At 50.8% G+C, this 69,157-nt stretch overlaps 4 protein-coding genes and 2 non-coding genes across 11 annotated transcripts in view; 2 read left to right on the top strand and 4 right to left on the bottom strand.

Annotated features, from left to right (window-relative positions):
- Positions 1-14,063: 14,063 nt before the first annotated feature.
- Positions 14,064-37,863, top strand: DIPK1B (divergent protein kinase domain 1B). The gene is made up of 5 exons (XM_090022590.1): positions 14,064-14,208; positions 21,373-21,507; positions 31,542-31,649; positions 32,175-32,351; positions 34,475-37,863. Exons 1-5 carry the CDS (start codon positions 14,146-14,148, stop codon positions 35,285-35,287), a joined length of 1,296 nt encoding a protein of 431 aa, XP_089878716.1. The 5' UTR covers positions 14,064-14,145; the 3' UTR covers positions 35,288-37,863.
- Positions 37,864-48,641: 10,778 nt separating this feature from the next.
- LOC149855299 (small nucleolar RNA SNORA17) lies at positions 48,642-48,774 on the bottom strand. The gene has a single exon (XR_016438617.1). It is a non-coding gene; the product is annotated as a small nucleolar RNA SNORA17 (small nucleolar RNA).
- An 823-nt stretch (positions 48,775-49,597) lies between these two features.
- Positions 49,598-49,731, bottom strand: LOC149855300 (small nucleolar RNA SNORA17). Its single transcript, XR_016438615.1, has one exon. It is a non-coding gene; the product is annotated as a small nucleolar RNA SNORA17 (small nucleolar RNA).
- A 4,075-nt stretch (positions 49,732-53,806) lies between these two features.
- Positions 53,807-57,152, bottom strand: MRPS2 (mitochondrial ribosomal protein S2). Of its 4 annotated transcripts, none has more exons than XM_090022538.1 (4): positions 57,057-57,152; positions 56,351-56,473; positions 55,663-55,792; positions 53,807-54,875 (listed from the first exon to the last, which is right to left on the bottom strand). In XM_090022538.1, the coding sequence occupies exons 1-4, from the start codon at positions 57,082-57,084 to the stop codon at positions 54,332-54,334; spliced, it is 825 nt and encodes a 274-aa protein (XP_089878664.1). In that variant the 5' UTR covers positions 57,085-57,152; the 3' UTR covers positions 53,807-54,331. The 4 variants fall into 4 exon arrangements, with proteins under 4 accessions (XP_089878664.1, XP_089878665.1, XP_089878666.1 ...); XM_090022539.1 differs by lacking the exon at positions 57,057-57,152 and adding an exon at positions 56,560-57,007; XM_090022540.1 differs by lacking the exons at positions 56,351-56,473; positions 57,057-57,152 and adding an exon at positions 56,273-56,291.
- A 341-nt stretch (positions 57,153-57,493) lies between these two features.
- Positions 57,494-61,632, top strand: PIERCE1 (piercer of microtubule wall 1). Its single transcript, XM_090022542.1, has 3 exons — positions 57,494-58,078; positions 58,622-58,700; positions 59,914-61,632. Exons 1-3 carry the CDS (start codon positions 57,933-57,935, stop codon positions 60,100-60,102), a joined length of 414 nt encoding a protein of 137 aa, XP_089878668.1. The 5' UTR covers positions 57,494-57,932; the 3' UTR covers positions 60,103-61,632.
- A 1,028-nt stretch (positions 61,633-62,660) lies between these two features.
- Positions 62,661-69,157, bottom strand: part of PPP1R26 (protein phosphatase 1 regulatory subunit 26) — a 16,474-nt gene continuing 9,977 nt past the window's right edge. The window contains exons 3-4 of one of the 3 annotated variants that reach the window (XR_016438521.1): positions 65,163-65,280; positions 62,661-62,676 (exon numbers count right to left, since the gene is read on the bottom strand). Coding sequence is in view for 1 of the 3 variants with exons in the window: in XM_090022365.1 (XP_089878491.1) it covers positions 65,273-65,280 (8 nt within the window). In the remaining 2 variants the exon portion in view is untranslated. Of the gene's footprint in view, positions 62,677-65,161; positions 65,281-67,601 lie in introns of those variants that run through there. The other 2 variants (XM_090022365.1, XM_090022364.1) reach the window with 2 other exon arrangements.

The raw sequence follows: 69,157 nt of genomic DNA on the forward strand, positions 1-69,157 counted from the left end.
AATATTCAACATATGCCTGCAAACTGCTTTGCCACCCAAACGTGAGCATCCTCCTATGGTCTTGGACACAGCATGAACGGCCTTGAGCTGGCGTGCAACACTCAGGGCCCGGCCACGTGTTCAAATGAAGCCAGCTATAGAGTTGTCATACATTTTCAAGCACAAACTTGGTAGCGTTGGCTCTTCTTATAGCTGCCTAGACATGTGTATGGTGTGAGCATTACTTTGCAAGTGTGGCCAGTCTGAATTTATTGTGCGCTTCGCCTGTTCATTGCGTGATGTATGTAGCGTGCAGCAGGGGCCTCAGGAAGGGGAAGGCACTGCAAACAGGAGATGCTGAGGCTGCTCTATATCACACCAGGGCCTTGACATAGCTCCAGAATATGGAAAGCCCAGAGCTGGGTTCAAACCCCTCTTATTTCTTCCTGCCCTGTTGTGGGAGTAAAATAATGGAGAATCTGGCCTGCCAACACCCTGGGTGATTAACTCTGGCCTCTATCTGAGAGCTGGGAGCTCTCGCCCCCCCGCCCCGTATCCCTTGTGCAGATGGGCTGCTTGCAAGACAGTCAGCACGACTCACTGTCACCCGTCTCTTTAATGCCTAAGGTAGCAGGGTGTCCTGCTGGGACGAGCAATTGTCACCGAATCAAAAGGGAGCTGGAGAGAGCCGGAGGGAACACAAAAGAGCTGCAGATGGCAGGATCTTGCTTGTGTGATGGAGGCGGCTGCATGCGTGTGAGCCCCCGCTGCTCACAGGATGGCAAAGCCCAATCCAGTCCATTCAATTCTATGCAATTAAATAAAAATCAACCCATTAGGGTCCTCTCCTCTGCTTTGGCTTCTCCACTGGCACCTTTGAAGAGCTTTGATATCCACCCCTATGTGCTCCTGGCCAGATGCAGTGGCTCCAGGGGCAGGGGAAAGACAGGGCTCAGAGGACAAGAGGTTTCTTAGCTGGGAGGGAAGCATACTGGTTCGGCGTGGTCAGCTGCCCGTCGCCGGTGCACCCCTGCAGCCTTGTGCCACGGGAGAGCTGCTGGGACCAATGGAGGAGATGGCTTACCCTGCTGTGCCTGGCATGGGAGATGCAGGGAGAATGCAAGCCAGAGCCTGGCTGGGGTGTGTGGGCTCATGCCCTTTGTGCATGGGTGGCTGTGCATTTGTAAGCACCAGCATGGCTTGTGGGGGAGCGGGGGGCGGGGATTGCATGCCCCAGATGGTTATGAGTGCACGTGTGCATGCACACATGTTCACGTGTGCATACGGCCATGAGACCACACATCAGTGTTTCAGGGCCAGTCCCAAGCCTGCACCACCTGGCAAACCAGCCCTCCTGAGCCAGGACGTCCCTTCCAGGCGGCCCCGACGGCTCAGAGCAGCCGCTCTCGGCAGAGGGGACGAGAAACACGAGGCACAGAAGCAGCTTCCCCTTCTCTTAGGTCCTACTCATCATCATCTCTCCCTGCTTCCCTGCCAAGAGCCATCAGGAGCTGTTAGCGTGATGAAAGCCACATGACTTGGGGGATTGGGACTGAAAATCATAGGCCCACAGCAGACAAGAGACACATTCAGCGTTTCCTCCTCTGAGCTGACAGCTTTTCCCAGGCCTCCCATGGAAGGGGATGTTATCTGCCAACCTTTCCTTGCATTGCCAGTTAACTGTAGGCATCAAATGAGAATCGTTATCATGATCACGAGGCTCTGAGGAGTGAGACCCATCGATCTAGGCCCTTGGCAAGCTGGAAACAAAAGAACCAGGTGCAATGAGCAGCCCCTTCTGCATGCTCAGGCCTCCAAATGCAGCTCTCTGCCTGCCACGTCGAGTCAATAGAGGAGAAGCACTGGGGGGATGGAGATGGGTGTTCACAACCCCGGGAGCCGAGCGTGTGTTTTCCCAGTAGACCAGCCCTTCCCGGAGCGGTGATCTTTCATGGGTTGTGCAGACGTGCGGAGAACTGGAGCTCCCTCTCAGATTTCATTTCCTGCCTCCATGCCTCTGCAGCTTCATTGTAATGATATTGTAAGCTATTCATTGCGCTGCCTTGTGCCGTCCAGGAGAAATCAGTTCATTGTCAGAGCAAGTCATTGCTCAGGGCTCGTCTCTGACTGCCAGGGAGACAGCAGTGCTTCACGGGCATAAGGCATCTCAGTGCTTCCCATCTCACTCCCGGGACCAGCGACGGAGCTGCAAGCAGCCTCGGCTCCTCCCTCACCGGGGAAAGGCACGTGGGTCAGTGTGCACAGTTGTGCACAAATGCATCACATACGTGGGACAAATGCTAATAAATCTATGCCCGTGTGCTTGGGAAGGGACAACCCAGGAACGATGGGCTGACTGGCTGATGCACGTATAGCTCTGTAGGCGCACGTGGGCAGTAGCCACGTGTGTGTAAGTGTGTGTATAGCTGCGGACATCAACTGTAGTTGTGTATCCAACTCTGCATACAGGCCCATCGTGGCTGACTGTGCGCATTTATATACTGCCTGTGAGCATCCAGTTCTGCGTGTGCCTACATAAGAATTGCGTGTACTGGGTCAGACCCTAGGTCCTTCTAGCCCAGCATCCTGTGTCACACAGGGGCAGAGAGCTGATGATGAAAGGCAGCATGGACTGCATCTGCCCAGGGCTTTCTTCCCCCCACTCTTCCTCTCTCACTCGCAGCCTCCAGCATTTAAGGTCTGATTCAGAGGCCAAGTCCCCAGCTCCTCTGTTCAATAGCTACTGATGCCCCTTTCCTCCAAAATTGTGTCCATTCTCTTTTGGGGCCTCTGTAAAGCACCTCTCTGGACACTAGCTGCGTGCAAGTGCCTGCATTTGTCTGTACATGCACAGGAGCTCCTCATAGTTGCTTGTGTGCACACGCAATGGCTGTATGCATGTACGGCACTGCGTCTCTGCTCATTGGCTTTGTGCATGTCATCGCTGCGTGTGCATGGTATGGAGTATGTCGGTGCGCATGCATACTGCAGAGCAGGTCTTGGGTCTCACTCTGCTTGTGTGTGTGTGTGTGTGTGTGTGTGTGTGCATGTGCACATGCAGCTGCTCTGTAGGCTTAGATCTGTGTGTGCAACATTTTTCTGAACAAAGCGTGGCCTTCCGGTCCCACTGCCCTTGTTTCCAAGGCAGAGATGGCATTGCCCAAGCCTGACTTCTGAGCCAGGAGCCCTGCGAGAAACGGATGTCAATACCCCACGCAGGGAGCAAACAAGGCGTTGCCGGTGCGCTCTCTCTGAGCAGCCCCAGGCCTCTTTGTGTTGGGAGTGAGCGCTAGGCACGGGCTGGGAGAGGGGGTTATGGGGTGGGGAGAAGCAAAGGCAGCCAGCATCTCCCAGGGCAAACAGGAAAGATTAATAACTAATTAACTGGCTGAACCAGCTCAGGGAGCTGCTTTCTCATTCCCTGGTTGTGCCAGGAGCCTCTGTGCAACCTCCCTCTTTTCTTCCCCCGGCCTCTGCCAGGAAGAGCCTGTGGCTGGTGCATGACAGAAATCCTAATGAAAGCAGCTCTCCTTTTCTAGCCGGGCTGGCTGTCCCCAGCTGCTGTCCCCCCCAGCCTCTGCCCCGCTGTCCGCAGCTGAGCCCCTGGCTCGGCAGGCCATTTGGGCAGTGCCCGACCCTTTGAGCTTGGTGTCATGGCAAGCCTCAGACTTACTGATGGGCTCAGGGAGCTGCTGGAGCTCAGGTGGACGCTGGGCATTGCACTGCACCACCTCGGGCGTGGGATCTGCCCTGGCGGGGATCACCAGAGCAGAAGCCAAGCAGCAGGGCGGTCCCTGATGGCTGATCCCTGCTCAAAGAGAAGTGATGGAAGCAGAGGTGGCAGGGAGAGCGCGCCGCTACCCGCGAGGCTGCGTGCACCGCTGCACCCCGTCTCCCCTGCAAACCAGCTGCCAAAGCTTTTGGGTGCAGGGGGGTGCAGAAGGTACTTTCCCTTCTGCTCCATCATTCTTTGTGCATCTCACGCACCTGCTAAAGCTCCCCCGCATCCCTAGCAGGTCTGTGGCCTGGCTGCAAAACAGCACATAGTTGGGGTGGGGTGGGGGGGTGCAAGCACCTTCCCTGGAGATGTTCAAAAGGAGACTAGACATACACTTTGCTGGGGCTATTTGACCCCAGCAGTCTTTCCAGCCCAGACCGGGGGCGGGGCCGGACCTGATGATCTCTTTCAGCCCCTAAACATCTTGGATAAAGATCATTTTGGGTCATTTTGGGTGACTAAAGATCATTTTGGGTCAACCCAAACACCTTGTTGAGGCCATTCCCAGCTGCGGCAGCTTCTGCTCCGGGCTTTTCGGTCTCTCTTTAAACAGGAAAGCAAAGGAGTGCCGCAGAAGAGCAAGCCCTGCCGGGCGAGGATGCAGAAGGGAAAAGTTTGCTGACGTTGCTGTCCTCTGCTTTTAGCAGACGCTCTGCCCCATTTCACGCGAGATCCCCAGGAGCTTTGCTCACCTGGACTGCAGGTGTCGTAGGGAACGGGAGAGCTGTGCAGCCCGTTTCCATCAGCATGGGGTGGTGCACGCGCAGGCACCCGGGGCCTGGACAGAGGAACAACCGGACTGGTTTAAAGGAGAAGGAGGAACGGATCTGCCGGGTGTCACCGTCCAGCCAGTGGAGCTAAATGGCAGGAGTTTAACCCTGTTTGATCCGTAGCAAAGCAGCCCTGGTTTATCTGGTGTTCACTGTGGAAGAGGAACAGGCAGATGAGACAGGGACACTGGGTTCAGCTGAATAGCAGTGAATCCTTGCCAGTCAATGAAGTCATTGCTGGTCCCTCCACAAGCTTGCGGGGCATCAGCAAGAGGGCAGCAAGCAGCACCAGGCTCTCAGCGGAGGGAGGTGAGGGGCAAAAGACCTCAGGAGCGAGGGAGAAGTGAAAGATCCTCCACCCCCAGCCCATCCCTTTGATCCTGGCTCTGAAATGACCAGATCCCAGCTTGTGTGTCCTGTTTGGGCTGAGCCTGGGGGCGGGGGGCGGGAGATGCCCTGGCTGCCCCAGCACCGCTGCCCTGACTCCACACAGCTGAGGCATTTGGATGCTGCTGCTGCTGTTTTGCACCGAGCAGAGCCTGAATTGCAAACCTCTTGGCACTCACTAATTCAGCCCAGCCTCAAAAATAACTAGTGGGATTGCATGGGGTGGGGAGGGTGGGCCAGGTGTGTGTGTGTGTGTGTGTGTGTGTGCGCGCGCGTGCGTGTGTGTGTGTGGGGGGGTGTTGCACCGGGGTGGAGGGACTGTCACGCTATGAAAACGAGAGCCGATTAGCATTTCTAATTATAACTGCTGCACCCAGCAACATCAGCCCTGTTGAGCACTCAGACAGCTGATGGCATCGGGCACAGCCAGCTGTGAATTAGATGCAGGAAGTGCAGATGATCTGCCTCAAACACTGAAAGGACGAGCAGAAAACACCACCAAGCTCAGGCCTGTCGTCTCCAAAGCGAAGCCCAGAGCTGGGGATAGGGATTGTGGGGGCCTGTCCCACCTCGCCAGGCCCAGTGGGCATCCTTTATGTGGCTAGGAGCTGCTGGGTGGGAGTAAATCAAGCCTTCTGCAGGCCACAGGGCAAAGCCCTTATATCCTGGCCCTACTTATTGCAGGCTGCCCCTTTCCTGGACTAAGCCCTGACCAGAAACAAGAGGCAATGTGCTTTCCAGGGCTAGGGAGGCAGCAGAGGTTGGGACTCTGCCTCGTGCCCTGCTAATGCCCTAGGGATCATCATTTTGATCCTGCAGCGCTTACTGCAGCCCGGGACCTCCATTGCACTGGACCTGCCCTGTTCTGCCCGTGCAGGCCGGGGGCTGGACATCTGGAGCGGTCCTGCCCCTTCTTTGCAAAGGCAGTCGGTTCAGAGACGGGACAAGGAAGCCCAGGGAGAGGAAGCGATTTGCCTGGTGTCGCTCAGCAGAGCAAGGATTAGACCCTGGTCCCTCTTCCCCCTCCAGTAGTCCACATGGCCTCTAAGAAACAGCAGGCATGGCACAGCCTAGATGCCCCCCGCCCTGGGAAGGTACCCATCACCATCCAGCACTGGCACCGAGTGCAGCAGCTGGCTCCTGTACAAACCCTGCATCCAGTCCTGGGAAGGAAAGTGGCTGGTTTGAGGAGCTGTGAAGACTCAGGGGGATCTCCCAGCCGGCAGAAAGGATGGCTTGCCGCACCGAGCTGGGAAGCGCTCCAAAGCCTCCGCAGTCGGGCACGATAGGCTGAACCATCTTGGAGGCACAGCCTTGCCAGTCAGTTAACCGCACCGGGGCACCCATCTGCCTAGCACAGAGCCCCTGGGGCTCAGCTCCACCTTTTGTGGAGCAGCATTCAAGAGAAGACAGCCGAGGGCCCCGGGCTCCTAGTAGGGTTCAGGCACTCCTGTCCGGCCGTTCAGTCAAGCCCAGACCGTACGGCGAGCTCGCTCCTTCTGCGCACGTGGGAGCATCTGCGTATCTCTAGCACCGCTAGCATTCGGTGCATGCAGGCCAGGCCAGGAGCAGTCGGTGCCTTGCAGGATCGGGTCCCTAGCGCTCCCTGGAGCGGACCGCAGGCCTGGTCGGGATGGGGGCTGAGTACCGCGTGGCTCCACAGTGGTGAGATTGCCACGGGCAAGGGGCCAAAGGGCGCTGTGTTGCTCTCCGGTTTGGCTGAGCAGTTTCCATGGGGACTGCAGCAGAGGCTGGACCTGCATCCTGCTCTCATTTACACCCGTCAGCCCAGACATTAGGGCCCTGGCTCCAACTTGAGGCCAGGGCAGCGCAGAGGAGAGTCGGCCCCCCGTATCGCTGGCGGACTCTGCAGCCGGCTGCCTTCCCTCCGGGGCGCCCGATTTCTGTGGGGGGCGGCTCGTGGCTTTTCCCATCGAGTCTCTGGGCAGATAAACTCCCTGCAGTCACAATAGGGAATGACGCCGGGTGAGGGGCAGAGGCAGCGGGGAGCTGTGTGGGTTCCTGCCATGCCAAGCTGCTGCTAGGAAAAGCCGCGGCAGCCTGGGGTCGGGCTGTAGTGACCCTAGCACAGTCGTCGGAGGCCATAGCGCGTGCAGAGGGATGGAGAGCACAGCCTCTGGGCTCAGCCCAGGCTCTCGGCATGCAAACACATGGTCCTGGGCAGTGCTGGGGAGGGGATACCAAGCTCCCTGAGCCATGGGTAGCATGTGCTATCACCCCTCCTACTCACCCAGGTCCGTGTCAGGGGGAAATGGCCTGGCATAAAAGGGGTAAGACACGTTTTGCCAGATGCTGGAGGAGGCAGAAGCATTGCTCATAAACAAGAGCTATTTATTATACTCTTATAAAAGCTATTTATTAAACTATCGGCATGTACATGTCAGCAGGAGACAGATATCCTCACACTGCTACTCAATAACTTCTGTATGTGGAACGGGAGTGCACTTGATCTTGACAGCTCTTCAAACCCATATAACTCATCCAAAGCTTTCCTTTCTCTCCTCCTCCTGCTTGGGTCAGATCAAAACACAGGTCCATTGGCCCACTTTTATTTCGAGTGCCGTCTGGATAATTTGTAAGAAGTGTTTGAGCACACGTGCGCCGAGTCGCACGTGTCCTGAGTACATGACAGGACCCTGGGCCAGGAGGCGTGAAATGGTTTCCCAGGACGTGCCGTGAAAGTCACTGAACGACTCAAAAGCAATCACAGGGCAGCGATGCTCCGGGAAGCCGGTTTATCAGAGATCGTCAGGGCTTATGTGGTCTAAGTTACACGAGGGAAACTGGAAGAAGTTAATCAAAGGGGCTGAGCAGAAGATTCCCGCCGTGAAGATCAATGGCAGCTGCTTTGGGTCTCTCAAAGATGCTGATGTTTTGTTGCTAAATTGCTTGTTTCCTTCTCTCCAAAGCACCTAATTCAGTGTCCCGCCCTAGTCAGCTGCAAGCATCTGTTCCACCAGCCTTGTGAGTTCAGGCTGGCAGATGTGCAAATGGGTTTCCAACACAGGACTGCAGAGAAAACTTTTACTAGTGGTGAAACCGTCCCTCGTACAGAGGAGCTGGGGCAAGGCCTGAGCACTAAGTCACTCCCAGGTCAGGTTATGGATGGAGAGCACAGACCTTCTGCCCCTGCTTCAGCTGGCAAATGGCTGAGTGACCCTGTGGAGCGTGTGGGTCTGCCTGAGCAATGTCACGATGTGCTGGAGTGAAAGACAACCTCATGCTGCTGATCTGACCCCCTCTCTAGTTCTCGGGGCTAGGATGAGACCTCCAGAGCTGACACTGCGTCTCCTCGGCTGCCCGATGGGTTTCAATCGCCTTCCTCTGGGGAGGTGGTGCTGGCTCCTGTTGGAGATAGGCTGGTGCTTATGTCTGGACATAGAGACATACAGGTCCTGTTGCCCATGAAGGACCCGGGACACTCTGTTGCTAGACATACCTGCAATTGGGGCGACTATGAGGCTTTGTCAGGCATGGATCAGGGGGGTGAGGAGTCAGCTGCCAGCGCAGGTACTGCCCCTCTCACAGTTTATACCTGACAAAGTGTCACAGTCACCCCAATTGCATTATTCTGCTCTCTGGATACTAATAATTCTCTATGGCGCATGGCTTCTTATAACTGCCAGACCTGTCAGATGTGATACTGGGGTCCCACACCTTTATTAAATATACTTACACTGCATGGGCATCCATACAGCCTGCATTAAACGCCTGAGCTCATTTGCCCCAGCGCAAAAGTCTCATCCTGCTTCTACAGATTTCAGGGGAGCAGTGAGAGCAAAATAGCCCCTCCCGATTCAGTGACCAGGCTCATCCCCACTCTGCCATGCCACACGTGCTCAGCATGGCAGCTGGAGGGAGAGAGAGCCGGAGATATTTCTCTCCCTTTGCTCACTGGGTCTAAGAGATAATCACACCTGCAGAATTTTTATTCCTCTCCTGATTGGATTAATTAATCATTCCATGATAACTGCTCTTTAGGCATCTTAACAATCAATACTAATCACTTAATTACTTGGCATATTGCTGCTGGAGAAGGTCTGCTCATCCCTAATGAGATACTCTGGCTTGGCCGATATTCCATGCATATTCCATGGCCATGGTGGGGATGGTAGACTCCTCCCAAATGAGGTGATCCACATCCTGCTCTTTGAGTCACCAGGCCCCTTCAGAGGATTTAATTTCTTCCAGCAAGCAGCCTTTTGAAATGCAACCCCCCTCCAGCCAGGGGAGTTGGAGAGCTTCTGGGCTCATGTACACGCCACGATTTTTGCCCTTGTGCGCTGCAACTGCATGTCTGTTTGCACGGGTGGGATTTCCCTATGCTTTAAAAGTCTTTTTTGTGCATTAAACTTCTAAGACTTAATAGACAGCATGAGCTGCAAGAGCAAAAGATCAAGAGTCATGTATCTGCCAAGCTCCCTCCTCCAAAACACAGGTTGCTAGAATGGAAAGGCTGTGTCCTTTGCTTGCTTTGTGAGGGGGTTTTCTTAGTTTACATGGGCCCAGCACTTACAAAGCACAGCCAAGACGGCTTTCGCAAAGCGGTTGAGTGAGTTCTCTATCACTACAAAGCAGAGATTACCACCAGGGTATTACAAGGGCTCTGGCTGTGGGGTGTCAAGGCAGGGGTGATGGGGAAACAGGAGCAGGAACATTATGCTTGCAGTTCATGACACAGAAGCCTTGAGAGAACGTATGTAATGGCACACAAGCTGCTTGCTGGATCCCAGAGACCATGAGTGCGCCGGCGAGCGTGACGATAACGATCCTCAGATTGCAAGTGAAATGATGAATGACTGCCAGGTAACGTGACTGACGCCTGCCTTCACAGCCCCAGCCTGTGACGGGGTGGGAGTGGGAGACTGATGTGTGTGTTGAAGAATGAAATAGCGGGCAGGTAGAAGGACAGCACATGTGGGCAGGCAGGGGGAGAGACGAGGACAGCGCAGAGGGTGCATACCCCAGACAGAGGTTTCTCACGAGCCGCAGGAACGAGCTGCACCCTTTGGTTTCGCTTGCCTGTAATGCTAGAGTGGTGCTGGTGCTACCTGCCTTTGTGCCAGGGCAGCTGCCCCGTGTCCACACACACCTCGTCTCCCGCTGGACTTTTACTGACAGCACACTCTCAGGTCCATCTTCCCTGCCAGGGCCTGATTCCTGATTGATAACTGTGAAGGGAGGTCACCAGGATGCCAGCACCCCTGAAAGAGGGTGCTGTGTGGAGTTTGAACCCGGGACCAAGGTGCAAACTCGTGTGGACTCAGCTCAGAACCCAGGGCTGAACCCCATGGATGTTCGAGGTTTCCAGCATCCGGGTGCAGGCCAGGACTTCAGGACTCGGGCCCAATAACAGGGACGAGTCCTGCAAGGTGCTCAGGGCCTCCCAAGCGGTGCTGAGTACCCTTCGCTCTCACTTCAGCTAGTGGGGGGGGGGCGGGCTGTAAGACTCAGTTAGAGATCCCTTGTGAATCTAAAGAGCTGGGCAAAGTCTGGTCCTAAAGGAGGGGAGGGGAAATCTCAGCGTGAGGATATTCCCAGCACCGTGGGATGGATGGGAGGCAGTGGTGGAGGACTGGTTTCCTGGGAGACATCGGGGTTGGGCCCACACTGGAGGAAGGACACTGGCTGCAGTGAAGGAGCAAGCTGATCCACTGCCTCGCATCACTGCCCCGCTAGGGACTCCGCTCTCGGCCCCGCGCCGACTTGGGGTAAATCCTGCCAGCCGTCCGCACTCCGGAGGCTGCACGGCCTCTCTATTGAGCCCGGGTTTTGTTCAGAGGAATTCCTCTTCCCAGGGATGCTTTGTGCGGTCCCTGCTGATCCTGGCTGTTGCTCAATGTGCCTCTGACCATCCCATCCTCCCCTCAGTGTTTTCCATTAAACAAAAAAAAAATTCTCCCTTTAACAAAGCATTGGAGGGGAGGGGCTCCTTCTACAGGGCTAATTACAACTAAAAATAAGATGAGCAAGCTCCAGAGATGCAATCCACTGTAGAGAGCAGTACAAATTAGAGCCCCCGCCCCAGTAGCTGGGTGTTAATCCAGGCCTTTTATCAAAGCGATGTTGCTAGTTGGCCATTTAAAACCCCACATGCAAATGTAATGGAAGTCCTGCCAGGGTTCACCCCAGTGCAGCAGGCACGGGGGTGTCTGTAATATCAAAGAAGCCCAGTGAAAGGGGGAGCTTCGTTTGCTGAGAGAGATATATATGTGCGCGTGTGTTTGTATTTTATGTACAAACGTGTGCATATATGCAGAGGTATGCATAGAGGTAAACCCTGGTAGGACTTCCATATATACATATACATATACATATATGTGTGTGTGTGTATATATATATATATGTATGTATAGATACATATACATATATGTGTGTATATATATATATGTAAGTATGTGTGTGTGTGTGTGTGTATGTGTATATATATATATATATAGAGAGAGAGAGAGAGTCTATCTATATTCCATCACATATGCATAGCTATATGATCTATGTACTTTTTGGTAAATGTATGTTGCTTTTTGGAATATATTCATAGTAATGATAGCAACAATAGAATTTGATTATTATACATCTGTGCCGGAAAACAGATAGATAGATAGATATTGGTCTGGCTGGCTGTCTGTCTATGTGCATTTAAGCTGGTGTCACAGTGTTAGAAGCCAGAACAGCAGCCGCTTTGTGCTCGTGCCTGGGAACTGGAGACTGACACCGGCTAGAAGCCCCTTGGAAACAAAAGGGAAGGAGCTCCCAGCCCACTTGGAGTGAAGTGCAAAGGCAAACAAAGACGCCCTGCAAAGGAGAGGGCATACGAACAAGGGAGGAAAGGGCTCGCAGGGAAGTAACGACCTGCGGTGCTGTTGGTAACGAAGGATTCCTGTGCAGTGAATACGGGCCTCACACGTGCCCTTGCAAACTTCCCTTCCTCCGTGCTCTGCCTTGTCCACGGCCGCCGCGAAGGCTTCGGTGCCGGGTTTGCCGTTTTCTGCCAGTCGGCTCAGCACCTAACGCCGTGGGCTCCCCTGAGGCCTCTGCACCCTGCTGTCGTAGAGCCGACCCCTGACCCTGCTGGCACAGTCCTTCCAAATTCTTAGATTTCATAGATTTTGATTTCATAGATTAGATTTTATAGACATCAGAGCTGGAAGGGACCTCGGGAGATCATCGAGTCCAGCCCCCCGCCCCAAGCGCAGGAAGTCAGCTGGGGTCATAGGATCCCAGCAAGATAAGCATCCAATTTACTCTTGAAGGTGTTCAGTGTAGGTGCTTGAACCACCTCCGCTGGCAGGCTGTTCCAGACCTTGGGGGCTCGCACAGTAAGGAAATTCTTCCTTATGTCCAGCCTGAAGCGGTCTTGCAGGAGTTTGTGACCGTTCGACCTCGTCATCCCTTGGGGCGCTCTGGTGAACAGACGTTCCCCCAGATCCTGGTGGTCACCCCTGAGAAACTTATAGGTGGCCATCAGATCACCCCTGAGCCTGCGCTTTCCCAGGCTAGAGTCCCATGGCTCTCAGCCTGTCATCGTAAGGTCTGTTTTCCTGACCTCTGATCATGCGTGTGGCTCTCCTCTGGACTCTCTCAAGCTTCTCCACATCCTTTTTGAATTGTGGAGCCCAAAACTGGACGCAGTACTCCAGCTGCGGCCTCACCAAGGCCGAGTACAAGGGGAGAATGACGTCCCAGGATTTGCTCGAGAAGCATCTATGGATGCAAGCCGGCGTTTTGGTCGCTTTACTAGCCGCAGCATCGCATTGCAGGCTCATGTTCATCTTGTGGTCAGTGATGACCCCCAAGGCTTTTTCTTCTGTAGTGCTAACCAACGTAGCACTGCTGAGCCTATAAGGGTGCTGCAGGTTTTTCCTCCCAAGGTGGAGAATCTGGCATTTTCCGGTGTTAAACACCATGAGGTTCTCGTCTGCCCATTTGCTGAGCTTGTCCAGGTCAGCCTGGATCACCCGCCTGTCTTCTGGCGTGGATGCTTTGCCCCAAAGTTTGGTGTCATCGGCGAACTTGGCCAGTCCACTCCTGACTCCAGTGTCCACATCGTTAATGAAGATGTTGAACAGGATGGGTCCCAGGACAGAGCCTCGAGATAAGAAGATGTTTTCCCTTCACCTGGAGCCCGAAAGGGTGATGTGATGAGAAGCTCCCTAAAACCAAGGGGACCTGGCAGAACTGAGCACCTCCTCCGGGTCCCTGGCATGAAAACCCTGTCCCTGGAAGTTGCGGGAGGTGCCGATTTATTGCTTGTTATGAGTCAGTGTTGAAACCCTGCTGAATGCACTGGGATCATCTTGTGGGAAAGGCCCATTGGGGTAGAGGCTGCAGTCGGGGCAGATCGGGGGGGGCTGCACTCACACCCCTCTTCAATTTAAAACTGACCGCCTGGCCGCGACCACAGCATTTCTATCCGGGCCGTGCTGACCGAGTCACTTGCCCCTAACATTTATGAAACTATGCCTCCACGGCTCCTTCCCATCCACCTGATCCCGTCTCAGCTCTCCGAGCCACAGGCCTTAAGGCCCCTCTCTCCTATTTTCCTGCTCTGGGGGTTGCACCCACCCGGGTCGCCTTCCTCCTGCCCGGCTCCCCGCGGCCCCCAGCCCCGCTTCCCCCTGCGGTAGGCGGCCTTAGGGGAGGGCAAACCGGGCGACCGCACTTTATACCGATAAAAACGAATGGCGCTGAATCGGTGGGACTGAGGTTGCACCAAGAGACTTCCCTTCCAGTTTCAAAGCGAGATCGAAACCATCCGACTCGCTTATCGGTCACCAAAACTGGGGCCCCAAACGCCTCTCTCGCCCGACAACCCCGCGGCCACCACTGCCCGGGGCTTCGTGCGTAGACACGAGCTTCCAGTCGGAGGAAACCCCCCTCGCCCAGGAGTTTTCTCCCCGGGTACCAAAGCCTTTCCTGCGAGGCGAAGACCGAGAGGGGCCGCGTCCTACGGGGGCATCCCACATCTCCCTCCGGGGAAGGGATGCTCCGCCCTGGGGGCGCCTTTGCAGCGCAGCCTGCCCCCCCATCCTCCCTGCTTTCCCATCGGCTGTCACAAAGCGCCCTCCCCCTGCCAGCCTCCCCTTTAACTGCAGCTCTGGCAGGCGGCGGCAGGAGCCGCAGAGCCCGGCTGCGGCGGGAGATGCTCGGCCGGGCTTAGCCGCGCTCCCATGCAGCCCCGCCGGCCGCCCGCCCGGCCCCGCCCGCAGCATGAGGCGGCTCCGCCGGCTGGTGCGCCTGGTGCTCTTCTGCCCGCTCTCCAAGGGCTTGCAGGTGAGGCACCCCCCCGGGCCATGCGCCCGCGCCCGGGGCCGTCGGGACACCCACCGCGTCCTCCGCCCCCGGGGATGCCCGAGCCAGGCCAGGCACCCGTCTGCCTTCAGGGCCATCGGGAGACCCGTGGTGGGCCCCCCTTTTCCCGGGTTTCCACCCCCTAGGATGCCCAGAGCTTGGTCCAGGCACCCGTCTGCCTTCAGGACCGTTGGGAGACCCACTGCATCCCCCTTCTTCAAGGGCTGAACGCCCCCCGGGATGCCCGGAGCCTGGGCCAGGCACCCGTCTGCCTTCAGGGCCATCGGGAGACCCATGGTGGGCCCCCTTTTCCCGGGTTTCCACCCCCTAGGATGCCCAGAGCTTGGTGCAGGCACCCGTCTGCCTTCAGGACCGTTGGGAGACCCACTGCATCCCCCTTCTTCAAGGGCTGAACCCCCCCCGGGATGCCCGGAGCCTGGGCCAGGCACCCGTCTGCCTTCAGGACCATTGGGAGACCCATGGTGGGCCCCCCTTTTCCCGGGTTTCCACCCCCTAGGATGCCCAGAGCTTGGTGCAGGCACCCGTCTGCCTTCAGGACCGTTGGGAGACCCACTGCATCCCCCTTCTTCAAGGGCTGAACGCCCCCCGGGATGCCCGGAGCCTGGGCCAGGCACCCGTCTGTATTCAGATGCACTGCACCCCGGAGCATGGGGCAGCTGGGATCCAGGGTGGAGGGGGTGAAACACGCAGGGGAATGGACCGAAGGAGAAACTTGGCGTTTCGGGGCATCCGGACCCGGGGCCAGGGGGTGGGTGCGGAGCCGGAGCAGGGATGGCACAGGCGTGGAGGGGGCAGGAGGCACGCCGGGGCTTGAGGCTGCATGCAGAAAGCTGGGCTCAGGCAGGCAGCACCAGGAAGCCCCCGGTGGGGCTGGTTTGCCTCCTTCACCCCCGCTCCATCTGGGTATCTTTTGTGGAGGAGGCCCCTGAGGAAGGCCAGGATGGATGGGACCGTTGCCCACCTGCTCCCCATCCTGTCAGGAGCACACTCACGCCAGGGAAAACAGCAAAGATGCTGGCTTTTGGCACCGAGGGCTGAATGCAAAGCTGGCAAGGAGCTCTGGCCGGGGCCCTGGAGCCGGACCCTGCACCTCGCTCGTGGAGAGCAACGTCGGGTTATTTTCCTGCGACGAAACGCGCGCCGACACTGCAGGCAGGAGGGGAAGTTTGCCCACAAGCCTCATGCTGGAAAGGAGCCACGTTTGCCTGTACAGCTCCTGGCCTGTTAATCAGGCAGCTCTGACAAACAAACCAACCAGCCAGGGCAGCTCTGGACCAGGCTTCACGCACGTCTCGGCGCGCGGAGGTAGTGCATTGAGGGACAGGGAGGAGGGCGAGGGCCGGGCCGTCGTCTCCCCGTAGGGACCGGAGGGGTTGGGAGTGGGACCCAGCACCCCGCGAGTTGTGGCTCGGGTTAGACTCCCAGGGCGTTTCTGTGGGTGGAGGGACCTGTCAATCGGGTCCTGAAAAGCAGAATTTCTCAGCCCCCGTTAGGAAGCATGCAGCCAAGACCGGCTACGAGAGAGGGCAGGCTAGACGGGCACCTCGTAGACCTCCCCGAGTCCACGTAGATGCGGCCCGAGCTTTCGGGAGGCGAAGCTGCTGCACAAGGGCGTGCAGAAAGCCAGCCGTAGCGCCTGGGCTTTCAAGTGGTCGGGGGAGCTGATGGAAAGGTCCCAGTCTCTTTTCGTGCTCGATTAGATGGAGAACGGGCAAAGGGAGAGGGGCTGGCTAGGGCCGGGGGAGAAGGGTGGAAGGACGCGCAGAGGAAGTCGGGGAGAAGAGCAGGAATACGGAAACCTGACAAAACCAGAGAGGAGGGCGGAGGCGTGCCCTCTCATGGCCCAGATGAGCCCCGGGGGCAGGGGAGCTGTGCCCATCGGGGCTGAGCTGGGAGCGGGGTGGGATCCCGGGCCCGGGGGCGAAGGGCCGTTGGCAAGGGCAAGGGCGAGGAGCTGGGGGCTTTTCAGAATCAGCCCAGGGTTTGGAGCAAAACAGCCGTTCCCTTGCCCCCGTCCTGCTGTCTGCACTCGCGGGCCAGCCGCATGCGCGGGCTGCGCCGCGGCCCATGTCCCCTGCATGCAAAGTGAAGGCGAAGGCGCAGCTCAGCACCTGGGAGGACAGGTCCTGCTCGCCGGCTCTGGTGCTCAGAGCAGGGGCCCGAGTCGGCTCAGCCCGAGCGCCACGCCGAGCGGGTAGGGTCCCCCGCACGTGAATCAGGAGCAACGCCCCTACCCGGGTGAGCGCAGCCTCCCAGACCCCCTCTGTAAGGGGGAACCGGGGCCTGCGAGCTCGAGTCGCTGCCTCCCATTACACAGTGTGGAGGCAGAGGTCTTGCAAAGCTGCAGCTGCCCGGAGCCGGTGGAGCAGGGTCCGGGCCCTGAGCCTGCGCCCTGCGCCAGAGGCTCTGCTGTAAAACCCTCCCGTTGTCCTGCCTGCTCTTCGGCTGCGAGAGTTGTGCCAAATCGTATTGACAAGCTCTTAGGCTGCGTCCCCCCGTGCAAGGCCGGCGCTGGCAAAGCGTTGCAGAGCACCTTTTCCCCTCCAGCAGTAAACTCCATTAGAGGAAGGGAAACCACATTATCCCGACAGCTCCTCTGCCTGTCAAGCGCCCTGGCAGAGAGCTTGTGCCCGAGACTTTCCCCAGACCCATCCTGCCTGGATTTCTGCGCCGGATTTAAAGCTGCAGCACAGGCATCCAGGCCGCAGAGGAAGCTGCTTGAGAAGAGCCAGAATTACATAAGGGATTACGCCTCTCTCGAAAGATGCTCGGTTTGAGCTGAACGGATGCTCGCTCTCTACAGCAAAGCAACCACGAATCCGCGGGCGAAGCCTGGCAGGGAACAGCATGGGCCTGGGCTGTTCTTTGTCCTGGTCTCCGAGAAGGCCCTCGGAGGGCAGGGGAAGCCCGCGCGGCACAGGTGGGCTGTGGGGAGCTGCAGCAGAGGTAGAGAGCGAGCATCTTTTGCAGCACGCAGCCGGTTTTGCCTCTAAACCTAACCCCATGCAAGAATTCAGATCCCTTCGCACGCACCGGGGCAGCCGGCAGCTCAGCGTAGGGGCCGGCTGAGCAAGGGGAGGGCAGACCTATGGACGGCCACGGTGCCGGCAGTAACCAGAGGGCTTCGTTTAGCCATAAAACCCTCCATACAGCCAAGTGCATGGTTTCATCTGACATCGGCACAGCCCCAAGCACTCCCTTTCTAGCAACGATGGACGCTGTCTCCGGGGCGGGGGCCGGTGATCAGACACTGGGGGTCTCTGAAAGGTACTTGTCGGTAGGGCATCGCCAGCCATGGCTCCCCTGTTTTACTTGTGGCAGGTTCGGGTGCTCGGTCTGCGCGGTGTGGAGGTTGATGGTAGTTTTAGGAAGAGTTTTGGTGATGGTTGTATGGGGTGGTTTAGATAGGGATGACGGGGGGTGGACTCGGTTTGACCTCGGCAGGTCCCTTCCAGCCCCTGCCACTTCTCTATGATTTTGTGATCTCCCGCTGCATACTGTCCAGATTTCAGTCCAAATGCTCTAGGAAGGGACAGGCTGTATCAGCTCTCTGTACAACACCTGATATAAAGGCACGCTGGCTCCTGCCTTCCTACAGCTACTGCAGTGCACAAAAAATGGGTTTCACTACAGACGGGGTCCTCATTCTGCCTAAAACCAAGCCAGCCAAAATGCCAGTTCTTGTTCTTATTTGTACCTTACAATCCCGGACTAGGTTTTGTAGTTGGATGGAAGATGCTCAAGAAAAAAACAAATGCCCAGCACTGGATCTATAGCAGGGGTAAATTTTGTCTTCGGTATGGACGGAAGTGCCAGGTCTCGCCCAGATGTCCCAAACCCACTGCCACCGGACAGAGAGGAGTCCGAAATATTGCCAACACTCACCTCCCCGTGGGGGTCTGGAGGCTGGATCCCAGCCATGGCCGGCAGACCTCAACAGGTTCAGACAAGGAGCTGGGTTTTTTCCTACCCTCTCTCTCCTGCCAAAGCATAAAGTGCCCAGATAGACCAAAGGGAATCAAGGTTTTGGTCGGTGTCACCGCAGGGAAAGGCCACTGGTGTCATCTTCTGGAATGACTCCACGCAGAGAGACTAATGGAGACCGTCAGAAACGGGCAAGAGACGCTGTCCTCAAAAGCTTTCTCCCCCTCCGTCTGCAAATGCACTCGGATGTCGCGAGGTCCTCAGCGCTCCAGTTGTAGTCGAGCCCTGCCTGGGTCGGCAACCCTGAGCTGAGCAAGGGGCCCACTGCAGCCTGGCGCTTATGCTAAAACCCATCCTCTGCGTCCTCCCTTCCTACTCCAGTTTTAGTTTTGATGAATCTGAGATTTCCCCCCAGATTCCTGCTGATCCTGCGCCCTGCAGGCCTCCTTCCTTGTTCGGTCTTCCTCTCCTTGGCGGCGAGAGTGAACCGATATCAAAGAGGTGCCTTTGCTAATACGCGAGCCATTTTCAAATCAGGCTGATTTTCCATCTCCAGCACACCGCAGCCACGTAGGAGCGTCCACAAATCTCTTCTATTTGACGACTCCTCGTTGTAATGAGATGCCTCTCTTAGCAGACATTAATTAGAGGTGTATTTTCTTGGTGGGGAAACATGGCACACTAACACGGCTTCGTGGGCTGATTCGCACCTTGGTATTTGCAATTAACACACAAGGTGCCGTTATCTGTCCTCCAGCCGAAACGCGTTCACACTTGTCTGCAGACGGGCGTGGAAAGCCATTGACTTTGATGGAACAAAAATGCATGTAGCTAACTGCTACCCATCGGGTGGGAAGACAAGGCAGACAGTACTCAGATGAGCTCTTCTCGGGATTGATGCAGGATGGACACCGATGCAGCTAGATGGTGGGAGCGCTGTCGGACCGACACAATGCGCCCCGGGGTTTGGAAAGCAGACTGGGCCAGGTGCTCAGTGGGTGTAGATCAGTGCAATCGCGCTGAGTCCGTGCTGACAGGCCAAAAGCTGTTTCCTATTTTTTGTCGGACTATTTTACTGCAAACAGAGGGTTGAATTCACCCCCGGTGCCAAAGCTGATCTCAAATGCTGTGTGGTTTGGACTGTGGTCAGAAGCAGTGCCAGGCACTGCATCTAGAAACAGCGTAGGCCAGGGCGCATAAAGAGTGTCTGCTCCTGCAAAGATCTCTGCTAAGGAGGTTTTACCCCAAACCCCTGGAAATATTGGGAAGCCCCTTCGACTTCAGCGCGTGCTGTTTGCAGCCACGATTCTGCTCTGTGGTTTTCAGCTGCGTCCCAGGACGGGTGCAGGCCAGGGCTGGATCTCCAGGAAGGTCCCACAGAGAAGGCAGACGGATATGAAACGAAGCAATTTGGCTAGTGCTGCTGCTTCTCATTTTAAGAGCTGTGGGGGGTTGGGGGGGGATCCCTTGGGACCCCGGCCCGTATTACAGAAGCCAGGCAAGCAACCTGCACTGTAAGGAAGCCAAATGATAGCAACATGGCTGCTGTGGGGTCAGAGTGGAAGAAATTACCATCTTAATGCCAGGAACAAATCACTCGCTGAACCTTGGAGTCATCGGCATGAAATATTATTTATGCATTTGACAGTACGTTCATTATTCACGGTGGCTGTGAACAATCCAGAATGAGATCCTGGTAGTAAGAGCTCAACACCGCCTGGGAGGCTCTCCCTGGGCATGGAGTGTCCTTGAGAAGCAGCAGGTGTTGCCTCCTGCCATCTATATCAGTATATTACTGTTTTATCCTCGCTCCCTTATAAAGTGGATAGTGGCACCGTTACGGGGTTTATGGGTGATGCTGGAATCCCAGCTCTTAGAGGATGCTTTATGCTCATGATAAACAGGAAAGGCAGTTATCTCCCAGGCCGCTGGAGCAATTTAAAAAGGTCGCCTCCTTGGCAGTGGTATATTGGAGCGAGGCTGGCCACATGGACTGCGAATCTGGCCCAGAGGTTTAACAGCATGCATCCAGAGATGGGCAGCTGTGCTGGGTGCTCTCATAGCTGAGCAGCTCTGAAGCATCCTGGGGAGGAAGGAAAGTCGCTGAACACCAGCGTCATCTCACAGATGCTAACAGAGCCCATTGCAACGCCCTCCCTGCATTGGCCAAATGGCCGCAAACATGCGTGCCTCAATGGACCGATGCGTCACGTATGTTGGTGATCCCGCTGCATCCTGCGCGGTTATGCCACCGGGAGCCTGTTTGCATGCGGGTTTCAGGACGTGCGGTCGGGTCGAGTGGCTCGGTCGGCACCTCTGAACCTAGCCGTGGAATCGCCGGCCTTTTCTGGAGTTTGCAAATGACCTACTTGCAGCAGCGGTTGCATAAGAAAGCCTGCGTAGAGATAAATACAAATACCAGGCAGAAGGAGCAACAGCAGGGAGGGGAAAGCCTGCAGTTTCCATGGAGGGGGGAATCGGTATGTCCCCACCCCATGCGCCTGAAGACCCCGCACTGAGCTCTGCAGGCACGGTCCCAACTCTGCGTGCACGGACCGCTGCCTCCCCACGCAGGTAAGCAGGCACATGGCATATGCCATTAGGGTCGATCCCCTGTTATTTGGTGCATGGTCCCCAGTGTTGTATTGTAGTGCCTGTTCTGAGACGTGCTACTCTTGCCGCCACACGGCACGAGGTTTTGGACCGCAGTTTCCCTCCACTGCAGCGCGGCGAAGACAATGCTTCATCAGGACCGCCGTCGGGGTAAAAGTAACTGGATTTTGGCCGAGAGCAGCCAGGTGCTTCTGAGCTTAGCTTGATGCCTTTGGCTTGCTTCTAGCAGCCTGGCACATGGGCACCAGGGTGGGGGAAATCCGGCGAGGGCAGGATGGCAGGGCCCTGCTGCAGCTGATCTTGCTGCAGACATCTCTGATGTGGTTTGGTGGTAGTGCCCCGAGACCCTAGTGCGGGATCAAGGCTCCCACCGCGCTAGGTGCTGTACCAGCACGTGGTTGCTGTCTGTCCCTGCTCCAGTCTGAGCTCAGAGGGACGAGCGTTGGGCAGGATTAGGAGGCAGACCATGGCGTGCTGAGATGCCCACAGAGTAAATTAGCAGCAGCTGTTGCATATTCGCAACCCAGCCATTTGCAAGGCTTGCTAGCACGCCATGCTGACACTTTTTCTGATGTTTTTCCACCCCAGAATCGTCTCCCTGGCATCAAAGTAAAATACCTTTTCCTGGCCTGGCTGGGCATCTTCGTGGGCAGCTGGGTCATGTACATGCATTACTCATCCTACTCCGAGCTCTGCCGAGGACACGTCTGCCGGATGATAATTGTGAGTGCTGGCAAACTTCCCTTGCTCCTGTCATGGCTTTCTTGCTGCTCCGCGGGTGTGTTTGGAGTGCGTGGGCTGGGGTCGGGCTCCTGGAGGCCTCAAGAGCTTGTGTTATGAGAGGGGGGCACTGCATTTTGCCAAGGTAAGCAAGCACCGTGTCCATTTAGCTCTCACTTCTAAGGTGTTTTCAGAGTTTTTGAGCATGAAAGGCACTATATATGTATAATATATATATGTGTGTGTGTGTGTGTGTGTACACACATATACATATATGTATATGTGTGTGTATTTATGTATATGTAGATATGTTTGTATATATATATTGTGTGTGTGTGTGTGTGTGTGTGTGTACACACACATACACCCCTGAGAGCACGCTGTTGTCATTGCAACACCACGTCTCCTGGCTTATAGTTTCCTCTTGTTGCATTTCCTGGCCAGAAAAAGAAAAATTTCTGTTTAAATTGGTTTTATTTTAATTTCTGCTTTAGCCAAGGAAATTCCAGTGGAAACTTTTGCCCTTTCAGTGGGTCTCAGATAGGATGCAAGGGACCCGTAGAGGAGCAGGGACACCCTGGCTGAGCTGGTTGTGCCCAGTAGCGGCCAACAGGTACCGGAAGGGCGCGAAGAGCGAGGCCAGGAGTTGTCAGGACAAGTCTGGTCACTCCAAAGGCATCACGCTCTCCCCAGCCCGGTGTTAAAGGAGCCCTGTGCTTTCCCTGGGCTACCACGTGGCCACTGTGGACCTGGCAGGCCGGGTCCTGAGCCTGCGAGCGGCAGGTATGTGCAGGGCTCTTGCGAGCCGGCGGGGCGGCAGTCCGCGGGCCGGGGAAGAGCAAAGTGCGGCCGGACCGAGCCCCAGCTTCCTCACCACAGGGCAGGAGCATGTCCTGGGCTTGACTGCCGTGCTTGGCATGGGGCCGCCAACCCTTCTGCTGCTGCTCTTGAGGTGCCCTGGGTTTGGTGGGGAGACAGCTCCAGATCAGGAGAGTTAGCCCCCGATCTCCCCGGCTCTCCCTCCTGGGCTCGGACACCCTGGCTTGGGAACCCGCTCGCCTGGCTTCCTGCTGACCGCTGTAATGAGCAGGGAATCAGAGCCCACCTCTGGCACGGTTGGCATCTAGGGTCATCTGCCTCTCCGGCTTCCTTCTTACTGACTCCTTAAACACCCTGAGTATGTGTCAGGCTCCACTTCTTTCTGCCTGTCTTTTCCAAGGGAAATAGCACTGTCCCTAGGCCTGGCTTTGGACGGGGCCTTGGAAGTGGGGGGCCCTGCCTGGTTCTGGGGCCCTTCAGGTCCCCGGCACTGTCTTGTTGCCAGCGCAGTCATTCCCAGAGCACACAAATTGTTCACAGGGCAGCTGGGTGCACAGGACAAAGCACGAGCAACGTGATGGGGACAGACCCAACCCCGGTCTGGGGGGAGAAGAGGAGCTCCCACATGCATCGTGCATGGCAAGGACGCTGCCAGTGTTACTGTGCCAACAGAAGCTCATGAGGCCCCTTCTCCAAGCGAGCAACCCTGCCTCCCCAGCCCTGATGATGAGGAGAGGATGGGGAGGGGACCGGAGCTGGGACATATTTCACTAGCCCACGGCGGCTTGGAAACCTGCTGCCCTGGATGTCCCAGCTTCTCCCTCACTTGGCCTGGCTCAGTCCCTGCCCCTCTGGCAGTCGTCATGCGGCTGTGCTGGCAGCTTGCCCTCCACCTGCTGCCTGTGGCTGGGAGAGGGGCTTTTGGGTGTGGGGCACTGCCTCCTCAAAATACAGGGCTGCTCCGCTTCTCCATGCACCCCACTTCCCAGCATGTGCAGGAGGCCTGTCTGCTGCGAGGTGCATGTCATTTTGCACACAGAAGACAGCTAGCGTGTGCATGCGTTGCTTAAAAGCATGCGCATGCGTGCTTGTGGACTGCTGTCTAGGGGCATGCTTGCTTCTCAGCTGGAGCGTCTACCTCTGGGGGTGTGCTTGTGTCTGTGCACATCCGTGTGCACTTGCGAGCTGGTGTTTGCACACGTGCGTGCGAGGAGACAGGCACGCTCCTTCTCCCCACCCTCCCCCTGGTGAGAGTCTCCCAGCCCCACGGGGTATTCCCCAGACGGGTCGCCTAGGCAGGTCCGTTCTGGTCAGATGTTAGCAGGATGAGAAGGGGCCTCGAGGCAGGGCTGCCCTTCGGTTTTACCACCTACTGTCCATCCTGCCCCTTCGGGGGTCTCCACCCTGTTGTTCCTCCCTGCCCCGGAGCTCAGCGGCCCGCTCTGCTAATAAAGGCAAGCGCCAGGCGCGGGGGCATGGGTCTGAGCCAGCCCTGGGCACTGGGGCAAGAGCGCTGCATGGCTGACCGCCCTTGGAGCTCAGTGCGGAGGAGTCCTCCAACGCATGCCTCAGCTCACCCGTTGGCACCTGTCTCTGCCTCTGGATCTGGTGCCTGGCTCTGCAGCAGCGAGGCAAGCAATGGGTTCCCAGAGCCCCGCTGGGTCAGGCCCGTGCCTGGCTTCACTATCCCCGCTGCAGGGACCGCTGCGTCTCGGCCCCCTTGTTCTGTGCCCTGAAGCAGCGTGTGCAAACCTGGCTGGTTTGAGCAGAGCGGGAGGGGAGCAGCTCCAGCCTGGAGAAGAAACGTCCAGCTCAGCCCAGGAGCATCCAGCATCTGTGGCATCGTTGCGGAGCTGCAGCAGCAACCACCAGCCCCTGCCCATCATGTTCAGGGCCAGGTCCTTCGCTAGCGCAGACTGGAGCAACCCTGGTGCGTGCGCAGAGGCCTCCTGGCTGCGCCGCGCCGGGGTCCGGCCCCGCCGGGGGAGGCGTGCGGAGCGACAGCCATCCATGGCACACGTCTCCGATGCAGAACGATGGGGAACCTGCAAAGAGGCTTGTCTAGGAGCCACCCCCGGGGATGCCAGCGCTGCCGTGTGACTCACTGGGACGCCGAACACGTAGCGGGGAGGTTGCCGTACCACCTCTGCTCTCCATTGCAGAGGTGCCTGGTGAGGCGCGTGCTGGCATCCGGGCGTCGCGGCAGACCCGTGTGCCCGGCCTGGCTGTGGAGGACCTGCAGATGCTGCTTGCGGCGTCTCACCCTCTCTGACAAGTGGCAGGCGCCGAGGGGTTCATGGTCCCCAGTGTTGTATTTAGCCCCCCCAGCCGTATTGGTCTGGCGCGCTCATGCGCGTAGGGTGGAACCGGAGCGTGCTCCATCCACTCCATGCATTGACCTGGTATTGCAGTGCTTCCAGGACCGGTGCAAAAAAAAAAAAAAAAAAAAAAAAAAAGGGTGGGAGATCGGGGACCAGCTTGGGGCTGGTTTCTGCAGGACGCGAGTGTGACGGCAACGGGCAGCGCGTGAGAAAGCGCCGGAGGAGCCGGGACTGAAAGCAGGAGCTGGACGGGCCTTGAGGCGAGGACAGAAGCCGATGGGGCTGTGCTGCAGAAAGAGCCGGCTTTGGCATGAGCTGCGACTCAAGGCCCGGCACCCGTTCCTTGCAGATATTCGCCCTCCTGGCTGGGGATGGGGGGAGAAGTGCCGTGCGCAGGGCAGCGGTCCGTTTGGGTGAGGATGCCCCGGGCCGGCCGCGACCGGGGTCCTGTGCATCGCCGTCTGGTGCTGCTGGTCTGGGGAGCCGCCTGCATCGCAACAGACCCCCTAACGCCAGAGCTTGTCTGCCCGCTAGCCGGAGCTCGATGGGCCGGGGCTCACCCACGGGCGAGCCACGGCTTGACCCCAAGGGTCACCCCGCCGGCCCATCCGATCTACCACTCGCACGAGACTCATCCCCACCGCTGGCAGGAAGCGGGGAGGGGGAATCCCCCGCAGGGCCTGCTAGCACCAGGGTGCGCTGCGGCCCCTGGTTAACGACCTCATGGCAGTGGATCTAATTAGCAGCAACATCCCTTCGGGCCCGAGCTTGAATCCAGAGAAGCCGTGGCCTTCTGTGATGCTCTTGGCCCGCCAGCGAAGCACGGTCATCATTTGCGTCGTGTAGGTGGGGAAACAGGCACCGAGGAGGGAAGGGATGTCACCCAGGAGGTCGGCGGCAGAGCCGAGAAGCGGACCCAGGCGTCCTCAGGCCCAGGCTGGTGCTCTGGGCACCAGGTGATGCTGCCGCCCCGATGAAGCACTTCTGGAGGGGGTGACGGATGCGGGTGCCGCGGGGCTGGCACGGCCAGGAAGCCGCTCGGCGCGCGTGATGGATAAGGCCCTGCGCCGCGGAGGGGGGTCACAAGGGAGCCGTCGCTCACACCCGTCACCGAGAGGGGCTCTTTAATCAGCCGTGTTTATTAAAAGGCCGTATTACACCTCGCTAATGGCCTGGGGAGCGTGCCAGAGGGAACGGCAAAGCTCTTAGTGCACAGGCCCAGGAGGGAGAGGGCAGCGGGAAGAGAGCCACGATTTCTCGGCGAGCGCTGGGGCTGGACACGACCGCTAATGAAGCGTGCTCGAGGCCTCGATTTCACGCCTGCTCGGAGGAAGTGGCCGCTCCGCGCGCGGCCAGGGGGGGCTCCCGGCAGCCAGGCCTACGGTGCTGGAAGAGGCGAGGGAGCAGGAGAGGGCTGCGGGGTGCAGCCAGCAGCGGGGACCCGGGGCTGGTGAGTCGTCCGTGTCCTGCGGGTCGTCAGACGGCAGCTCTGGCATCAGACGCAACTCGGCAGATGCCTGGAAAACAGCAGTGCCTTCCTCCTCCCCCCGCCTCTCTTCATCTCTGCACAACCCCTCGGCCAGCCCTTGAGCCTGGAGGGAGCAGCCGGCCCTCCCGGCCGCGTTCACGCTCGGCTCCGAGCTGCGAGCGCCCGAGTCTCCTCCGAAGAGCCCCAGCAGCAGGCGGGGAGCACGCCGACCGCCGACCGCCGCGGCTTTCGCCCACCACGGCCGCGAGGGAGCTGATAGCGGCGTGCCGAGCGATGGGGTGGTGGGAGGCCCGAGGGCACGCGTGCGAGGGGAGGAGGGGGCAGAGGACTGTGGGGGGCTCTGCCCACGCGGATCCCAAGGGGAAGGTCACAGGCCTCGAGGAATGGGGCTCATCGGGCCCCGGTCCATGGAGGATGTGACCCGCAGCGGCCTTCCCACTGCACGTGTGCCAGAGCTGGCGGTCACCTGGAGCCTCAGAGCCAAACTTTTTTAGCAGACTAGCCCTGCAGCCCCCCAGATGCTGCTCTGCCTGATCTGCTGCTCTGCTTTCTGCTCCTCGGCCATCTCCAGTGCCTTATACAGAGCTGTGTTCACCTCTCAGCTCCTCTGTGCCGGGACCCGGTGGTGCTGGAGTTTCACTGTCAAAGCTAGCAGGTGCAAGCCCTCCGGCCCAATAAACCCCTGACTCTACCTGGTGAGGTGTGCTAGGTCCATCATTGCAGCCTGGGAGGGACCCTTTCCTTCTTGCCCTGACCCTTACCATCTGCTAAGTGGACGGTGGCCGCTCGGGTAAGCCCCGGTCACAGACCAGCAGCTCGATGCTGGTCAGGAGGGACAGTCGCTGCTGAAGACACCTGCCCGTCTCAGCACCAAAGACCGCGGGCGACCACGGATGGGGAGCCAAGAGATGCACGCGACGGGAAGTGGAGATATCAGGTTTGAGAGCCAGGCCCCAACTTCTGGTCGTAACAGTGATTTCCCTTCCCTGGGAACAGGCTATCATTCAGCATCGCGGCATCTCCCTGCGGCGAGCGAAGGTGACCTTGCACCGCCGGGACGACGGCAGAACAATTTAACGAGACGTCAGCGGGAAGGGCGCGGGGCCAGGCAGACACCGGTGACCGTCACCACCGGCTCGGGGAAATGCAGTTACAATGTCAAGGCACTGCAAGCACAAGGCACTGCCAGGCCGGCTTTGGCCCTGGCTGCGGAGGGCAACAACGGCCTCTCGTCGTCGGCTGCATGACGGCGGCAGGCTCTGCAGCCAAGCCGGCTCCAGCTAACGCCACGGGCTTGTGAAGGAGGCCGGGAGCGAGCCTGAGCTTTTCAATCGCTAGCCTGTCCTGGCCTTGGGCCCCAGTGGCCCGTGAGAGGGTCTAGAGAAACAGGCTGCTCAGTGTGTGCAAGGGGCTGTATGGGCAGAGGGGCAAACCCCTGCCCAAGGATGTGATACACAAGCAGAGGTTTCTTCGGGCTATTCATGGGCTTGTCCTCGCCTTATGTCCCCATCTAGCCCCCCCGGTGCCCGGCAACATCTGATCGTTGTCACTTTCTGCCTTGGAGCCCTCTGCCATTTCTCCAGTCACTTGGGTTTCTTCGCTTTGGAGCAGGGAGACCAGAACAAAACCTCAGCTGGACTGAGCCATCGCTAGACTCGGAGGCCAGAGGAGGTGTACTGTCCTGCCAAGCACGGGCCGTGAGGGATTCCTCTTCCTCGAGCCCCAAACTCGTGGTTGAGACAGCGGCTCTTTTAGGCCACCCTGCGGCATAGACCCCTGAGGCCGGCTGCTCCGAAGGTGAATCCCCCTTATGGCTAAAAACTTTTGGACCTGGATTCAGGCTCTTGCCTGCTGCGTTCCTCTATTATCAGAAACCCTCCGCACATTTAGGTCCCTGCACACTTCAGTCGAGTCCCTTCTTAACTCCTTTGAGCAAGCCAAAAAAAAAGGCTCCTCCTAGGAGGTTTTCCAGCTCTGCCATAGGTCTCGTAGCACTTCTCCAAATCCCTTCCCCTTTCAGCCTCCCCGTGGAAATGCGCACAGTTGAGCTGGACCTCGGCATCCCATGGCCATGTCCCCAACACCATAGGCAGATATAGGACCACCTAGGTTTGGGCTTGCTCCCAGCCTCCTCTGGGCTTGCTCTTCTGCTCACACCCAATGCACTGCGCGGGAGCTCACATGTACTCATGTCCCACTAGGACCCCCAGGCCCTTTCTGGCATCCCTGTTTTCCAAAACGCAGCCCCCATGTGCTGTATATTTTGTATCTGGACCCATGCAGAGGTAGCTACAAGCCTGCATCAGGTTCCCGAACGCTGACAACACGTGCAATTTGGACCATCGGGGTTAGAGGAAAATCCCCAGCTCAGAGCTCATATGCACAGATGGAGGTGCTGGGGCATGGCCTGTGTTTTGCTTGCATGTAGTAGATTTTGAGCACAGCAAGGGGGCTTATAGACACCTGCCATAGCAGTAGCCCTCCGAGTCCAGGTTGTGAAGGGCTCTGTCCCCACCCTGCCTCACCTAATACTTGGTTTGCACTCATTCTCCTTCTTTCCCTTGCAGCCCAGATTTGAAGCCCGGCCCCGCGGAGGCCTCCAGCGGCTCTCTGGGATGCTGCCAGGGCAGATCCAGTAGCTCTGGAGCCCAGGCAAGCAGATGCAGCACTCGCAGGGTCATTGGAGGACACCATCTCTCCAGGGCTGCACTGCAATTGCAGCTTGCCTGTGCAGGGCTGGGCTTGTGGCATGTTTTAGTTAGCTGTGTAGCGACGCGCTCCCACCCCACGGCCTAGCTAGACCCCTTCTCCGTTGCTCTTCTCCCATCCTCACTGCTGATTTGCCTCCAGAGAGGCTATACCTGCCCCAGCAGCTTCCTCCAGCACAACTTAGAGGCTTTGCTTTCCTTGCATTCACCTAAGAAGGGGTCAGACCCCAGCTGATTTCAGCACCCCCTTCCATTGCTAGCAGTTGCTCAAGCAAGCCGAGTGCAAAATCACCTTGATCGTGTCTTTGCCTCAGAAAATCCCCTACCAGATGCCTCCTCCCCAGAGCCCCCAACAGCCTCCCAGCCCGGCAAAAGGTGCTCAGCCCTCCAACAAGCCCTTTTCAACCTGTGCCTGGGCGTCAGTTCGCTCTCCCAATCAGCCGGGCACCCAAGGGCAGGTGTGGCTCGTCTCCCACTCGGGCACTGCCTGCACCTGGGGCTGCTCCTGATCAGCCCTTTGTGGGACCCTCTCATCAAGTGTCCCCACCTGCATCCGATCAGGCACACAGCAGCTCCCAAAGACATTTGGGACTGGCTGAGGCCAGCCCCCTGCAACTGCAGATAAGGAGAGTCAAGAGGATGGATTTGCCTGGGGGGTTTGGACAGGGCTCCTGCTGCCTCAAGCAGGGGGTTGGACTAGATGTGACCTTTGCTCTGTGATTAACCAGGTAACGAAGCCTTCCTCCCCAAAATCAGGACCCAGCACTTTGTCCCTCCCTAAAGAAATATAATACCTGTGCACAATAAGACACCAGCTGTAGTGGGACTAACTCCAGGACACAGACCTCCTGGGACTGGAAAATCTACCTTCCCTTCCTCCCCAGTGCATGCAGCTGCCGTGACACGGCCTTGTGTGCGCTTATTAGGTCTGCTGGGAGATGCTGCTAATTGGCCTGAGAGGATGCTCTTATCCAGCTTCTGGTTCAGGAGGTAGCCCATAGCTGCCACCTAACCTAGAAAGAGCATAGCCACGTCCACACTGTGCCAGGAGCTGTTGTTTTGTGGCCCCTCACCAAATCCCTGGGCTAAAAGTCCCATTTCCAGGGTTCCCTGGGTGTGCTGCCCCCAGATCTGGGGCTGGCCCAGAGATTTCGGGGGGGTGCATGGCTTTTGTCCACAACTACATGCATGCCAGACAGAAATTAAGCAATAAATCTGGGACTTCAGCAGCAGCGTCCTGGCTTTCACAACGCAGCATGAGCCCTTCCCCGTCTGTCCCGGGAAGAAGCTCTGACTTCGTCTCGTCACAGGTCCTCGAGCATCAGAGGGCTCCATCCCATCCACCTGAAAGCGAGCCTTGTCATTTCAGACGCTCCTTTCTGCTGCATCCCCTGCACACCTCCTGGTCACACTTTCCAGTGGGGTTTTTCCTGTTGCCGCTGTATGAAGGACCCACACAACGCAGGAACTGGACAAACTGACTAGCAACCACACGCTGTTATCAATGCACAACTTACAAAACAAGGGAGTAGCTGTATATTTTTTCTACTCTATCACTTAGGGTCGCCCTGGGTATTGTATTACTCTCTAACACGAGGCTAGCAGTCACTGCAGGCGGATCTGCTTTTAAAGCAGGAGATTTCCCCTCTGAGCAGGCTGAAAGCAAAGCAACCAGCCGAACCCTGGCGATATACAGCAAGTTGGCATGGGCTTAATTATTAGCCAGTCCGAATGCTGAGTCACACCCAGTAAGTCTATAGTAAATGGTTTTTGATAATGATTTTGTGTGGGAGCTCCCATCTCTGAGAGCCACTTGAGGATAGCTATTTTTTTAAATTAATGAATAGCTGGCTCTCTCCAATCCTGGGTAAACAGGAAAGAAACCACAGGGGCTTCTCCTCGTTCTGGGCTCTGCCCATAAAAGAAACCCAGCCCTGTTTCTGGCAGGCCGCGGATTTCTTGGGGTGATCGCAAGGGTGCGGCTGGGCTCTCGGGGCCCGTTTACCCCCCACCCGGAGAGGAGCAGACTCCTTAGTCTTGAGTGCCTGGCCTTCACATCAGCCACGGGAGAAGAAAATCGGCAGCAACAGTGCACAGGCTACAGCGAAGCCTCCCCGCTGTGGCTGGCTTCATTGTATTTATGTGCACGTGGGTCGCAAAGCCAGAGCCCAGCTGCCTCTCACCCTTCGCTCTGTAATGCACCGGGCCTTCCCCACCATAACTCGCCCTAAAGTCACTGCAGAGGCCAGGCTTCCCCATTAACTGGCTATGAACGCACTGGTAGGAGCTCAGGGAGCTGCAACTGTCTGGTCCCAGTGCAGAGAAGTAATCAGCAAGTAGCGGCACGCTCAGCTGGTTTGACCTGTGGGGAAACTGAGGCACGGAGCAGTAGCGCTGTACAGAGGGCTCTGGGCACCCTTGCTTGAGGAAACAGAACTGGAAAGGAAGGGCGCAGGGGGGCCTCGGTTGCTCTGGAGGCTCGTTGACAACCCGGGGTTGAAGTTAAACCGGGGGAATTTGCTTCTCGTCTGCTCTGGGCAGCAGCACGGGCCAGGCTGCCTGCGGCTGGGCTGGGGCCACGGGGTAGGGTCGAGGATGGCAGGTGGCTGTTCTGGGAGCTGAGCTCCAGGCACGGCTCCTCCTAGTGCAGGAACGAGCGACCCTGCTAACGAACCGGTTCACGACTCTGCCTCTCCCCAGTGCGACCAGTACAAGAAGGGGATCATTTCCGGCTCGACGTGCAGGGACCTGTGTGACGAACACACGCTCGTGTTCCAGCACTGCCTCTCCTCGTCCCCCACGCAGCAGGTGGGTAGGGCTGCGCGGGGGCACTGGCGCGGCGGGCACGTGGGATATAAAGTCTGGCTGGAGGGAGAGGCCTCGGGTTAGTGCTGGGCCTGCTTGGGAGGTGACTCGAGTGTAGTGGGCAGCTCCTCTAACTCATGTCTTTGGCTTGGGAGGCTGATGTGCATGTTCCCCAAACCTCCACCACCTGCTAGGTCAAGGGTTGAGCTAGGGCAGGTCCTCCCCTCTTGCCCCTTTGCTTGGTGCAGGATGACAGAGCAATGCAAGGGACGCCTGCCCTGCCACTGCCTGTGTCAAACTGGTTGGGCAGCTCCAAGTGTCCTGTCCCCACAGCGGCCAGCCTGCTCTTCGCTGCTGGCCAGCGCTCAGGCTGTTGAAACGGGTCCTGGAGCCTCATTAATCTCTCCCCACGGGCTCACGGCCTCTGGGCTGTCCTTGCATCCCTCCCTCTCAAGAACCCATCAGCTAATCCCTTCCCTTGACTTTCCATCCATCCCTGCTTGACCGCTTCCCTTTCCTTTGGTCCAGGTTTACAGCGGGCTCTGGAAGGAGAAAGAGGTGATCATTAAATGTGGCATCGAGGAGGCCTTGAAGGTAGACAGCAACCCCGATTCCGCTCCCCGGAGGGACCTAGTTCTCTTTGACAAGCCAACCAGAGGGACGTCGATGGATGAGTTCAGAGAGATGCTCCTGAATTTCCTAAAAGTCAGTGTGGCGCAGAGTGAGCTCTCTGCCTGTGTGTTTCATGACGGTGTATTATATCCCCTCCCTCCTGAAACCCTGGGGCCAGGGAATGGCACTTGGCCCTGTGGAGGGAGCAAAACTAATTATGGACTTCCCTCCCTGTGACAGCACAGGGGTGAAGGTCTCTGTCCAGAGCCACTGGTTCCAGGGTAGGGCTTTTCATGCAGTATTTTGTGATACTCAGGATAATACCGGTAGTGGCAGATAACAGAGGAAGAGACTGGAGGAACCCCTAGGTTAGGAAACATGCCAGAAAAGTCAGGGGACAGTCAGTGTGAATGTAAATTCAACCCTCACGTTGATTTGAAATTCACTGAGTCAAGACTTCTTGAACATTTTGCTGGTGAGCGTGTTCATTTCTGCTGACTTTTAACTCTGAAACATAAATGAATTTTAAACCCAGGCTCCAGTTCACATGCCTTTCTAGTCCCAGTCAACTTTATAAAGCAGTTATAAAGACGCTCTCCATTTCCCTCACTGAGATCTTGCACACCTCCAGTCCTGCACGTGGCGTGTAGCCTTGCTGTGTGCGGCTGTGTAGCTGTAGTTCGCTCCCAAGCTGGCCATATTTCTGCTGTGGATGAAGCAAGCCCTGTATTTTGTGTTACAGAAGCGTGTTTACAGAGGAGGAAGAAAGCCTCCAGGGTGAAAGATGTCCCTTGGCTATCATTAGCCATGTGGATGTCACTCTGAGTTAAGGCCTGTGACAGCTTATCTCCAGCCAGGCTGGCAGATGACATTGGAAGTCACCATGTTAGGAAAACTAGCAAGGCTGAAATTAGTGACAGTCTCCTCCATCTAGAAGAACGAGGTGGGGATCAACGCTGTGCTCCAGGCAGAGAATTGTCAAACTCATTCGATGCAGATGAAAACCAAGGTTTTCAGGCTCCTGCCACGCATAGCTACAGGCCTCCTCGTGACTTTCTGAGAACGGGCATCAACCTTAACTCTAAAACAATTCTCCTGGAACGGATCAATTATTGGACTCCAGTCCGCTGCCAGACTTACCATAGAGTAGCTGTTTCAGAAATTTGAGGAACACTTGTGCTGCTTTCATACCAACAGGCTAGCTTCCTTCCCCTCCTACGAGCTCATTTGTCTAGCTGCACTTGCTGGTAGGAAGTAGGTTAAAACACAAAAGATGTAGCTCACAAGAGCAGCCTCTCAAAGCTACATTAAGGTAAGTGCTATTCTTTCATTAGCACAAATCTCCGCTGCCCCTGGGCAACGTAGCAGTTCACCACACAGCATGGCTGCACCTAACACAGGTAGCTGCTCCTTCCTTTGACTTTCAAATCGTGTTTTGCCAGTTTGCTTTGCAGAAATTGAACTTTTGTATCTTCTGGAATGAGGGTGTCATTCCTATTGCAAGGGGGGTGGTCCTCTGAACACATGGCTGGAGGCATTGAGTCAATAGTTGCTGCATCTCCCTTCGGACAGGTCCCAACTGTGTCAAGGGCTTGATCAGCATTTGCTGTACTTAAGCTGCACCCTTGAAGATTTCTTAGGGTTTGGAGCACTCTCAGGCTGCTCCAAGCTGCTGGTACGTATACCGGTCCAGCTGTAATCATTGGGGCACAGCAGGGAATTTGCACTGCAGTTGGTCAAGAGGAACATGTTAGGAGCAGAGCACCCACATACTCTGTTCCATGGGTTAATATATACCGGGGTGGGAAAAATACAGCCCAGGGGCTGGATCTGGCCTTCCAGGACATTCTATCTGGCCCACGGGGCTCCTAAAAAATTTCAAAAAATAGTATTTATTTGTTCCTGGATGCCTGTCAAAGATGACAGGAGTCAGGGACAATAGGACCCAGGGGAAACTGGCAGCAGGACCCAGCAGCAAGGCCCCTACAGCCCCGCCTCCCCAACCAGAAGCCCCTGCCTAGCAGAGGCTTCTGGCCTGGGACTGTGGGGTGTTCCTACTTCCCTGTGCCGGAGAGGTAAATGCAGCCCTTGACAGCATGCCAAAACTTGGTAAGTGGCCCTCCGCCCAAGATACTTGTCCGCCTCTGATATACACAGTGCTCAAGCAGGACATGGCATGTTTAAAGGAGCTGATGCAATTCCTCATTTACTTGCAGTCTAACCTCGGAGATCAGACATCCCTGGCAGCCTTGGTGAACCAAATCATCACGATGGCCGACGTGAACCGAGACGGGAAAGTGTCTCTGGCAGAGGCTAAGTCCATCTGGGCGCTTCTTCAGTTGAATGAATTCCTCCTCATGCTCTCCCTGCATGAGAAGGAGCACACCTCCAAGCTGCTGGGGCACTGTGGGGACCTGTACATCACAGAGAAGATCCCTCACAACTCTCTCTATGGCATGGATGTTCCTCGCTTCCTCCAGCCACTGCTGCCCTCTGCCATCCACCGACTCGTTCATCAGTGGTTCGCCCCAGCTTGGCCCAGGAGAGCCAAAATCGCCATTGGCCTCCTGGAGTTTGTGGAGGAGATATTCCATGGCACGTACGGGAACTTCTACATCTGCGAGACCAGCTTTAAGAACGTGGGGTACAATGACAAGTATGACTTCAAAATGGTCAATCTGAGGAAGGTGGCCACTGAGATGACAATCAGAGGTTTCCTCAAAGGACGTCACTGTGAGCAGAACGTGGACTGCACCTACGGCAAGGACTGCATGGCCACTTGTGACAAACTCATGAAACAGTGCAAAAACGAGGTGGTCCAGCCCAACCTGGCTAAAGTCTGCGGGCTCCTGCAGGACTACCTGCTGTACGGAGCGCCGTCTGACCTGAGAGAAGAGCTGCAGAAGCAGCTACGAACGTGCATGACTCTGAGCGGCCTGGCTAGCCAGATGGAAGTGCACCACTCACTTGTGTTGAACAATCTCAAGACTTTGCTGTGGAAGAAGATTTCCAATACCAAATATTCCTAATGGGGAAAACACAGCTGGGGGTTACCAAACTGGAATTTCATGGTGGGGAGGGGGTCCAGCAGGTCTTTCCTCATTTGCTCCCCCAGCAGAAACACGCCATAAGCAGGGAGCTTGGCATAGCTGCAGCCCCTTTTCCTTCTTGAAAAAAAAAGCATCCTGACCTGAACCACTCGGTAGCATCATTGATAGCATTTTTTAGGCCTGTGAGGGTATGATGCAGAGTAGGAATACAGACAACCTGGCTGAATGGGACTGCAGGAAGAAGCTGATGGGGTGGGGGTGGGGGAGAGAAGCAGGGTCTAATTGTAGCCATCTTTCTTTTTAATCCAGGAACAATCAGAAATGGAAAAAGAGGGAAATAATTATCGCGTTGTTGTTGTCACATTTCATTTTGATGAACACCTCTGATGTAAATAGCTTTTATGTGACTCGCATGGGTACATCGATAGGAAACAGCAGCCTTTTAAAGACCAGCTTCCTTGTGATATTTTTGAATGGCGGGTTACCATACCCAGAGGAACCTGCACAATTATTAATTTTTTTTAACATCTGAATCAGGCACTCTCGAATGCAGCTGTTGTGTAGGGAGCAGACAGAGAGGCTTTTCCATGTGTGCTTACACTTTTGGTTAATGTTATGCATCTATTTAAAGTGCCTGACTTCTGTAAAGTGGGGGGCTGGGAAATTCCAGGCTGCTTAAATTGCTGCTAATACTGGCAGAGGATGGCATGGCTGCCTGCTAGAAAAATGAACCACCCCAACATGTTGTTTTGGACATTTATAAGAGGAGTGCAGTTGAAGGTACACAGTGATTCCCATGAACCAGACCTATAGAAAGTCTCAGACCTAAGACACACGGCGAATACAGTAATGTATATAACTGCTATGTGCTAGCAGTTAAGGTATCTCATTCCAGACTTGCTCAGGGCTTTCACTTGTCAACCCCCCTGGAAAGGGGAACGTGTCATTACTAAGGCTGAGATTCTGAGCCAGAAATAACAGGGGCTGCGCCGCTCCCTTGTTTGGGGTTGTCCACAGAAGCTGGCATACCGCACTAGCTCAACAGGTTACCTGGGCTCGTGTGGGCCTTGGGCCTTTTTTAATAGTACAAACTTTCCATATAAAGGGAAATCAGCAGTGTTCAAATGCCAATTCAGGTCCAAGCGCTTTGCTTCACTTAATCATTTTAAAATGAAGCCAAGCTTTGCTTGCAAAAGCAAAAAGCTAATACCGCATTAGCGCGTTTCTTTGCCCACGATTAAACGGAGGCAATACTTCAGTTGGCAACAAGGAAAGCCTCTCAGTTGGCTGCCTGACCACTCCCTGCTTTCAGACTCCAGACCCCATTTATGTTCAATTATAACAACCCTTTCAGGCCACGGATGGAGGGGAAGAGTTTAATTTCTGTAAACTACAGTTAGCTTGTTCTCCATTTTCTAAGCATTTTACTCATATTGACAGACCATATGCCAGTTATCCAACAACAGTTGGTTAGCGAAGCGAAGCGCACATTTGGGAAACAATCAGTGGAAGAAAAAAAAAAAGTCCCTCTCGAAATATATGGCCTCTGAAGGCAATCTTTAGTGTCACAGCTCTAAACTTATGAGCCCTTTGGAGAGAAGATACCAGCGTTTCCTTCTATTAGTTCTATAGGATCATCATTACCTCTCACCGTTATTTATGGAGAAAATGTTTTAGTGTCAGCGATGCTTTAAATCTAGCATGCAGTCATTGTAACTTGCTTCCCAGAGAGGCCAGCTTTGCAACACAGTAATTCATCTACCAGAAGGTTAAGCATCTTTGGCTTTTCGATCATTTATTTATTTATTTTGGTGTGGAGGTACTCTTTTTGTACAAGCAAGCAACATTTAACTTCCTATCGACGGTGCAAAGATGCAAGTAAACTGAAGCTTTAGACTGGCATACGCAGGGCATCTGCTGTTATAAAAGGTGAGAGTTTGGGAGGAAAAGATTTGGAGGTTTTCCAGTCAGCCTGGAATTCAGTTTTAATGATGATAAATTCAGATGTAGTTGCCATGGCTATTGTTCTACTATCCTATATTTCTATGGCAACCAACCACATTGACAAATTATTTTTGCTTTTCTACTAGGAAAAAGGTGCTTTTCAAAATATATATACACAAATAATCCTCTTCAAATTTCTGGAGATTATTATTCATAGTCCAGTTGCTTTATAAATGAAGGCTTGAAAGCTGATTGTAACCTACATTTTCCCAGAGGACTGGCACTGTCTCTTTACCTTTTAAAGAAGTCTTCATGCCACTGGTTTTCCAAATGAACAAGGAGTCAGGAGGTTAAAAGTCAGGAGGTTCGTGGATGATATAATGTGACTGTAAATGATATCAAAGTCCCTTCTCTATAAGAGTCTACAATGGGAAAGTGAAGCTTGATGCTGAAGGTACCCTGTGTGTCTAACAGAGATAGAATTAGTTAAGCCAACGGCTATTCAAATAAAACCAGTATTGACAAAAAATGAACACTCCCTCTCCAAGTCATTCATTTACAGTTTATAGTAATTTCCACGGTGTGCAGGTACGCTGGACCGTTTCCACCATTCCCCAAAATCTTGCATCCTATTTAGAATGGGACTACATCCTTCCTTTCCTGGCTCGAGAGATGTGTTGCATTAAAGGAAATTCTTACTCCCATGGTTTAGCATGTGTGGCTCTACACTAGGGTAGTGGCAGGGCGGCAGGAGGGAACAAGGCTAAAGATGCATTGCTTTGAGTGCAAGAATTTCTCAGACTTGTTAAATACTGCGCAGTTATATCAGGTAAGGAGGAGACAGAGCCTAGAAATGCACAGGGAAGGCCACACAATCCAGTCTTGCCTTGCACTAGCATTGTAGACCGATGCCAGGTTCAAGTATTTTTAAACAGTGCAGTCTAGGCACGAGCAACATTTCCCAGCTTCGGCTAGTGGAGGCAGAAACCAGTTTGAATAATGTTCTGTATGTACTTGAAGAAAAAAGTCACAAATGCCAGAATGGGTAAAACATATATTACTTGCAAGGTTGCGACTACATAAATGCAATTCATTTTAGAATAGTTTGCGAAGTTTTTCTCTCTAAACTGGCACTTAAATGACATGTCATGACAGATTGGGAGGAGGTGGCTGAAAACTTCTAATTTCTTTACACATTATTTCATCCAGCTGCTCTTCTGAGAATATCTGAACACAGAGGCAAAAATGGAAAATGCACAAAGATCAAAATAGCAGTAAGAGTTTATTCTTAGAGCACTAACAAAGCTGACTGGAGAAGATGTCAGAGAATGTATTTATACCACTGCCCGTTGTGTTCACGAGCTGTAGTGCTTACAGTGCATTTCAACTAGTGCATCGTAGGCAATGAGGTTACAAACTAGGAGACTTCAAACACCGACTCTGAGGAGTTTCCTTTGCTGCTGCCATGATTGCTAGGTTACACAAACCCTGAGGCATCATCAGTGAATGAAAGAAGAGCCCCAGGATATAAGAAAATAAGAATTTCAAATAAATGAAGTTCTTAAAAGTAAGCATCAAGTGTAAGCAGCAAATGAATGTGTGCACTTAAAGACCTTACTCGTTAGTCAGTACAGCTTCTGAGTGCCTTGCACACTATAAATAAATACGATTTTCTCTTCTGATTGCAGCAGGGAGAAAAAGCCTTCCGCCCATTGTTCAGCGAGAAAGTCTTCCGCCCATTGTTCAGCATCTCTGAATCGCCAAAGTCAGTCGTGACTCAGGGACTATTTAGACTAGGATTCAGTTCACCAAAGAAAGAAAGGTTTGCAGAATTAAACTGGTTTTCCAGGAAAGTTGTTACGATGGCTAATTGAAGCGCAAGTACCCGATGTATTTAGTTACTTTTTAACGCCCATTCCTTCATTTCACTGACATTAACTGGAGTGCAGCAGCTTTGTACCTTCCTGCATCTGCATCTCGGCATCCCAACACAGTGGCGTATGGGCATTACTCAGATATCAGGCAGCTAATATGCTATGAGAGGGTGACAAGTCATGCTAGCATAGAGCCAGACGTAAGCACCTGTGCTGCTGTTAAGTCTGTAAGAACCTAGGGTCATAACCACAGACAACAATTTGTGACCTACCCATATCAAGTTGCATTTCTATATTGGACTGTGGAACTAGTGAACTGCCAGCTTCAGGAGATGGGTCATTCAGAAAAGAAATTAAGGGCCTGGGACAGCTTAGCAAATGGTGGGCTATTTTCTGCATTCCTTTTTTCATCACAAGGATTTGTTATGTCACTAATACCACCCAGTCGTTACTGTGTAATGTCAGTGTGCTCCTACCTGCCGACCAAGGAGGAATGGAGCATTAATGCTGAATTTTAACATTGAGTAGGTCGGACTAGGAAGGCAGAGTCCTTGTTCCATCTCCCAAATCAAAACCAGAGGCTGGGCAAGCTGGCTTGCAATTGATGGGAAGCCACTGCCTACCTAGAGGGGCAGGCACCAGACTAAGAGTGCATGAAGCCATGATAAGCCACATGGTTAAAGAACCACGTCAGTGTAATGTCTGTGCTGAGGGCCTGCAAGAGGAGGGGTGTAAGGACGGTGAGAGATGTACCAAGGACTTACCTGTAGTATGGCGCTGCCACCGCCAGCAGAGCCCCATCGTGGGCACCTAGCTGATGTTTTCTGCCACATTCGTGATGTCCCTACCTGCCTTCACTATCCTCCCATCCATACTGGGAGGGTGGAGAAAGCAGGAAGTTGGGTGGGGTAGGTTTGAGGTATACACCTCCTTAGCAGACACAGCGATGCCAGGGAAGTTTTTTTAGCTTAGAGCAATGGGGGCCAACCTTCTTGGCAGGTGTGCTGTAAATTAGCCCCTTTCTCTGCCTGATCTGTTGCTCGGCTTTCTGCTCGATCTGCCACTAAGCCACCTGCCCCCGCTCCTATCTGACCTAGACCTAGGCTGAGCAGCTCTCTTCCATTCTTTAACCTGATACTGTCCCTTTGCCACTCAGCAAGCAGGGGATTACCCTAGGAAAACAATCTTGAATTTTGGCTCTTGGTATTGAAACTGGGCGCCTTCACAGCCAGAAAGAGCATTACCCAGCATGCCACAGACCTAAGCCCTGGGCCTTCTGAAGTCTATTTTGAATGCAGGGATTTAGGTTTTTTTGTTTTTTTAAGCTCAAAATGGAAACCAGGCCTTGCCAAGGGTAAACTTTCAGTTTTTCAAGCGCACTCCAACAGATTGGATCTGGCTCCCAGTTACGTGCTGAGGTTTTATTCCTTTACTATTATGCAAATTGCTTCCTCTCCTTTGGGCTCCTACTTTCACTAATATTATAGAGTGGCAGTGGTTTCCAGGCATATTGAATAAGGTTCGATACAAAGCCCCCATCTTACTACCAGAGCCAAGAGCTGCAGCTAGAGCCAAGAGCAGTTAATGAACCAATAGGATGCAGAGACCTACTTACAGGAATATCCATGTTTGAAGAAATTATTGCCATATAGAAAGCATCGCTTCTGAGGCAACCCTAAGCTAAACTGGTTCTTCACACAGGCTTTTATGGTAATATTAAATTGCATAATGTGCCACAACTGGAATTTTTAAACATTTTCTTAGTGGTTTCCAGTTTACTTAACTTAGTATATCACTACACCCTTCAGTAAGATTTTCTCAATTACACCTCTGTGCTTTTTAATCCCCCAAATTTGTGCCATATAACTACATTTAACAATACTGTCGTAGTTCAGGGCACATCCAACTATGCATCAGTTCTGTTTCTAACCAACTCAGATGTTCTTAGGACATGTAGTTTAATTTTCATTATGTAATAATATAAACTTGAAAAACGTCCCATGATAAATAAAAATAACTCAACCTTATATTGTGTTTTCCCGTAAAAAATAAACTATATTGTGTTTTCCCGTAAAAAATAAACTATCAAAGGCCTGATACTGTATTAAACCTGTCAAAGTCCTAATCTGACCCCTCCGACGGAAGCAGCTTGGTGATGCACTCCCCTGCAAGGAACTGCACACAAAAATACCTTGAAAAATGGTTGAATTGAAGGTGAAGTTTCTGTGCTAGTCCATTTTCCAGACTGCCATCTAAGTGAATGCTTACAACATAAGGCTTGCATCTTCAATTCATTTCCTTGTATCCAGGTCCCGGAACAGCGATCTTTCATTACGCAAGAGGATTACTCTCATCTCTGAATCTCCGAGTAATCATCGGTTTAAGTCAGACCATTACCTTAATTATGCAGTTTGTCCAAAAAAGCCATTAACTTAAATTCTTCTCTGCATCTCATAAGAGCTGTAATTATTCTGATCACTTTTTTGCACATTTATTTGCTTTTCCACTGAGACAGACGGAGGTCACAAAAGCTCAGTTCCTAAAAATTCAATATTTACATTTTTGTTATTTGCGACTTGAATACGCCGTAAGCGCTGGTAAAGACTTAATTCCAGAGGTCTCTACTGCACAGCGGAAACTGCTCTAAACGGTAGTAAGCCAATAATTTGCAAAGATTTTGGAGCCCCCTCTGCCCCCTTTCAAAAACATGGAGTGCTGACCATCTGCCCGAGAGCTGCTGTGTTTTAATGCCTCAATTCCACCCGATCTTTGGCTATTTCTTTCCAGTTTTGTCCGTGCTGATTTGTGAGCAGTACAATGGAACTCAGCACGTTTCCTGAGGATTTCAGTAAAAAAAGAAAGCTCTACCTGATAAGGTGAAGTTTTCCAAAAGCCTCATTAGGTGCTCACTACCCCTTGTGGAAACCTTGATCTGATTAAAGGCTCGTGAGAAATCGAACATGTATTTCAGGGTTAAAAGCCAGTAATTTTAAATTAAACAGTCACATCTTAATGCATGAGTCTTCGCACAGCAACAACCACAACAACCTTATTAGCATTCTTTTAGGAATCCACTGCTATTAGGCAGTCCCTTTTCCCAATTAAATGGCTCATTTTGCAGCCAGCAGCTACCCGCTTGGTTAATGGCACCTTTGGCCCCAGTAATGCCCATTTAATGAGGACATTTTCCAGCATTTAGCACAGTCAGATTTTGTCAGGCTATTCGTCATTACAGAGCCTTCAGGAGTTTCAGAATGCTAAGTGTAGTCATAACCCATGCATCTCTCGTCACCTGGAGAGCAGCACAGTGCAGGGCCACTCCCTCACCACAAGCAGAGGTGTTTCACAGCTATCCCAACACCTTACTTCCCGATCAGGGTCCTGCAGGATGAGGCTGTCCTAACATGTAAGCAGAGAGGGGAGAGTCAAGCAATGATGCAATTGGTTTTAACAAGTACTTAGGACAGACTTGCTATTTAAGTCCACACAGCCGCTGGGGTGCATCTGGCAGACCCATCACAAAGCAGTCACTCCCACTGCTCTGGTGCCAAATCCTGCAGCTGAAGCTAGGCAGGAACCTGGGAGTGGTCCAGAGTGTATGCCGAAAAGCATTCATGACAGTGAGTGCCCATGGGGAGTCCTGAGAGGAGCTCAGCACTGCTCTAGAAAGGTACAAGGACATACTTCCAGGATGTGTTCACTTGCTCCAATGCACTGAGTGCCAAGATGGGCTTCACAGCATGGAGCTTGGCATGGAGGCGGGGAAGACAGGGTCTTTGGGTCTGAGTCTCATGTTATCATTAACCAGGTCAAAACATCTCACTTCTACATAACCCACTTCTTTTCATCTGAAAGGGCATCACACCAAACTTAAGCCAACATCTTGGCTGGGAGAAGAGAAACTGTATTTTCTTGTACTCAGTCTACCATGCTGATTCAGTAATTCCATTGTGGTAGTACCAACCTGTGGCACGCACTGTCAACTTTTGCAGGGTTTGAAATGATGTTGTACCAGACAGCTGCGCTACGAGTCAAAAATGCCTTTTCCTTTATTTTGGTGTAAGTCTTCACGATACACATTTGGAAACATACAATCAGTGTAAACGATCAAGCGTGTCTACAAGATTCCACATAATTTCACTGCTGAGACAGTTGTGGGGAATGGAGTGCTTTAACAGCTGAGTATTACAGTTGCTATATTAATACATTAAGATTAAACTGTAATTGGAAAGTCCTTAAATGCACCCACTACTTTAAAAGGTAAGTGCTGGACTGGGTGTGTGAAAGCCTTAACACAAATCAAGAGTCTAAGAGAAAAATAATTTCATGCAGAAACCCCCCCCTCCCTTCCAAAACTTACCACTTTGTTCAGCTGCTACAAAGGTCTGTGCGTATCCTTTCTTTACGGTTACAGACTATAAAGCAGCATAACACTTCCTGCCTGCCTCCTTCTGGCATAATTATGACACAGCACTCATATTTATGTCTCAATGGGGCAATAATTGATCATTAATAGGCAGTAACGAAAGGAAATATCACACATGTAGCCCTGCCAACTAACTGAAGTGGCATCTATCCACAGTAATTATTTAAATGCAGAGATATAGGTCTCTGAATCACTAATGCACAAACAATGGTCCTGTTCTGTGCCAAAGTACAAACCAACATTAATATGCAAACATCTGAAACTTGTAGGTTAAAGATAGCAAAGGTAGCTGTTAGCTATCCTCAATAAATGTGACAACATTAATGCTGTTCTCGTCACGTGCAAATGAATTTTATTGTGCTTAGAAAGTATTACACGCTTATAAAACATAGAAATAGTCCATTTACAACATGGGAGCTCTGACCATTTCACACATTAACTGGAAAATTCGAGTTCCAAGCAAACCTCACTGGACAACGATGTTAGACAATTTCAATTCTAAAGAAAATAATCCGTGCATTACGAACGTATCTTTGATGGTCAGTCACCTGCTCTTTAAGGCTTAGAGAAATGAAAAAGTGGACACACCTGAAAGAAATACACACTGAGCATTTTTCAAACAGAAGAGGGAGATGGTCTCAGAGCTCGGTCAAGAAGCAGGCTGTAGACATAAGGTACAAAGAAAACAGTACCCGGAAAGTCTTTGAATTCCACGAGGAGACATTACAAGTTGAATTTTAAATTTCCCCTGAGATAAACGATCAAAATTGCACTGTTGTTTCTGTGCAAGATGAAATTACCAATCTAGCTTCAGTGTCCAGTCTAAAATTAGCGCTAATAATTCAAAAAGGTCATCAAAACTTACAGTTTAAGCATGTTACATACCAATAGCAACTTATAAAAGGAAGTTTCTATTACAGTCAACGCCTGTTAGTAGCAATGTGCCAGTGCCTTGGGGCTATATTGTTCCTAAAGCAGCTGTTACTGGACGTGCCCAACCAAGAGCAGCCCGTTTTTTGATATGTAAGACAGGTAGCCAAGGGCAGCGTGGATTAAGTTTACACCATAAAAATTTTCAAGTTTTATTTTTAGGTTCAAATGACCACCAAGTCACCACTATTGACAACCAACACAAGCTAAATTAAAGTCATGCTCCACAAAGTGCATTGCAATTCCATGCTGCTGAAATCAGAAAAGGATCAACTCAAGGTATCACTCAATCTGGGGGAAGAACTCTGTTAATCTGCTCTGCTTCTGCTGCCATTTTGTTTTGGAGATGGGATTTGATGTCTTGAAGGGACCTATAAACCTTGTCTCCCAGCCTTTCTTGCCGTGAGAAGTGCCAAACCATGCTCAAAGCCTTCAACACGTCTGCATTTGTGGGAGGCAGAATTTCAACAAGATCATGCTCACCCACTTGTCCCATCCCCTTATCATCAGTCTTTTCAACCCACGGATGTTTCTCTGGTCTAGTGGCAGCGGTGCCAAGGAACTCCCCAACGCTTGGCTCTCCAAACCTGGGCAAGCCCTCATCCCTAGCTGCAGCATCTGCCACACTCTCTTTTGTCATTTTACTCGTGAGTGGAATATCATTTGGGGGGGCAGCACCTTCTTCTGCATCCCTGTCTTCCTCCTCCTCCCCTGGCACCGCACGGAACTTTACTACCTTGCCCCTTCTGAAGCAGCTGGAAATTAGTTTTGGTTTTACATCCTGCCATTCTTCAGGCAAGAGACCAAGGCAATCTCTGTTTTGGGAAATAGTACCACCTTCCAGCTTCTCTGTTTTTATTCTGAGTCCACTGCCAGGGAGCTCCTTCAAATAACACCCAGTCTTGTCTGCACTGTAGATGTCAGCTAGAGAAATCTTCTCAGGAACCTGAGGAAGTCTCTCAGCCTGCCACTGCACAGCTGCTGACAGCTTGCCCCTCAACTGCTGCTCTCCTTGCTCCTTTTTGTATGTAACGTTGAATCGTTTCTTCCACCTGCTGAACCAACCATCACTCGCCTTAAAATCACCGAGTCCAGCTGCAGCAGCAAGCTGGAGGGCCTTGTCCTTGATGATAGGTCCTGTAAGCACCGCTCCTTCTGCCCTCTTTGCCTTGAGCCAGTGAAAGAGTGCCCTGTCAACATCAGGGGCTTTCCCCTCCCGTTTGCGTTTGCGATTGCTTTTTGCCTGGCCATCCTCATAATCAGACAAAAGCTTATCCTTCTGCTTCCATATTCTACAAACAACTGATCTGTGCAAGTCCCACTTGACGGCAACTTGGTTCTGATTGGCTCCAGGAACTTGACAGGCCTGAATAATCTCAACTTTCTCTTTAAGGGAGAGACTTCTTGGCATTGTGTCCACAAGCTGCTAAGCACAGCGAGGTCAAGCATCTCCTGATCCAAAAATGTTGCTCTTAAGCAGCAGCTGTGTTGCTGATACCAGACAGAAGATGCACGGCAGGAAAAACACTGCCAGGGGAAAGGTGGCTGGTAGGTAGCTGTTGCTCTTACCCAGTGTTGCTGCCAACAGGCATCGACTGTATGTATAGTTGTTTTTTTCTTTTTTATTGACCTGTCCATGTCCTTTAAATGACCAGACCTCAGATGCTACTTCAACTCTAGTTTTGTATTCCAACTCACTGGCACCAGCCATTTCGCTAACACGAAGTATTGGAGTATTTTATTCTTGCTACTAAAAGATGTCATAATACTTACCTTCAACAGCTTTGCATTACATTTCAAAAGAAATCAATACTGTCTTCCTCGAGTGAACCTTTGAAAAGAAAGCACGGAATATCAATTTTTCGCAAAGCCAGGTGGTTTTGAAAACTACTTCTGACCACTGAGAATTATAGTCAAACATACGAAATTCAGCGAACTGTTAATTTTGCTGGTATGCCTGCAATCAGCAACATTCCTGGGTTCTACGTGTTTCTTGGTCCTCCCTTCCCCATCAAAGACCATAATTGAAATACATAATACAAGCCATGTGTACACCACCAGAACAGTCACAAATGCTTCTAACTGAAAGAATAAATGCCCAGAATTTTGTAAACTGTAAAAAGTACTCAGCCAAGCAAGCACTATAAAGGAATTGAGTATTATGGCTGGAAAGGTAAATCAATACTTTTTGTCTTTCATTAGCAAGTACTTCTAGCCCCATGAATTAAGAATTGTAGCTAGGCACAGTAGAAGGTATGTGTGATTGTGCTAATTAAAGGGTGAAGGTACCGAGGGCTGAGCACTTTTGGGGCAAAACAAAACAAAACTGCTTATTGGGATGGGGATTCTTAGTAAAATTCCCATTTACAGCAACTGTGCTTCTAAGTAACTCAGGCACTCTGGAAATTGCCTAACTTTAGGTTCCCATCTCTGAAACTCCTGGCTCATTCGTTGCATTTCCATCTGTTTTTTGTTGCATTTTGTTTGTTTTTCAGGTGCTTTACAAATGTTAAACCTCACTACACTCAAGAGAGGAACTGAAACGTTATCAGCATGTGACAGACAACAGGATGCCAAACAGCTATTTCCCCAAAGCCACAGGGGGCAGCAGCAGAGGCCTCAGGAGAGCCCAAGAATAGAATGGTCTCTTCCACTTGTCCTTGTACACAAGGATAAGGCCTTCTCCTGACATGGATAAAACTAGCTTGCGATTAGCTGCCTTTCAAAGGACATTTGCTCCATAGTCTACCATCTCCCTGGAGAAAGCAGGCGTACTTCGAAACAATGTCAAACTACCACTCATCGTATAGGTTTCAGAACAGAGCAGATGCAGGCTCTCCATCTCTGCCCCTTAATGACAAACCATGAAATCCAAGGCTGTAACTCTCTCAAGCCCAGGACACCAGAGAAACACCACTTAAAACATCTAGTCCCCCACCAAAATTGTAGCATTGCAATTTAAATGTAGAATCACCCCTCTCTCCATTTCTGATCGAGTAAAGCATGCCATACGAAAACTCAAAAGCTGTAATAACTGCAGCTTTCAGGTGCTTTATCTTAAAGAAAGGTTCATGATAGCTCTTATGTCTTTGCCCCCATTCTCTCTCCAATCTAAAAAGGTTTTGCAGCCTATGTTTGTATATCCGGTTCTAAAAGTCTATCTAATCCTCATCTAGACAAAGGTTTAGAAGGTGCTCAAGTTGAACACATCTTAAGAAGCAAATTGCTTTGTCTACGCTGCACTGGATTGCTGACATGTTAGCAAGCGAACTGCAACTGCTGCTGCTGGTTTCTAGAATCGTGATTTAGAATTTACCATGTCCAAGCTCACCTGACTTCTAGGATGAAGACTTCTCGGCCCATACTGTATTCACATTTTTCTAAACCAACAAACAAAAGAGACAGTGCATAACAATTACAACCATTCTAAAAGCTTGTCACTGGAAGGAATTAAAAGCAAGAGAGATGGAAACAAACTGCAAAGTTTGGACCTAGAATTTTTCACATTCCAGGAAAGCAGTGTTTGGGCTGAGGCCCACATTTGCATGCAGAAGGGCATACGTGTATGTATGGTGGGGAGAACATTTATTTCCATTACAGGATAAGCATAAGGACAGCTATAGCTGACTGCCAGGTATATCGCAGTACACACAATCAATGCATAACACAAAGCTTAATTTTCATACTTTTCCTTATACAAATAATGTAATCCCAACCCCTCCTCCCACATGCAAATAATGTTCAAAGCAATGACATAAAAAAGGACCTTCTCTTCCCCTTTACGCTACTGTAGAAATCACTAGCCTCAGGGAAGACCAGATGAACTATACAGTACTCATCACTTCCAGCCTGAAAAATCAAATTCAGTCCCATTTGTAACCAATGAAGATAGCTATCGGATAGCTGTCCATCTAACACAAAATGATTTGGGGAATGTTAGCGCAACGTTCCAGTGCACAAGCATACAGGTAATGAAAAGCATCACTATAATCTGCACCAAATCAAATAGGTACTAAGTGAATAACCATCTCCTCCACAGGGTGAGATGGAAAAAATGGTCCTGTTTTTCCACAGGTGAAGCCTGCTCTGGCCAGAGTGGGAATCCATAGGTGTGAATCCAGCACTTTTCATCATTTAGTATTAAGAGAAAAAAGAGTTGCATGTCAGGCTGTTAATCATTCTGAGTGCTCGTGGGTTTCAGAACACCGAGCGTAGACGCAACCTCTTTCTTTCGCCACCTAATGACACAGATGTGGCACAACAGCCACATCTGCAACACCTGTAGGGGCATGGAGTTACCAGGGAGCAGGAAGCCTGCGAGAAACTTGGCTCACCTGAGTTTTTGGAGGAAACCTCCCAAGTTTGTAGTGTTCACATTCCTTTCCCTGCAAAACAACAACAAAAGCCGAAAATGAGAAGAGCATTTATAATGCCTATTTAGGTGCACTACAGACGCTGGCTATTTGGGCATCAGCCCACTGCTGACAGCGATTTGGGAGATTAAGTAAAATGACAGCTGTTTCATGTCCTTGTTTTTTCTTAAGTTTGAGTTTTCACTGTGGCAGGAAAAAGCAACACTCTCTGACATCTCAACTTCTCCTCTACCAGCTAGCCCCAGGTTAAACTGGAGTACATTTTATGACAGGTCCCCACTCCCTGCCCCCGAATAGCATAATTAGTAGGGATGTCATTTGGTAGTCTGCCTCTCTTCAACAAATTAGGCAGTGGCAGCAAGGAAGCAATTGAAAAGCAAATCCCATCCTGAAAAGAAGAAAGAACCATCTCATGGGTAAAGCTGTGGCCTGGGAGACTAGATCCCCAAGATCCAATTCCTGCCCATACCAGCAGCTTGTTATACGACTCTGGAGTAAAAGCCGCTTGGCTCTCTTTACACCTTGGTTTCCCACATAAACAGTACAGATTTAGTGGAACAGCTCCTACCACTCCAAAGGATAAACAGACACTGGTCCACAGAGTTTCATCAGTGCTTTCCTACAACAGCACCAGACGTACACTGAGATCAAGGCACATCAGGAATAGGAAATGGGAGGTTTCCAGAACATATATATGCAGTTTTTCCAAGGGCTTCCTAAGAAAGCAGGTTTATTTATAAATGATGTCAGGCTATTAATCATTCTGAGTGCTCACGGGTTTCAGAACACTGAGCGTAGACATAGCCTGTTTCTCTCTGCCACCTGATGACACAAAGATGGCACAGCAGCCACCTTTGCAACGCCTATAGGGGCAGTTACCTATTTAACATGGAAGAGTGCATATGAAAATAAAGACTAAGGGGGCTTAATTTCATCAGCGAAGAGGACACTGCACAAGCTGAGTCAAAACAAGAACAGATCAAGGAGCAACGAGCTCAAGTTGCAGCAAGGAAAGTTTAGGTTGGAGATTAGGAAGCATTTGCTTACGAGAAAGGTAGTAAAACGCTGCAACAGGTTACCCAGGGACGCGGTGGACGAGCCATCCTTGAGGGTTTTCAAAACTCGCCTAGGCAAAGCCTTGGCTGGAATGATCTAGTTCGGGCTGGTCCTGCTTGGAGCAGGGGGTTGGACTAGATATGACCTCCTGAGTTCCCTGCCAACCCTCGTTTTCTGTGATTCTAAAAGAGCTACAACAGCTATAAATAGCCTGAAATGCTAAAGCCTCCACTGAATAACATCTTACACAACTAAATGCTTACAATTCATGCACCGCTGTGCACATAAAGCCCTTGCTCTGCCTTCCTCCCATCAAGGAATCCCTTGGACAGTCTCTGCTGTGTTTACAATTTATAGATTATAGGGTATCTTCTAGGCTGACCTCTGGCACAGCACAAGCCAATTTCAACATCAAACCACTGCATGCTTAGATTATCTGAACACAACCAATTCTTAAGCAGGTGTTTGTGTCCCAAGTGCTAAGCCAAAACGCTTGAAATTTTTACACTGTAAAAAATACAGACATGGTCTCATGGGCTTCTACTGCATGAACAATATTAGGGAAGCGCATCATATTTTTAAGCAACCCCTAGCAACAAAAAGCTCCCTACAAGACGTCACACAACGTGCTGTGCAGACCATCTCACGTAGGTGGTTTTGTTATTGGGCCTGAATTCACACTCACCCGGCTTCTCATTTTCAGGATGAGGCTGCTTTTCACTCCATTCTTTGTAGCCTGCTCAAAAATAATAATTAAAAAAAAAAAAAAAAACCACCAGAAAGGAGAAAGGTGACAATGAGTCCAAGGGAGGCGTCTAATTAAACTAAGGGCAAAGCTGCTTTCCTATTCTCCTCAGTTTACAAAGCAAGCAGGCTATCATTTCAAATACACACACACACGCGCATGCAGGCAAATCCTTTACTTGAAATGTTTCGAGTTACAACAAAATTAGGACACATGGCGGACATCTATAAATCTACGCCCAGTTTTGACTCGGGGATGCTGGATCCAATGCGATGCCCTCCAGGAACACGGGCAACGCAGTTTGCAGACTTGTTTGCTGGCAAGGCGTCTGCCCAAAGTTTCTCAAAGAAAGCATCCAAGGAAGCCAGCGAGACTCCCGAAAATCCTGCAGCCAGGACTCCCGAGAAGACTCCAGCCAAAAACCCTTCAAAAAGTCCTTCCAAATCAATACGATCGCTATTCACAATCTGAATACATTGATGTAGATATACATTACTCATCTATAATTGATCAACTACAAAATTCCGGGTTATTTTTGGTGAAAATAGGGTCTCAGGCCTCGGTTCAGAAACCGACCCCCCGGTTGGGGAACGTCGGGGCCCAGTTACGACGTTTCAACTTCAGACGCCGTTTTCGGGAACCGATTGTGTCGTGAGTCTGAGGACTGCCTGTACACACACCTATGGACATGTACATGCACGCAGGCAGGCAGACACACACACACACTGCACACACACCCACACCCCCAGCGCACATATATGTGAGCGCACACACGTGTACACACACACACACACACCCCCACACCCACCCACCATCCCGAGGACTCTCCGATTTGACCCCGGACTCCCGACCCCCCCCCCGCAAGACGTCAACCTACCACCCGCGCCGCGAGGAAAGGCCGGGCGCTCGCCCGCCGCCCGCTTATATAGGTAGCCCGACGGAAGCCCGCGAGGGACAAAAGCGCTCTGCCCCCCCACCTGCCTTTCCCTTCGCGAAGCAGAGCATCGTGGTGGCGCGAGCGCGCCCCCCGCAGGCGGGGAGGACGAAGTGCAGCAGTGCCACCTGCGGGGGGGGCGGGGGTCCCAGGAAAGCAGGGCTGCCTGGTGTGGGGGGTCCCTAAGCAATTCCTAATCAAACCAAGTGTCTTCTGACCTGCTCTTGAAAACTTCCAAGGGTGGACATGCTGTGGCGTCTCCTCCTAGCAGAGCTCATCTCCCATCTAAGCTTCTCTTGCTGCAGCTTGAGGCCCTTGCTCCCAACCAGAATAAAAACCCATCTCCATCCTCTCCGGGGTCAGCACAATGCCTGGCTTAAGATCCTCTCAAGGGTGCCATGCCATGCTAGCACCGTTCAGTGTGCCAGCCGGGGTCACAAGGAGAGCCCCGAGATTTCAAGCAGGAACCCTCCAGGCTAAAAACCTCCTGCGCAGATGTGCAACATGAAAAAAAAAATGCCCCCTTCTTGTTTTTGTAGTCAAAACATGAGCGAGGCCAAAGAGCTGGCAAGGGGTGCCTAAAGCGGGTGGGAATAGTGCATGGAGGAAGTTGGAAGAGTGGAGAAAGGAGGGGTGGAAGATGGGGGCCACCGTGGTGACCCCCCTGCATTTCAGCAGTGTGAGTCTGGCTCAGAAAACATCTATTTAAAAATGTCCTTTTTAAGAGCACAAAACTGCAGATGCTCCCTCTGCCGGAAGAAGGGTGTTTGTACCCGAAAGCTTGCAAGGAAGAATTCTGCCAACAGTTGTAGTTAGTCTAATAAAAGATATCGGATTTACCCAAAGCAGCACCTTTTTCACTTAAAAATAACACTTGTGCAGTTCTGTCTCTTCTCCATGCTGGTGACTCCATGCTCGCTTCTAGAGTGCAAGATGGATGTTTTCCTTAAAGAATAAATGGATGGGTGGGTTTCTCACCTCTTCCAGCGGCTGGAGCTGGGGGAAAAAAAAAACAACTCACTCCCCCAAGAAGAACCTGTAAAGGGATGAAGAGGAGAACAAAAGAAGTCTTGAGGTTGGCATCACGGTGGAAAAGGGGAAAATGATGACATTCCTCCCTATGAAGGAGAGAGGGATTTCATATGTGGAAGTTATCAGCATACACCTGCAAAACAGCTCCAGGGGAGGAGACTAGGAAGCAAGTCTGGTATGAAGCATGCAGAGTTGCCAGGCTCAAGAAGAAAACCGACAGGCTTATACCAGCTGCAGTAGTTAATAAGGAGAGCAAACTCCTGTAACGGGAGAGCAAACCCTGCCTTGAAAAGCACTAGGGCCCAGGGACCCTTTGTTTAAGTTGTGCTTTGACACTTCAGAGTCTCATCACTTGCATTAAAGAACCGACATTCTGTGTAGTCAGCTTGGGAATGAGCCTCTTTGTAACAAAGGCTCTGTTCTGAAGTGTGGACTAATGAGAACCATCCCTTGGGAAATCTGGATTAAGCTAAAGCGCTAAAACAATCATAGCAGCACCATTGAGGGAGGACCTTTGTCATTCTTTTGTGCCTGCTTTTTTCCCTAGATACAGCAACAGTTACTCTAAAATAATAAGAGACACTAATAAAAGGAAGCACTGAACCATAACCTCCCCCCCCCCAATTTCACTTTAGCCAAAATAATGGCTTTAGTTCCAGTTGTTAAACACCACTCCTGCAATTAGTGCATCAGGGACAGACAAGGGAAAAAGATCCTGTTAGTCACCTTCATGTCTGACTATATATGAATGCTACCTAATAGGTTCATTATTTCCCCTGAAAAGCCAGTCCTTTCTGGGGCTGGTGTAGGTCTCTCTGCAATGGGAAACAGAAATAATGAAACATTAAGGGAGAGTATATTAAAGTGGGATTTTTAAACCACAAAACTTGACCTGCAGGTCTCTATAGGTTTGGGTTTTTTTTAAAGTCAGTTACAGCTTCTACACAGGGAAGTGTAGAAGCTGCAACTGACTTAAACCACCCCCCCACCCCCCGCAAACCTCTCCATTTCGCATTACCAGTGATCCCATAAAAACAGAGTTTTTACAAGAATTATTTAAGGAGGAGATCTCTTTGGCATAAACCAGAGTGGGATTACATTCCCCACCTTAAACCCGTAACCTGTCGTTCATTTATAGCTTTTTATGGGATTTCTCATGTTTCATTTAAGAAAACACTTGCAAGTTGTGGGGGAAAAAAATAGAATATTTTATTTTGTTCAGCAAGAGGAGAGTTGGGGCAGGGTGGAAACAATACAGTTTTCCCAATTCAGACTACAGTATGTTCAGAAAGAAAGAATCACAGCAAAACATGCTTTATACATTTCTGCTCGAATAAGCAACAGACAGAAGTGAACAAAAGTGGATACACCCTACGTAACAAGCCTGGACCAGTTGTAATCAGTGTGAGTGAGCTTTATTTGTAGGGCAGCAAGGGGAGAAGACGATAGCCAAGTATACTCATAGGCAATTTTTCAGAGCAGGGACTGCCCCCTACACTGGATCTCTCTCTAAGGAGCAGGCCAGGGGGTTCTCTTAGGGTACGGTCGACCTCTCATTGAAATTTATGCTAATAATCTCACTGTTCACAACAATTTGTCTTATACGCACTGCTGGCACAGGGAATGAGCAGAGGCAACAACCTGCTGCTTATGAGTGCATGGGTGAGCTCGTGGATTTGCAAGTAGGCCATTAAGCACCCAAGATGGGTCTAACTGCTGCTTGCTTGGTTTTGCAGTTTATACAAAGCCTCCATCTGCTTCCTCTTGTCCTTTCCCCGGATGATGGTCATCTTGAAGAGCTTGCAATAGAGCTCCATAGCTGATGGGCTGTCATCATTCCCTGGGATAGGGTACGTGATAAGGGAAGGGTTGCAGTTCGTATCCACCACCCCCACGGTAGGGATATTCATCTTGGCAGCGTCCCGAATAGCCACGTGGGACTCAAAGACATTGTTTAGAGTGCTGAGGAAGATAAGGAGGTCAGGCAGACGGACGTTGCCTCCATACACGACGTGGCTGTTGGTCAGCAGACCACCCCCCCAGTAGCGGGTGTGGGCGTACTCCCCGCAGTCCTTGGCCATGAGCTCCACCATGTGTCCAAACTGGCGGTTGCGGCAGACAAAGAGAATGATCCCCTTGCGGTAGGCGATGTGGGCTGTGAAGTTGAGTGCCAGCTGGAGGTGGTCCATGGTCTGATCCAAGTCAATAATGTCCTGCTGAAGACGGCAGCCAAAGATATATGGCTCCATAAACCTAGGAGAGAGGGGAGAACACGGGATACCAAGAATCTGGACCTTTACTATCCTTGGACTGATATCTTCAAACATCCTAGCTCCTCTATAGCAGTGGTTCCTAACTTTTTTTATACCGCGGCCCCAAGGGAGCAGGATGAGGCATGTGGAGCCGGCTGGCCTGCCCCACCACGCAGCTTTAACCCTGGAAGCTCAGCTTTAACCCCAGAAGCCGCTTGCTTGAGCTGACAGACGGGGCCTGAGCAGGGGCTTGTGCTACGACTTGGCAGACAAGCTGCCGCAGCCTGGTACTCAGCCACGGCCTGGTGCTTGAGAGCCTTTGCTCTGTAGAAACCATCCGGCATCTGTCAGTCTTTGCAAGTTGCTTTGAACCCTGTACACTTCCATGGCAGCAAATAGTCTGTAAGGTGCACATCTTCCCTGCCTTATGCTAACTAAATTAGAGATATATGTACAGCACAAGCTTTCATGAGTTGGAGCTCACTTCATCAGAAGCTGTGAAAGCATGTGCACAGAGCAGTTTATAGCTCCGTGCCTGCCTTCTGCTCGACTTCAGACTAATACGGCTACCTATGCCTCCACACAAACAACATAACCATCCTTGTACTTTTTTAACAGCAATTAGTTTAGAGTCTTTCTGCAAGCACCTGAAAGGCCAAATAGTTGTACCCATTTCTCTATAAACCCGATCCAAAACACTGAGAGACCAATGAGGTCTTCCAAGGACTACTGAAGCTGGCATTACCCAGCACTGTCCAAAATCTCCTGGACAAAGTGATAAAACGTACCTGTGACGGCACCCTTTCTTGTGCCCCAAATGCACTCTGGCCTCAAAGAGATCTTTCAGGGAGAAGAGCTCTTTCACATTGAAATAGTCTGGATGCTTGAGGGATTCATTTATCAGCTTCTCATTCATAACTGGAAGAAGAGGAAACAGAGTTTCATCTTTACTCTTATCTTGTAAAACACCAAGGTCACTCATGGTGTGAGAAAAAGGTGGTCATATTATGCTGCCAGGAACAGCAGCATATCAGTGCTTGTATAGGACAATTAGATCCACCCCCACAAACATCCCCTTCCTTTTACCATTCTACAAAGTATAACTCAAGAAGTATTTGCATGGGGGTCATCATCACATTCATGGGAAAAAGCCCAAGGTGTGAGATACACCACACACACAACCCGGGAGTCCTGACTCCCCATCTCAAACCTCACCCACGGAGTCTCTCTCAGCACACTAAGAGGTAAGTTAGGAGATCATCCCATGCATTCAAAAACACATGCACAAGTATCTGAGAGCAGAAGCAGAAAAGCAGGTCTAAGAAGTGATGCCCATTCACTTAGCTGTGCTTTCCCTTCTAGATCAGAGCAACTCTAGTAGGTATCACAGAGGAATACTTCAATTCGTTCTGTTCCTTTCAGGCTGGATCCGTATCGGGCTCTGGCTTTCTCCAGCAGGTGAGAAGAGAGCCTTACCACTGAGGTCCACCTGCTGCCTCCTTGGCGGGACAGAAGCAGTTCCATGAAGTTGAGTGCTGAGCGGGCCGGCTCTGGGAGAAGCTGTTCCCAGCAAGCTAACGCAGCTGAGCCTTGGTACGACTGCAGAGAGGGGAGGAGGAAATCAAACAAAAGGTTTACAGAGCCAGTACGATCATAAACGCATTGCGGTTTGCAACCCCTCTTACCGCAGGCGGGCAATGCTTTGTAAAAACGCTTCTAGCTCTTGTGAGACGGCTTGCTGCTCACCCCACTTCAAAGGTGAGGGAACCGGTGCAGAGAGTGGGTGTACCTATCTTGCGACGCAGGGCTAGCTCGGGTACCGGGCAGTAATGCAGCTACACAGCCCTGCATGAGGAGGATTACGCAAAGCGGGCCCGGAGAGGACATCTCATCCAGCCCCCCGCCTGAGCCCAGCCCCGACATCCTTCGTCTCCGCGTCTAGTCAAAGCCTTGCTCCCTGTTGTCGTAGGGCGCACAGGACACACAGTGCCCATACACCTACAGCTGACACCTGCCCCCATAGCATGAGCGCCCTAGAAACAAGCCCTGGCAGCCCCGCTTTGCCGGGCACCCCAGGAGCCACAGGGGCTGGGTGCATGGGGAGCCCAGGCTGCAGGCCTAGCCAGCCCCAGGGCACATCGGGCTGCCCCCGGGAGGGGATCGGCCCGCGGGGGTTGCTCACCGGCGCGCAGCAGCCGCGGCCCAGCCATGCCGCAGCCCGGAGGAAGGGGCCGGGCTCCGCGGCGATGCTTTCCGCTTCCTCCCGCCCGGGCTCGGCGCAGCGCCGCCTGCCGCTGCGGAGGAACCATTACCGCCGCCCTGTGCACGGCGCTGCACGCCCCCAGCCCCTGGATGCAACAGCGGGAGAAAAACCAGAGGGGCCTGCAGGGTGCAGTGGCACTGCCCCGCTTCCCAGGGGTGCAAATGCCAGCATCTTCCCTGATGCCTTGAGTTGGTGGGCCTCGAGCATCTTGGATCCCAAAATAAGTGCTCTGGGATGCGCCGAAGGCCGCGGATGTCGGCGTCGAGAGTACGTGCGGCAGCCGGTTTGGAGGCGAAGCGTCTCGAAGCGAAGAAGGGAGAGAAGACCAGGAGAGGAATCCTTGTGGCCTGCTCATCCCGGGATTCGCGGCTTGAGGATTGGACCCTTCGAGGCCTGTCCGTGAGCGTCCTCAAGTCGAGGGGCTGCTGCTGATGAACGAAGGACCCCACTGCCTTCTTCCAGGCATTCGAATAAAAAGGAAACATGGGAACAAAGCAGCACTGGTGGAAGGTGTGGGGGGAAGAACCAACTGGGCAGTCGACTCCCGATCCACAGCAGGCGCTTGTAACAGAGATCTCCTACAACTGCTGGACCTAGCCAGCATCCTGCTCAGACCCTAACTCTGGTTTTGTGGAGGGGAAGAGCAGTGTTCCTTTAAGAAGCGTTGCCACTTTTGTTGCCAAGGGACAGCCCGTCTCCCAGCAACAGGTGACAAAAGGACCGGGAACTGCTGTAGTACCCAGCACTTCCCCGCTTCTTTGTCCAGCCTGATCTGCGTTTAGGCCTCGGCACAACATGTCCCAGGGGCGTCTGCTGGAAGCGGAGCCTGCCTGTAAGAAGGAGATGGAGCAGGGCCCACTGCAGAAAACCAGCGATTATTACCGAGTGCATGACAGTTTGCCAGCCATGTTCAACCACCCAGGATGGTTTCGGGGCTACAGGTGAGGCAGCCATTGCAACACAGGCATCAAGCAAGCAGAGACGGTGCCAAAAGGGAGAGGGGTTGGGGGCATGCCCAGAGATCAGCTGCAGACCTCAGCAAACCACACCTGTTTTAAGCCCAGCTTGTGCTGCGGAGCTGTTGCAACCCTTTCCGAGAGCCGGTTCAGCCTTCAAGACAACAGGCCCCAAGTGTGCCTTTGCTCTGTCTTCAAGCCCCAGCTCTGCGGAGTCCAGAATGGTCTTTTTTCTTACAAATATTTCCAGATTCGGGTATGGTTTCTGCCCTGATAGCACCTGTCTCTTCCCCGAGCTCCTGTCAGTTTAAAACAAGGCACATTCCTGATGGTGACAGGCCTGACTGCTGTGCAGGCTTTCTAACCACATACACATCCCTAATCTCATCCAAAACCACTTTTTCCCCCTTGCTCGACTGTCTCCATGTCCATCTTTTGCTGTAAGGGCTCTCCATGCTGTTTAGCCCTGTAAAGAATGCAGTTTGCATGAAGAAACCGGACTGAGTAAACTTACATTTTGTTCTTTAGGACAAAGGAGCCCAATCCACTGTACAGAACCACCAACCAGACGTATGGAAGCAGAGCACCTACCGTACATGAAATGCCAGTAAGTGTGTGCAGAAAGCTAACACAAACATCGCCCTAACAGGAACCTCTATCTCAAGCAGTATCTTAAAATGCCTGTATTCTTCTCCAGGCACGGAGTGTTTACCAACTCTCCTGTGCCCACATATCTCCTGCAAGTGGCATAAGCAATTAGGGTAGGAGGAAGGCATGTCTATGTGGATGTCCATTCAGGCAGCTAGAAAATAAGGCTGGAAAAGTCACAAAAAGAAACAGAACAGAGGGAAACCTAATAGCCGCAATTTATCACTGTGTCTTGCGTTAAACTGGCGTAATATCCAACAGCAGCTCAATCTTAGGTCTGCTCTGTAAACCCCAGTAGACTACGTTTTCAATTGCATTTCAGATTTGCATCCTGCCGTCACCCCAGCCACTTACAAAGGAAGGGAGACAATAATGACTAGTGCCAAATGTTGCAGACGGTGGAGTTTTTGGTGTAGGAGCATAAGCATTGAAAATCGCTTAAGTCACTCGGGGGCTCTGGCAAAACTGCACCCAGAAACCTCAGTATCTCCAAGCAGCAGGCTTTGTAGTGCATGAGGATTAGAAAGAAAAGATAAGTTATTCACTCAAAAGTGAGTGGACACAGTGATCTAGTACTTCTGAAGCACACTAGGGTAGAGGTACTACTTTTCATAGGACATCATATCCTTGCCCTTAAGCGTGTTACTCCAAATGGAGAGAGATACTTGCAGGCAACAGAGAATAAAAAGCCTCTTTCTACTCTTAAACGTCTTTAATCAATACCAGCTCAGTCACATGCACATAATTACGCATGGATAGCAATGCCAGTTCAGGGACAAAAGTCTCCAGGCCTTTGCTGTGGGCTTCTGTAGGGCTTTGGTTCCTGAGCTGTAAAAACCAAGAGTCCTAGCTACTATAGAGCACCATTCACATGTGCATATAACACAGGGGTGGCAACCAGCACGTGGCACAGGTAGCCTCTGTGTGGCATCCACATCAGGGAAGGAACAGGCAACATGGTGGCAGACAGGATGTGGAGCAGAAAGCAGAGCAGCAGATGGAGCAGGGAGCACAGGGCAGGGAGCTGAAAAAGCAGCATATTGGGCCCGGGAAAGGGATTTGGAGTGGCATTTGGGAAGGGTGTGGGGCTTAATTTGTGGCATGCATGCCAAAAAGGTTACTTCCCACAGATCTAACATCTCATTTTGCCTTTCCCCTCCCTTCCATCACAGACCTCCTTTTATGTCTGCTCACATGAATTTTCAAAAAAACTGGGACAGTGCGGCATGTACAGGAGTAATGGTCTCAACACCGCCATGGAGAAAAGTGATGTCACGGGGCCAGATAACTTCATCACCTTTTACGACAGACTCAACTTTCACCCCAGTTACAACAGCAGTGGGCCATCCTACTGTCAGTAGGTTTTCAACCAGCATGACTGCAGTCTGAAACCTCTCCTTCAGTTCAGTGTCAACTGCCTGGTTAAAAACAAGCAAGCAATAGCATTGCTATGTCCTTAGGATAACTGCTTAGCAATATACCACTGCTTTCACCTGCCATACAAAGCTCATCAGTATGAATACAGGCTTCTTTTACATGTCATTAAAGTCTCATTAAGTTGCAATGGGAATCTTTTATTACAATATCCAGCTTCAGGTGACCTTGTTGCCAGTGAGCCTAGACTCAATGATAGCACAGAAGAGTGGAAATGAATGGCTGTGAACATAGAATAAAACAGGTAAATGAGCTGATGTCAAACCTGCAGTGAGACTAGTAAGTGTAACATATTGCTTCTGAGCTGGTGCATGAATAAAAAATAATTAAAAAAAATCTAGAAGAGTGGCCTTTTCCCCTTACAATGCCTTTGAATATAGATGAATGCAATGTTACTTAAGCAGATGGAGAGCAAGACCTCCCAGCACAGCACCAACGGCTGGCAAGCATACTTTCCCTAGCCTTGTTATCCTGTCACATACTTCAGAAATGACCCTCACGTGCTATTTATGGGAGGAATCAGAGCAACTCTTCAGCATGTTGAGACCGGGTCTCTAAGATGACCGTCTGAGGGGCAGTTAGTGCCAGCTGTGATGGTGGCGTCTGTGACAGGAACACCTGCCTAACGCAAGAAACCATTGTTTAAATAGAACCAAAATCTGAGCTGATCTGCTCTGAAAAAAGACAAATGCACTGCAAAGCTGTAAAATGACTCATGCCGTAGAAAAAGCAGTGCTAGATTAACAGCAGCACTTCAGAGCAGTAACCTTGTCAGTTTTCTGACACTAATTTGGGATTCTGTTGTGGGTTTTTTTTTTTTATGAGACTCTTCTTGATAATGGGGGCTTCTTACTAGAGTTTGACAGAGCGACTACAAAATTAAGAGGCTTAAGGTGCAGCAGGGTTCATAAAGCTGAGGAAAGGGGTTTCACAGGTTTTTGTAAATTTTGGGGGGATAAAATCCTCTCTTTAAAACATTAAGAACAGTTCCCATAGCTTCTGATTGGAATATACATTAATATGTTTCAACATGAAACCGGGGTAAAATGATTGTCTAGGTTACAGAATGAACTTTCTTAAGTAGAAGACTAGTACTGTAATTTATAAAGACTTAATGTGCCTAAATGATATTTAAATTGTGCAAATGGAAATAACTGACACTTCCAGTTAATTTATAGGCAGTATAAAAGTCACATATAATTATGTGTTGTTCAGTTAACATAGATCATAACAAAACACATATCCGTATGGTTAATAGCTTTTTTCCTCACTCATAAAGGTTTCATTTAAAACTCTTGGTTTATGTACTACATGGCACTAAGAGATCCGAGGAATAGCACTTTGTGCTGGACAACTTGTCTAAAAATCTCTCCCGACTACAGTTGGCCCAATAAAAGCGCTCTCTCACAAAAATCCTTGTCTCTTACTACAGGATGAAGGATTTTTTTAAATCCTTGTCTCTATGTTGTTTAGAACACAACCAGAAAACCATGAAATATGTATTATTATAATACATAGCATGTATTATTATAATACATAATAATATTATACATAATATTAACCTTTTATATAATGCTGCTCACTCATTTATTAAAGAATACTTACTTCTCCTTCCTAGGTCTTGAAACCATAATTTCTTAGTTTACTCAAGTAATGGCAATGAATCATAGTGAAACATTTTAAAGGCTTTATTGGAACGAGTAATAAAACCCACTAAACTGCATCACGTATACAAACAGCACTGAACTCAAATAAACAGCATTTTGACCTAGAAAACAGAACTGAAGAACTCTGCCTGCTTGTGGATGAGCAACTAGTTTCAGGTGGGTGTCAAGTGCACTGGGATAAGGCAGCAACACTGAAGACTTATGCTGACATGCCAGATGCTAGCTGGAAAGAGAATTTAACTTAGTGGGGAAGATGTGTTCAGAAACTAGGACCACTCATATTTTTTATGATTTCTTAAATATTTCCCCCTCAACTAGGATTGATTTGGTATCGTCTTATAAAAGTGAAACAATGAAATGTGACAAAAGGGTTTTTAAAAAGCACAAGCAAGGGAAGGTTTTTCTGTTAGCTATTAACAAAATCAGTAAGGACAATCCTCAAGTCCTAAACTGGGTAATTCTAATAAGAGCATTAACAGAGAATAAACCAATGTCATGGTGCATGATCTAAAACCCATTGCAGTTAAAGATTTTCATTGACTTCAGTGAGTTTGGGATCAGGTCCACCGTATATACCATGACATTTGGTTATCTTGTTTACACAAATACTGAGCTATAGTTTACCTCCATTACTAACCTGTCAATAGCATTTAACTAACAGGAAAGGGCAGAAACTGGTCCCAATCATGGGTTTTCAATACCTAGCTATGGTGTGGCTTCCAAAGAGAAATCAGTACAATTATGAAAAGCAACCCTCTGCTGTTTCATTCCCTGCTTTTCTTTCAGGCTTTCAGGGTACCGCCTTTTCTTCACTCACCATTTCCACATCTTTTCCTGCAATACAAATTAACACACAATGCAAAACAAATGAGACAGAGTTGTGGCTGTTTAAGATACGCTTACTGTCCTGTCCATAGAAAGGACTGTTTCTTTAAAATAAATGAATAACTCCACTCTCAACACCTAGCATTTCCCTGCCAGGATATCAGTTATATTTTTTCCCATACTATTTCAAATCTCACCTAAAAACATCTTTTTTGCATAAATCGCCCCCCCCCCCCCCCCCGTTTCATTTCTGAACCTCACAGCCAGGTATTATCTTTCTTTCATTATTTAACCCCAGTACAAACTGTATCCTCAGATGTGCTAGTTGGTATTTAAGATGATATACAGAACAGTCACATTTAAATTAACTGGATTTGCCTACTGTTGTTTATAAGTCACGATAGGATAAATTACACCCCCCAGGAAAAATCTTACAGATGAAATAGCATAGCTTGTTAAACAGCTAACGGCCAGCCCTCCTTTGGGTCAAAGTCCTTATTTTTCAGAATCAATGATCAGTGGATTTGAATATTATCATGTTAACTCATAAGATTACCATATATTGTGCAACGGGCCTTGAGTAATTGGCTTGAAAGCAGGCAAGATAAATATTCTATGCCTAGAGGCTAACAGCTAGTTTGCAAGCTACAGCTGGTGTGATGCTGCACTCCAAAGCATATGTTATTTTGTTATTTACCTAGCTTTCCAGCTGAGTTTGTGAGAAAACAAAGTCAGGCTTTTCCATCCCAGACATACAACACAGTTTTCCTCTGAGGCATTCAGACAGCAAAAAAGATAGATTAAATATGTAACACTGATTTAAATCAAAAGGAAGAAAGCTGTCCTCTGCTAGAGAAAGGCAGGCCATCAGAATTGTGCTCTTTGCATAGTTACGCTACATTTTACCACAGTACTGTTGCTGATTTGTGTACTTCTATGGAAATGTGCATTTTTTTCCTTCTCTTTTCCCTTTTAAGCCCCTGACCCTTTCTTCTGAATTTCTGCGCCTTCTTTGGAGTCTGTTCATCTCATCTTATTTAGTTTAAGAAGCAGAACATCTTCCCCTCTGGCAACTTTTTAAAAGTCTGTACATACTATTTAATTTGACTTAGATGAGAAGTACTCATCAGATCACCTAGTCTAAATGTCACTGCATCCAAAATACCTTTAAACTTTCTGATCAAATCCCTATAAAAATGTAAACAGCAAAGCCAACAAGTTGGAGAAGATCACGATACCTGAAATCAAGTGCAAAACACCCAACCTTTACCAACAAAAAAAATATTCATCTCTAGAACAACTTGTTCTGAACATTTTAAGCCAGCTCTTCATGGCCTCTTATCCCCTCCCCATAATAGCCATTAATAAGCACGCATTTCTCTGCTGAGGTATTCAGGACTGGCCTGTCCTATACTGCAAAATCTGCAGCTACAGTGGCCCTGCAGCTAAGAGGCCCCCTGTGTTTGGCTTGCCACAACCCACGCCCCCTGCCACCGCCACCAGCTTTTTTGGGGCAGGGGGCCCCAAAGCTTTTTTTTAGCAGGCCCCCAAAAATTGTGGGCTGACCCTGGAGGTATTATTAATGAGCAGTATTATTAATGAGCTCATCCCTGCTGTATCAGAGCTTGAGATAGCTTTGTTATTTAACTTCTACTGTTTTCAGATGAGTGAAGTGCTGGAATAAGCTACTGTATGACAGTGTTAGGACTTCAGTTCTTTGTTTAGTAGCAGAGCAGTTTAGGAAATGCCAGTGCACTGAGACATACATATACTTCTCTCATCACATGGACAAACAAAGAGAAACAATTCAGTCTCCACAGCCACACTTATTCCTTCCCCTCTTTATCGAGACTTGACATCATTTGAAGCAAGGGGTGTTAGTAGCAGGGACATCTGTGTGCTAGCCGGGGGGGGGGAGGGGGGAGGGATGGGACACTCACAGGTCACCAGATACAAATAACTTAAAATCACAGCTCAGTTGGGCTGGATTTAAACTGGTGACCTCGAGGTGAAAGTCTCCATTATCCTATTACAAATCCACCAAGTCGTACAGTGTTTAAGATTTGTAATAGGATAATGGAGATGAGACATGCACATACTACAGCCAGCATGGGACTTGGGCATTTTGGATGTGTACCTAAACAGTGCTATTTATTTCTGAGGCAGTGTGTGCCCCTCAGATGCCAGCCCAGTAGCTCAGTGGAGTTAAAAACTGTGCATTAAATAAGGTGAAAAGGGGGGTCTTTTCTACACCTTTGCTATTGGCTATTCATGTCCCATGTTCCCTATAGGTTTTTCCTGGCAGACACAATCTACAGGGAACACTAATGATAAGCTGAGGTGAAGCTAACAATTCCTGAGAAGGTCCAAGGTTAGTGACAGATTCTCCAAATGTAGTGTTTAAACATTTCAAACAGTTAAATGCAGAGCAGGAAAAACATTTGATACTTGTAATTGCAGAAAAAAAAAGCAAAAATGCAAAGCTGAGAATCTACCTGGAATTTTCTCTTTCCTTTCTGTGTTTTTAAAGTCAGATTTTTACATAGATCTCTTGGAGATAAGATTATGTATGGCTGCATTGTCAATCCAGGATCAATGGAAGTTTTTAACATGCTGAAAATTTAAAAAAAATCACTGGTAAAGAAAGTGGCATAAGATGTCTGTACTATAATCGCTTCTAGTTTAGGTACCATGCCCAAAGGCACAATCCTTAATTAACAATGGGTAATTAATACATTGAAAAACAGGGGTAAATCCTCCAGGTCCCCAGAGGGATGCTGAGCACTGCCTTTTCTAATGCACATGAAAATAAAATTATTGCATTCGCAGTGGATGAAGGTGCCTGCTTCCACTGCCCTTAGTGAACAGCCATTGACTCAACACCTAAGTTTCAAAGAGGGGGGTCGGTTTACACAGCATGGACCTGCCATGCCTTGTCATGAATAAAAGAAACGTTAAAAACGCTGCTCAGATTGCTCAAAACCCCCAACAAAGTCATGCACTAAATGAAAAGAATACCTCAGTGTGTTGTTAACAGGACATGGGATGATTTTCAATTAAAAGCCGTTGCCTACTTTACTTACCTGGTAAGATTGGATTTCACAGGTCAGCAGTTCCTCTGCCCACAAGAGGCCTGGAAATGATGCCAGGGCAAGTTCATTCTTTATTATGCAGTCAGTGCACCTTCACCCATCAGCCAGAGATGCCACCAATAGAGTCAAGTGGGTTAGCTTAGCCTATTCAATTGGCGGCTACCACAATGCGTGCCAAAACACAGAAAACACACATTTGTACATCCTTTTAGTGCGATGCCTAACAAGGCTCTCCCTCAAGTGGCATGATTGGGCATATCACTTCTGCAATCTCAAAGCATGTTCAGGACACCAGTTTAGCCCCATAAATTCAGACTCACTAACTTGGTTAATGTGAGGTATCTATTCCTTAACTGTCCAGGCTTTAATCTGCTGAGTTTAATATTCATTTCTTATTGTTCCAAGGAGCTAGACTTCTCTTTCCTGACTACATGAATGATTGATGAGATCTGTATCCAGAACGATGTTGTTGCAATTGTTGCAAGCACAGCATGGGCAGAAGCCTGACACAGCACACTGCCGATAGCTGAGCTGCCAATATCCAAGATGCATGTAGCATTTGTACAGCTGGCCAGTCCACAATTCTGGTGGAAACATGGAAAAATCAGCTCCTAGAGCTAGGTAGAACTTTCTGAGGTCTGTGCTGGTCCTGCAGGTGAGAAGTGGTGGTGTCACTAAATTCTAATTGTATGGCTAATGGTTCTGCACACAACCTGTTGAGCCATCAAGCCAAATATCCTCTAGCCCCGTTTTCACATCCGGGAACATGGACCTACAGTACAGTCACATTTTCAAATCTGTTCTCATTTCTTATTCCCACTGGGTATCACACACCTAACCACGGCTGAAAGGGACCTAGGGGTAATGACTGACCATTGCACGAACATGAGTCATCAGCATGATGCAGTGGCCAGCAGGGCAAACAACAAGCTGGCATGCATCAACCAATGCATCTCATGTAAAATGAAGGAAGTGATACTCTCGCTGTACTCAGCACTGGTGAGACTGCAGCTGGACTACTGTGTCCAGTTCTGGGTGCCATACTTCAATAAGGACGTGGAAAAACTTGAGCGTGTCCAGAAAAGAGTCACCTGTATGATCAGGAACTTGCAAGGCAAGCCATACGACGAAATGCTGAGGGACCTGGGCCTCTTCAGCCTAAAGAAGAGAAGGTTGCGAGAGGACTGGATAGCGGCTTACGGCTATATCAGAGGAGTGTGCATCAGGAGCTCGGTGAACAACTGTTCACTAGGGCATCCCTGGGGAAGACCAGGACCAATGGATATAAACTCCTGGAAAGCAGCTTCAGGCTTAATACCAGGAAAAACTGCTTCACAGTCAGGGTGTGCAGACTGTGGAATAAGCTCCCTCCAGAGGTGGTGCAGTCACCTATCCTGGAGGTTTTCAAGAGGAGACTGGACAGTCACCTCCCTGGGGTCACTTGACCTAGTTGTCTTCCTGCTTAGAGCGGGGGGGGGGGCTGAACCCGATGATCTGCGAGGTCCCTTCCAGCCCCTAACAATCTATGAATAATGGATGTTAGTCCCATTCCTGTTGCTGTACACAGAACATTCTGGCTTTGGAGAGGAACTATATAGATAGGAAGAGAAAATAAGTAGCAGGAAAATTTAGGGCTTCTGACTCTACTCCCAGTTAAACTGGCAGGGATTTTGCCATTATTTTCAGGGAAGCAGGAGTGAGTCTTTTCTGCGTGCAAATGATTTGCCACAAAACTGCAGGCATCAGCTATTTACAACTTTACAGTTAATTCAGAGGGGGAAAATATAACGAACAGGGACAGAATGATTTCGAGATGCTGACACAAACCACTTGAGCTCTTGATGGTTTCACGGTTCATGGTCAGTACCCAATTTATTAAATGTTATAAACTTATCGATTTTACACCATTTCTTATATACAAATCAAGTTTGTCAATTTAAAAAAAAAGTGCTGTTTAAAATTAGATTTGGGTTAATGCACAAAGTACACAGAATTGTATCTTAGCTGAGAGTGAATCAGTACACGAAGACAAAGTATCAACCACACAAACACATGTCCATTGGGGCACAAGACACTTTTTAAAAACTTAATGTTGTCTTACTGAAATGTTTAACAAGGAAACATTCAGCATAGTTTATGCAGACCAGGTACATAGTGCTTCCATCATTTGTTATTAATTACAGCATCATCTTAGGAAAGCCGTGTACTACAAAAAAGTTGATATTAAAATATCAGCTCACAGCCTGATTTCAAACTAATGGACTCAGGCAGGCAGATAGATATACTCTTGCTAAATTACAGGTTTTAGTTACCTGCTGTAATTTTTTCATCTAAAAAAACAACAACAACTGTTTTTATAAAAATGTGGTCAAACAGTAAGATGTGTCAGGCAACCACTATCAACATTTTTAAAGTAACTGCACATTAGTAAAAAACACACAAAAAGGATGTCTAGGCTTAAAGGCTGATGTTTCTCTTATCTCTAGAACACGGTTACTAGCTCTACACTACTGTATGTCGTTACCTGCCAATTCTCTGCCATATCAGAGCAGACAGGGGAATGCAATACTGGATGTGTTTTTGACTCTTTTTATTCTGCTCTGCAAAATTAAGGCCAGCCAGATAGAAGATTGCTGAAGTAAAAGATGTATGCCAGTGGAGGTCTGGAAGAGTTGAGCTATTTAAAATGACCAATTATAAGGGAAATTCCAAACTGAGCTGCTGATACAAAACATAAAGACTGGTATGCCCCAGAGCTTTATAGCACATGCACAGTGGAAATGAAATAGCTTTGCTGAACTCTGCTTACGTGCATAGCCTGGAGCCTGAAAACAGGTTACGCACTTTATCCAAATCAATATAAGCAATGCTCATTAAAAAGAGAAGCAGCCTGAACTAAGGTCTTCCCACCTCATTAAGGCTCCCGACTTCCTTTCTCAGAGAGTCATATGCCTCTAAGAGCAGCCTGGAAATTAACAGGACCCAGCCAGTTCACTGCTGTTACAAAAGCCTTGAAAATGATGTTCCTAGTCAGTTTTACCAATTACTCCATTAATGGGAGTAAACTGCATTAAGAAGTTGACAGTGGAGCCAAGGAGTTTCTGTGTGCTTAAATAGTTTATGCACATAAGCAATATGCAGATTAATCAGCAGGCAAAAAACCAGGGAGTCATGCCGTAACATGAATTATGCACTTATCCAACACGTATCAGTTTTAATTCACATCTTGTGGGTATGCCAGTGCCAATCTGCATGGAGACATTCCTGTTCTGAGTGAAAAGGTATTTAGAGTCAGTAAAAGTGATTTTATGCTGGATAGATGGAAGGGAGAGAAAGTAGGACTTGGATCAAAAAGAGGCATAGAAAATACCATAGAATCTCACTCAAACAAAGGTTGC

This window comes from Crocodylus siamensis, chromosome 11 (genome assembly GCF_052110815.1).
Source record: "Crocodylus siamensis isolate JL-2025a chromosome 11, ASM5211081v1, whole genome shotgun sequence".
Taxonomy (NCBI): Eukaryota; Metazoa; Chordata; order Crocodylia; family Crocodylidae; genus Crocodylus; species Crocodylus siamensis.

Bases quoted from the DNA above. Each gene is read 5' to 3' on its own strand.
- DIPK1B (XM_090022590.1), top strand. From the start codon at position 14,146: ATGAGGCGGCTCCGCCGGCTGGTGCGCCTGGTGCTCTTCTGCCCGCTC. The intron at 21,508-31,541 runs GTGAGTGCTGGC...GCCTCTCCCCAG, and splicing joins ACGTCTGCCGGATGATAATT to TGCGACCAGTACAAGAAGGG. The intron at 32,352-34,474 runs GTCAGTGTGGCG...ATTTACTTGCAG, and splicing joins TGCTCCTGAATTTCCTAAAA to TCTAACCTCGGAGATCAGAC.
- MRPS2 (XM_090022538.1), bottom strand. From the start codon at position 57,084: ATGGCTGGGCCGCGGCTGCTGCGCGCCG. The intron at 55,793-56,350 runs GTAAGGCTCTCT...CTCTTCTTCCAG, and splicing joins GCAGCAGGTGGACCTCAGTG to TTATGAATGAGAAGCTGATA. The intron at 54,876-55,662 runs GTACGTTTTATC...CCTCTCTCCTAG, and splicing joins AAGAAAGGGTGCCGTCACAG to GTTTATGGAGCCATATATCT.
- PIERCE1 (XM_090022542.1), top strand. From the start codon at position 57,933: ATGTCCCAGGGGCGTCTGCTGGAAGCGGAGCCTGCCTGTAAGAAGGAG. The intron at 58,079-58,621 runs GTGAGGCAGCCA...TTTGTTCTTTAG, and splicing joins GGATGGTTTCGGGGCTACAG to GACAAAGGAGCCCAATCCAC. The intron at 58,701-59,913 runs GTAAGTGTGTGC...CTTCCATCACAG, and splicing joins CTACCGTACATGAAATGCCA to ACCTCCTTTTATGTCTGCTC.